At 35.1% G+C, this 61,659-nt stretch overlaps 2 protein-coding genes across 7 annotated transcripts; one reads left to right on the top strand and one right to left on the bottom strand.

Moving 5' to 3' along the window:
• The first annotated feature begins 6,968 nt into the window (after nt 1–6,968).
• On the top strand, nt 6,969–39,064 carry LOC127786734 (MADS-box protein SOC1). 6 transcript variants are annotated; one of them, XR_008020053.1, is made up of 10 exons: nt 6,969–7,123; nt 7,227–7,537; nt 7,753–7,953; nt 18,011–18,089; nt 18,197–18,258; nt 18,362–18,461; nt 18,570–18,611; nt 18,984–19,025; nt 26,070–26,218; nt 38,597–39,064. XR_008020053.1 is itself a non-coding variant. In XM_052314357.1 (9 exons), exons 3-9 carry the CDS (start codon nt 7,772–7,774, stop codon nt 26,133–26,135), a joined length of 573 nt encoding a protein of 190 aa, XP_052170317.1. In that variant the 5' UTR covers nt 6,969–7,123; nt 7,227–7,537; nt 7,753–7,771; the 3' UTR covers nt 26,136–26,274. The 6 variants fall into 6 exon arrangements, 4 of the variants coding, with proteins under 4 accessions (XP_052170317.1, XP_052170319.1, XP_052170318.1 ...); XR_008020052.1 differs by lacking the exon at nt 38,597–39,064 and adding an exon at nt 32,617–32,778; XM_052314357.1 differs by lacking the exon at nt 38,597–39,064 and having other exon boundaries at nt 26,070–26,274.
• A 10,949-nt stretch (nt 39,065–50,013) lies between these two features.
• On the bottom strand, nt 50,014–58,933 carry LOC127787053 (agamous-like MADS-box protein MADS3). The gene is given in 9 exon segments (XM_052314901.1): nt 50,014–50,245; nt 50,446–50,594; nt 50,917–50,979; nt 54,993–55,034; nt 55,933–56,032; nt 56,177–56,238; nt 56,418–56,493; nt 58,466–58,577; nt 58,580–58,933. Coding segments are annotated over 9 exon segments (756 nt in total). The 5' UTR covers nt 58,647–58,933; the 3' UTR covers nt 50,014–50,160.
• Between the last annotated feature and the right edge of the window lie 2,726 nt (nt 58,934–61,659).

The following is a 61,659-nucleotide window of genomic DNA, read 5'->3' as shown; positions in this document are numbered from 1 at the left end:
ATTCTCTCATTCGAAATTGTGATAAATTCGTGCTAGACGAGAGTGTTTTGGGTTTAGTGGATAAAGGGCTTTTAAAGCATATGTGAGGCATCACATGCGCAGAGCACTTGAGTAGCACGTGAGGGCGTGTAAGGGGGTGGTTTGGTCAAAAGACTTGAGGAGTTGCACGAAAATCGAGGTTGGGCACAAGATTTTAGATGTTCTGAGTTTCATTCAAGGTGAGTGTTCGTCCCCAAAACTTTGTTTTGACTTGTGTGTGTTCTATCGAAAAACTTGATTTTGACTTCTAAGTATTCGCCCTCAAAACTTGATTTATTGTGGGTATTTCTATCCTAAAAACTTGGTATTTGTGTTACTTAACTGTGTTGTGATTTCATGCAAAATAGTTTTGTTGCATTCAAACGATAACCGGTGATGGTTGGTTTTATGAGGGAGGTTTGTCGCTAAATGTTTTGTACTTGTGTATTGCATTTTATAAAATATTGTTTATATGATGCATTGATTTGTGAAATGTGGCATAGTCTTGCGTTTTGTGTTATTCATATGGAATGTCAGCCTAAAATGTTGTCTGGATAGTGTAGCTATAATTCTCAAGGGTGTAAAGGAATAATAGGGATATCTTGTGCTGGTGTACATGCTGGGATAGTCACCTTGGTTTTCATGCTGGGCCATTTGGTCAGGCCATATGAAATTTGAGTTGGGACTGCGTAGTGGTTCTTGGATGCTCAGAGTGAGAATGTAATCCCGGACGTAAATGTGGTGAGCCGGGTTCCTGCGTTGATGTGACATTTCTGGGCCGTGAGTGGTAACGATTGTTTCCGAGATATTGGGGAGATGCGTTGACCTTGCCCCTCTTAAGCTAGAACTGCGTCGTGTCGATGTGTCGGTATGGTGGCATGACTTTTAAAGAGATTGCTCTTTCCTCGTGGTAGGGTTAAGCGCTATGGGATTCTCTTGGGCTAGGGCTTGCCAGTTTGCGTTAGTTTATTTCATGTCTTGTATTCATTCATGAAAATGTGTTTTTGAATTCTCACTTAGATGATTCATCATCTAATATGGACTTTGTCTTTGGAATATTCAAACGTTTTAGGTGAAGGCAACGGTACGAAAGGAAAGGGGATTGTCGAGAGATGACGGCGATTAGTAGGTAATTTATAATATGTCATTTTTAATTATACCGTTTATTTTGATGACATCATGTAAACGTTGGTTTAATTTTCTATTATGAATAAAGTGGTTTTGATTATGATCTGTTAAGGTTTCGATCTGGCTTCCACATTTGAGGCGATGTACCTGTCTTAGTTTATTAATGGTTCATAGTTGATATACTGAGAAGGTGTAACGGGATCTTTGGGGAATGATTTTGTGTTGAGTATCCGTTGAAAGGAAATATATATCCCCGAAATCTTACGTTACCTAACGCCCTGGAAAAGTAGGGTGTTACACATACTAAGGCTAACTATCAGGTAACCAATACTATAACCAAAGAAACTATGTTGAAGGGGGGCATTTGGGAATGGTAGACACATGAATAATGCCAATTAATTAGCTTTAACCTCTTAAAGAAAGGTGACCTAGAAGGACCTTGGCCAACATGTAGGTATGCACCAAGCCTGCCAAACTTAGAAGGTCTAAACTACTTGTAACATTGATACAAAAAAACCACATTGTAGCCAGTATCACAATACACAAACTAACGAACATAATAGTAAATCTAAGAACTAACATAAAAAAAGGCATGGCCAAAATGGAGCAACAATTAGATACCAAGAGTCGTATACTAAGCATTTGTGTAGTGTAATAGGTTTCTTCATCACTAATTTGAATCCCTAGGTCCCATGAGATCTTGTTGTTGAGATGGACTATCCTTGTAAGACAATTAAGTTTGGAGAGATTTGTTATTTAAGGTCAATGGTAGATTAATAGTCAAGAGCAATTTTGTAGTGGTATCAATGGTAAGAGTATTGTTGAGAAATTTATATTTTGATTTATAGAGAAAATAATCTTGAAAAATATATTTTTAGTAAATTTATTTCATTGATAATTTCCAAAACATCTTTTCTTTAGACTTGAAAACTTCATGCTCATATATAGTTATATCTTTCAAAATAACCAAAATGTATGTTGTATAAGTCGAGCATGATGAAACACATGATATTGGTTGATCAAGGAGTATGAAGCTTATAAATATATTTTTCTTTAAAATGGAGAACTTCATGCTCATATAGTTTTATATATTTCAAAATTGAAAAATATAATTTTACATTGATGTAAAATGTTTTGACAAAATACTTTGAAAGTTTGACTAAGTATAAAAAGTACTTTTGATAAACTTAGTGTATATATATTTTTTGAAGCATTTGAAGGCAAAGTATTCAAATATTTTTTTAAAGTTTTTACACTGGCTTCAATCAAAAGTTAGTCTTTGAATCGTTTGCTCAATTTTTTTTTTCATTATACTCAAGTATTCAATCAAGTGTCTCAAAAACCTACTTGAGTATGTGTTATACAAAATCTATATCTTTTAGAATTATAATGGAGTATGGTATTTGTATAATCGAGTATAGCTAGTGAGATCTAAGCATATCTTTCAATCGAGTATTTCTTTATGTGTTTTTCAAATTATTTGATTATATGTTCTATCAAAACATTCTTTCAATCAACTACTAAGATCTCCTACTCAAGTAATTTTTACAAGGTATCTTATTTTCAAAATCAGTTGAGTAAGAAATCTTTTCAATTGAGTATTTTTCTATTATCAGAAATCCAAGCATCTCCTTAGTCAAGTATGTTTTTCTCTCAATCGACTAATAGATTTTTATAACTAATATGTTTTAATCGAGTAAAGATTGGATGAAATTTGGCTAAGTCACTGTGCTTAATTTTAATCGAGTATCAGTTATCTGAACTCGAGTATATCATTCTGATAGTTGAGTAATCTTAGTCAAGTAGTCGAGTGCTTAATGCTAGATCTCTGTGGCTTGTAAGTCAAGTAATGACTTTGTCATACTCGAGTGAGACTTATATATAACCGACTACATGTAATGTTCAATTGAGTATGTGCTATATTAGTTGAGTATGTCTATAGTCGAGTAACTGACATCTAATTTCAAAAATTATAACCGTTACTTAGAAAGCTAAAAGATGACAGGTTATAAGTTCACAATACAGTTTTGGCCTTTTATTATGTATATGATTCTAACGAATTAGACTGTTAATGGTCAAATCAAAAAAGATATGAGTGTGTGCAAGTTTTTATGCTAAATCTTCAAAGTCTCGAGCTTTTATAAAAGGCCACAAGCAGTAAGAGATGAAGATGTCATTGAGGAATCAATCTAAGCTACTGATGTTATTCTAAACTCAACTACCTATATTCTTTTTGGACTGATAACAAATGTTTGAAGAAAGTTGAGTGCTTTATTCATTCATTATTTCAAACTCTCTTTGGTCTAAGAGAAAAATGATATCATTGTACGTTTTATATATTTCTCTTGAGAAATCATTTCACATGTATTGTGAACTTGTAAATGTTATGCCTTATCCTTTAAAAGGTAATGGTTGTGGCTTAGCCTAAAATGAAAAAATCTTATGTTATAAGTTACGCCTTATCCTTTAAAAGGTAATGGTTGTGGCTTAGCCTAGAATGAAAAAATCTTATGTTATAAGTTACGCATTATCCTTTAAAAGGTAATAGTTGTGGCTTAGCCAAGAATGGAAAAGGCTCATATAAGGGTTTCTACTTAACCCATAAAAAGTAGAGGTTACTGCTTAGCTTGTAAAAATGGGGGTTTCTACTTAGCCTGTCAAAAGTGGAGGTTATAATTGAACATGTAAAAACTATTATCCTTAGTTGATACTTTTTAAATCCTTAGTAAAGAACTAAGGTAATAGACTAGGCAGTTGGCCGAACTACTCTAAATTGTTGTGTTTATGGTGTTTGCTTTTGTAGTTTATGTTTTTAACTACATTGTTCTTATCTCCCATAATTTTTTTTTTTTCATGCATCAGCTTATCTCATTGCATTTCTTTTGAACTTTTATTCCAATGTTGTCTTAGTTGGAATCATCTTAAAAACTAGATTATCTTACATCTTTATAGTTGTTTATTATTTCACTCATTTAACAAATCGCTTCTTATCTTCACACAAGTATTCTTTGCCTAAATTATCTTTAAGTATTTCAATTTTAGTTTTAAATCTTGCATAAAAGTTTTATATGCATCAGTTATCATTACATACATAACAAGCATTTTCAATTCTATCTATGTAATCTTATTTCTCATATAAACATTTAATTTGATATGTTTCAAACTATCTCTTCTATATATAAAAAGGTTTCTTAAATGCATATGTTTAAAATTACACGCTTGCTTGTATTTTCCATTGCTGCATTTGTTTGTAGTTTAAGAAAATGGTTTTCTTCAAATAATTTTACTGCATCACATTCTTGTGATATTTTCATTTTTTTGAAAAAATAGTCAAAATACCCAATTCACTCCTTCTTAGGTAACCCTTCAAGCCCAAATAGAGGTACATGCGATAATATAGGAAGATAGTTGATGGGGGTAATTTGTTTACCTTACCACTCAAACTAGGGTTTGATATTTGACAAATAAGGTGTTGTTGCTTGAATACAACAATGTATTTATTTGTTAGGGAATCGTCTTTTAGTCGTCGAGATTATAAAAAAGAAGGCAATCAAAGGGTGTAGGAGCATTCCTTGTGCAAATCCTTCAATACTTAAGTTAGATTCTTAAGAATGTTGAAGAATTTGTAGAGCTCTTGAATCAGTATTAGAAGCGTATCTTTTCTACGTATAGACTCACTTATTTATAAGGGAATTTGGAAGTCTATGATAAACATCCCTAGTATTTCGAGATCGATTAGGATTTCAACTCTTATAAATAAGCCTTATCTTTTGTGAGATTTTTAGAGGGATTTTTGGTGTTGTCTTGCTCATGCTCTTGGTTTAGAGAATACTCCACATGAGACTCTTTTAGGAAACCCTTTTTGTAGGAGTTTGTCAAGATTTTCTTGAGCTTTCCTTTTGTCGGGAGTTTGCTAGATAGGTCTCTCAGAGACTTTTCTTCTGGGAGGGTCTCTTGGGCTCTCTCATTTATTTTAACCCTTATGCTTTATCTTTAGCTTGTGGGCTTGTCCTTCGTGGGTTTGGTGATTGGGTCAATCTATATCCATTTGGTGGATCCATTTACCCTAAGTATTTTTTTACTTAGGGAGCGTTTGGTACGATAGAAGTTTTTAAATTCTTAGAATTCATGATTCTTGGGAATACTTTTGAAAATATTTGATTTTCAGGATTTATGCAATTTTATGTTTGGTTAGATTTAAACATTATCAGAAATGTTGAGTATTCTTTTATGAGAATCTTACATTTCTATATTTGGTTTAAATGTAACATTCTTGGGAATTCATGTTATTTTTTCAAAATTACCCTTATTTAATTTTTTATTTAAAAATGATAAATTCCTTCTATTATATAAAATATTAGGACCCACAACATCTTTAAAAGGTAAAAAAAATGTCATTTTTTTACACATTATATATATGCATGTGTGTATATATATAATATATATTTATATGAATATCTACTTTAATAAATATATATATAATATGTTTGTATGGGGTTATAAAAGGGTAAGATGTGTTTTAATCTTTTTCTTTGTTAAAAACATTCCCAAGTTCATGGAAAATTTGGATTCCTAACCCCCCATGAAAATCTTTTTGTGGAAAAGTTGCTTAAAAATAATTTTCAGGAATTCTATTTTTTAGGATTCTTTTTATAAAAAAATTGTACCAAACATGGGAATACAGATTCCCAATCTAACATTTTTAAAAATCTTAAAATTTCTCTTATACCAAACGCTCCCTTAAAGTCTTCTTTTGAGCTTTCCTCATGATTTCACTCTAGGTCTCCCATTTTGGGATTATTTTATTAGGCCTCTGGTCCACATACAGCTCACAAGGGGTGTGTGTTGGATAGAAAGAGTAACGATGAGAAATCGGGTTGAGATTGAGAATATAGTGGTTAGGGAGTGTTATCAACCGGTCTTACATTGGTCCACATACACATCCAATAAGAGAAAGATTTTTGGTGGTACAAACTTTGGTCCAATGGAGATTGCAGAAAAAGTGTGGTTGACAACCTGTGGGCATGTTGTCATGGCTCGATCCTACACTGACAATCTATTGAGAAGACCTTGAATATATTAATCGGTCTTCTGGGCTTAACTAATACTTTCGGACGAGAACTCATGATATTACACAAAAAATGTGTTACTCTTCACCATTCTTATTTTTGAGTGTTAAAAGGTTCAAGTAATGGCTTTTTGATATCTATTTTCACCCTAAATCACAAATAATAAAACCACCCTTTACTACCCTTTACTTGCTATGAAATCCTAATCAACCATTAACAACTCCCCAATTCTGTATTTCCATTCCGCCCTAGCCAACCAGCTGGATACCATGCCCATGCCCCTAAATATTGTACCTTTAATTTATTTTTGTTACATGAGCAATTAGGGGAGCAGAGAGAGAGATTCTGATTTATGTGGATGCGAGTGTTTGTCCCCATTTTTTACAAAGGCAGAGGAGAAGATTGATGTGTTTCTGTGTGAATCGTCACTGCCCTTGTTGCCTTTCGACTTCTCATTGGTCCGCCGCTGTACGCCAACTGTACCATCCGACGTTGTCGACTGGCCAGTGGCCACCATTATACGATTCCTTTTAATCCCCCCCCCCCCCCCCCCCCCCCCAGCTCCTCTTTTTCCTCCATAAATTTACCCCCCAAAGTAGATAAATCCCTTTCTGTTTGTCTGAGCATGAGTTCTGTAATTTTCCTTCAAACTTGGCAAGTCTCTTTCAAACCCCCCCCCCCCCCCCCCCCCCCCCCCCCACCTCTTTTTCCTCTATAAATATACCCCCCCAAAGTAGATAAATCCCTTTCTGTTTGTCTGAGTATGAATTCTGTAATTTTCCTTCTTTTTCCTCCATAAATATACCCCCCCAAAGTAGATAAATTCCTTTCTGTTTGTCTGAAGTATGAATTCTGTAATTTGGCAAGTCTCTTTCACCTCCCCCACCCTTTTTCTGCCTTGTGTACAGGTATATAATAACCGTTCATACATTGGATTTGTTGCGGTGTGTTTGCCTAATCAAGCAAAAAGAAGATTAGGTTTTGCTCATAGCGCACCGGGTTTTGTGACAGGTTTAAGAAGCAAAACGGAAGACAGAGGAAAAGTAGATGAAAAAGGAAAGTTGGTGATCATGTGTGCTTGCGAAGCTCTCTGCCCTTAACCCAAAAAAAGCCAGAGTGAGAGAGAGAGAGAGAAAGAGAATGAATTAATATACCATTCTCCCTCACTTTCACCTGCTATCCTTAGCCTTTCCATAAAACCTTTCCTGCTACTCTGTCTTCCCCTCTCCCCTTCAAATCTCTCTTCCTTCTTTCCCATATTTAGCCCTTGTTTTTCCTCCAAACCCTCACTCGCCCCAGAATCCAGAAACCTTTTCTGGGGGGTACGTTTTATTGCCTGTTTTGTGATGAAATTTGTTCTTTTAATTTGTTTCTCCATCATGATCATGTGCTGCTTCGCTAACCCTTCTTGTTCTAGCTTTGAAGCATCGACATGTTTTCCTTCTTTTTTTCTTTTTGGGTTTTAGCTGGTGTTATTCTCGTGTTCAAGATTTGAGCCTTTTCTATTCTTGTTTGTGTGCATGCTTGGATCCATCAGAGAATTGCAGTGTAGAGAGATGGTGAGAGGGAAGACGCAGATGAGGCGCATAGAGAATGACACGAGCAGGCAAGTGACCTTCTCCAAGAGAAGAAATGGGCTGCTCAAGAAGGCGTGTGAGCTCTCTATTCTCTGCGATGCTGAGGTTGGAGTCATCATCTTCTCTTCTAGAGGAAAGCTTTATGAATTTGCAAGCTCGAGGTATACATTTATACACACACACATACATATATTGTTGATCTATCTATCTATCTATCTATGTTTGTCTTGATTTCTTGATGATCTTTCTGTTTGTGTACTGATTTTGGTCTTCCCTGGATGGTTGGATATACATACATACACATATATATATATTGTGAATTTCGTGCATCTGAAGATATGGGTATTTACACCTTAGGGTTTATGTGATCTTGCACAGATCTTCTCCCTCTCCTTGTGTTTATATGATTAATCTCTCTCTCTCTCTCTCTCTCTCTCTCTCTCTCCAGATCTCTTCTTATATCACCATAGAAGTGGCATCCTAAAAGCACAACTCTTTCTTCACCTCTCTTTCTTCTTCTTCTTCTTACTCTATACCCTTTCTGCATCTCTCTTTCTTCACTAGAGGAAGAAGAAGATCATGTCATTATATATTACTAACATTCATTGCATTTTTCTCTCCAACTTTCCCTCAAAACGTTGGGGCCATCTGTTGGAAACTACCATAAACAATTGGACTGAGTCTCATCTACTGGGTCCATAGATTCTTGGGTTTTATGTCCTTTTTACTTGTGAATTTCTTCCTCATCTCCAAAGCCATAGCGCACCAATTAACTTCAAGCTTAATTAGGGCATATTATATATCTTGCAATATAATACATACATACATGTATATATATAACCTAAGATGGATCAATCAAATCCCATAGACCTTCACAGTACATTTTCTGAAGAAGCAGCTGGGTTTAATTGAAAGGTACTTCTCTTTTTTACTCGGAGTACTTCAAAACTTTATCAATCTTTTATGCTGTAAATCAATATATATATATAATTGTTTTCTTGAGAGTTGGGTTTATGACAGGCAGAAACTGTACTATTTGTACTTGAATCATCATAGAAAATGGTGGATTGCATATGAATAAAGTAAAAACCCTACCGACTAGCAAGTTGGTAATGTCGACTAAACCACTAATTAGTTAAAGTTTATAATTAATCTGGGACTAATAATCTGATCTGTTTAAACCATTAGATATCATGCCATAAGGTGAAGCTGCTATCCTTTGATATTTGACTTCAAATATGTAGTTTCATTCGATACTTTGGCTATGTATACAGACGATATTTCAATGCAGGAGACTCGTATAATGTAAATAAAATGTTATATATATATATATATTTATGAGGGTCGGTTGTTATCTATATGTGGATAGTTGTTTGTGTTTCAAATTTGTATTGCAATATTTATTATAATACATATGAATATTGGGTCACTAGAATAGTTTTGATGAGAAGTTTAGGGTTTGTTTAGTTATAGAAGATAATTTTTTTGTTTTTAATTGCGTAATTGAATCTCTTCTTAAAAAATATAAAACTTGTTCTCTAATTTTTTTAATTTTATATAATTAATGAATTAGAAAACATAGTTTTTGATGTTTTTTTTTAGATTTTCTAAACATGAATGCTATGCCTTTTTAAATTATAAAATGTTAGGGTATCTAATTATAAAATTAGAATTGGAAACTAAAAAAATATTTTCTAACATCGAATGGGGCCTTAGGTATTCCCTTTGTTCTTGCATTGCATTTAAGATACTCTCTCTCTCTTTATTTTATGAGAGTTGATGATAGTATTTTTTTTTTCCTCAGTAAGTCAGTAAACCCGAAAGAGTCTACATCTTTAGCTAGGGCATACCCCCAAGCATCACAAAGAAAACTCAATCAAAAACGAAACAACAATGTCTAAACTACTACTCGAGATAAACAATAAATAAAACATACCAAAGGAAGCCGCCAATAAGCTACACTTGTAATCTTGAAAACAAAGGCCAAACTTGAACTTATAGTCTTTCACGTAGTACTGTTTTATAAATGGACAGTTTTCACAACTTAACTTATAGTCCTGTAGTCATAAAATAGTAACTTTACCATTACCTACTAAGAAAACTCAATCAAAAATGAAACAACAATGTCTAAACTATCACTCGAGATAAACAATAAATAAAACATATTGAAGGAAGCCGCCAATAAGCTACACTTGTAATCTTGAAAACAAAGGCCAAACTTGAACTTATAGTCTTTCACTTAGTACTGTTTTATAAATGGACAGTTTTCACAACTTAACTTGTAGTCCTGTAGTCATAAGATAGTAACTTTACCATTACTACTAAGAAAACTCAATCAAAAACGAAACAACAATGTCTAAACTATCACTCGAGATAAACAAAAAATAAAACATACCAAAGGCCGCCAATAAGCTACACTTGTAATCTTGAAAACAAAGGCCAAACTTGAACTTATAGTCTTTCACGTACTATTGTTTTTATAAATGGACAGTTTTCACAACTTAACTTATAGTCCTGTAGTCATAAAATAGTAACTTTACCATTACTACTAAGAGTGTGTTTGGGAGAGAGTGAAGTAAATGCAAATGGATGGAAAGGAAAATGATGGAAATGGATTCTCTTTATGTAGGAGGCATTTTAGTAATGAAATAGAAAGGCATTGGAGGTAAATTGTTTCCATCCAATCCACTTAAATGAACACTTTTCTCCTCCAAATTGGAGGAGATTCGACAGAAAAGAGACTAGAAGTGCTCGTTGTACTTTTATTATATTTTATGCTATTATCTTTCAAACTAGGAGAAAGAATCTTCTATTCATTGTCTTTATTTCCATTTCACTCTTAATTTTATAATTCATTCATTTCCATTGCTAAATCTCTCCCAAACCAAGACTATTTATTCCAACACATATTTGCATCGGATTCAAGTTATTAACCTCTCTTGTGGGACAATATTATTTGCACGTATCTTTTTTATTTTATTTTATTTATAAATAAATTGTTTCCAAAACTTGAACTCGTAGTCATCTAGTCACAATGGAGTAACATTCTTACTATCACTACTAATGCTTATATGTATTCCAATCCATACATATAATATTAGCCGACAAGACAAACCTTGACAAAAAAATTAGGTATTCCCTTTTGTTCTTGCATTGCATTCAAGTTAGGCTCTCCATTTTGTGAGAGTTGGGGAGGATAGTATTTGTACGTAGTATTTTCCTTATTATTATTTTTTTTTACAAATAGATTGTTCCCATAACTTAAACCTATAGCCTTCTAGTCGTAAAGAAGTAATCGTACATTACTACTAAGACAACATATACTAAAATATTAGTCAACTAGAAAAGTCTTGACCAAAATATAATTAGCTAGGCTCTCCACATTTATGAGAATCTGGAGAAGATAGTATTTGTACGTAACTTTTTCCTTACATTTTTATAAATAAACTATTTTCATAACTTGAACCCACAATATTCTAATTGTTAAAAAGCAAACCATACCATTACTATGCTCATTAACATTTTTGCTCATTACTCAGTGTCAGTGTTCGAAAACTCGGCCTAGGCGGCCGCCTAGGCGCTAGGCGGAGACAGACCGCCGCGATTATGGCCTAATCGGCCCCCTTAAGCACCGGCCTGGCTAATCGGTACCGGGCGGTGCCTAGTCAGCCAAGGCGGCCGCCTAACCGCGTGAATCGCCTGGCCGATTAGGGTTTTTGTTTCCCCTTACCTTGTCGATTTCCCCTTCTCTCTCTTGCACACCACCGCCGACTGTCTCTTGTCGAGTCGTCGTCGCCGCTTGCCCTTTTTGTCAAAGCCTCTCTCGTTGCACGTCGCTGTCGTCTCTTGCAGAGTCGTCATCGCCGCTTTCCATTTCTGTTAGCCTTTTCGTCTTACGCTGCCACCCTCGACCTTCATTGCACTCTGCTTTCCAGCTCTCTCTCTCTCTCGTCTTCCTCACCTTGCGGTAAGCAATAAGCAAGCAGTAAGCGCTTGCGCTTGCTGCTTGCTGTTGCCTTGCCTTTTTTTTTATTTTTGTTAGTTAATTTATTATTTATGTTAATATTTATTAATGTGTGAATTTGTTATTTAAATATTTATTATTATTTTAAATATTTTAATATTTGTAACTTGTGAGCAAACAAGTTAAATGTTATTTATATTTTAATATTTGTTAATGTTATTTAATATTTATAACAACTTCTTGTTGCTGCATCTTGCTATTGTTGGTTCTTGGCAAACAACAATTTATTTTCTCAAGCTTAATTTCATTATTTCACTTGTTTCAACTTTAATTTACTTAAAAATAACATCAAAATGTTTAAAATAAATAAATAAATAAAAATTTCTAGGCCCTGCCTAGTCCCCGCCTAGGCGCTACGCCCCAATCGGGTGCCCGACTAACGCCTAGCGTGTTTTAGAACACTGCTCAGTGTTCATAATCTCCTCTTGTCCATCTAAAAATGTTTAGAATGTAAGGATGAGCTCGATAACTCATTAAATCCATGTGCAGAGAAGAGATGAAATATGCATCCTATCCCATTTTTCTAAACCATTTCAAATGCTTTTCAACATAGACCACTATTTCCATATGGTAACCCTTTAATTCCTTATCTTGAAATCCAACCAAAATGATTTAACTAAGTTGGCAATCCCTCCGTAGGTATTCTCATCTTAAGATCCCTAAATAGCCTTAATGTGTGTAATGACTAAAAAATTGAACAAAAATAATAAATAAAATAACATATATAGAAGAAAATAATAAATAAATAAAAAAGGGCAAAAAACCAGGCTAAAGGACCCTACAAAGTCTCTTGGGCAAGGAAGAGTCTCCGGGAGACCCTTGTGCATCGACCCTCTAAGCTACCTCTTGCGAGAGTCTCTTGCGAGAGTCTAAAAACTTGCCTCAATTGAGTCTCCCAAGAGACTAGTTGTAGGGTGTCCCACAAAGAAACGTGTGCAGTTTTTACCTCCGATGTCTACTTTGAAAACCTCTTAGCAAATAAGAATTATCTGATAACAATTCTTATCTTACATCAACAAGTAGTCCTACCTCTTTTAGGAAACCATTTATATAAATACTGGAGGACCCCTACCCCCTAAGTCATTCTTATTGATATCAAGTGCTCTATGAATTCTTCATCAATTTGCTATCTACTGACTTAACCATCGAAGTATATGAGCAAGGGTTGCCCTATGCCCTTTGACGGTGTTCTTCCTTGTAGGAATTTACAAGTTTGAAGACGAATTCCTTGAGACTTTAAATATTATTGTTGTGTTCAAACAACAACAAATCTAATGTCCAAACCACCCATGATATTTTAGGGAATCTAGGCAAGTATATGTATCTCACATGCATAGCCATCAAATGTCATGAGAATGAAAGGTCGGACTTACCAAGTGGTGAAGTTTAATTATATCCTCCAAGATAGTCCACTCTTTTCCCCTCTATCAATGTTTTAAAATTCATATAATTAACACACACACACACATATATATATATATATATCTGTTTCTAAGCTACTATATAAACCAAAATTGTCATTGGGGTTGTATATTTCCTCCTTTTTAATGAAAAAAAATAAAGACCAAATTGTTGGATATAATCTTTTATTCAACACCAAAAATAGAACAAAATCAAAAGAGGGTTATAGAAATACTAGATTCCACAACCAACTAAATCTTCTCTTTATTAGGCGAATTGCTGGTAGACACTAATAGATTGAATCAACATAAGAAAATTCACATGTTTTGAGTAGGTGCTTCATCTCCCTTTCCCTCTCCAATAATTGTATAGAAGTTATATCAATGGGGCAAACAATTACTATTTTCTATTTGAGTAGAAAATTAAATCCTAGATGAGAGAGGAGACCTAGCCTTAGAGTCTCTTTAATAGACTATCCCATCAAACAATTCAACAACTTGTAGACTTACTACACCTTTTCATATCACATATAAGTTCAATAACTTATAGACTCTTTATATATATCTTTTCATATCACACATAATTAAATGATGAGATGAACTTATATCTAGAAACTTGATTGGATTACTTTAACTGAGTTTATCGATCATATCAACTCGTTTTTCACAACTCAAAATTTCAATTAGTGATAGCCCATTTATGGAAAAATTCTAACACACAGGTGATCAAAACTTTGTTACATTTGGTCCAACTTGGTGAAAAGGCTTTAAGGTCAACCCCCTTAAACTATGAGAAGTCTCCTACCTCTTTCCACCTCTCGAATATTCAACTAATGCATACAAATGAGGGAGAGAAATTTGATCTATCTCTTATATTTGGTGCCTTAATAACCATATAACCTTTCTTTTTGGCCTTTCTAGCCTTTTTTTTAGGGGGCAACCTGGCCATTTGTCAAAAGAGATTCCCTCTTAGATGTATGTTTGTCGGAGGTTTTGTCTTCTCCTTCTGCAACCAAAGATCAACTTTCCGAGCTCCTTTTAGAGCCTATAACAATCTTTGATGAGTTCCTTCTTTTTGTCTTATCATTGGTTCTAAAATATTTGCATGTTTATCCTTGCATGTTAGACCATGGCATGCATGGATGATCAAGGGTTTACCTTGAGTTGGTTTAATCCTTTGAATCTCAAGTAATTACCACATTGCTTGTTCCACTCTCAAGTATAAAATGCTCACTCTAATTCAAAATTTAATCTACCAAATGATCAAATCTTTGCATTCTAAAAACATTCAAATTGTGGATGATAATGTGCGAATACCATGCATGAAACCCGGCCATCAACACCGGCCCAAGTTTGGTATTCAATTTCATCCTCGAATGAAAAATTGCATAACTATCTAAAGTTCTACTAATTTTATTTTGGAATATGCCTCTATTTTGAAATAGATTGTCATTTTTGTTTTGAATTTTTAAAAATTAATATTCTATTTCCAAATACTCTAATCCTATTTTGAAAGACTTCAAAAAATTTGATTTTTATTTCTTTTACTCTCGTATATCATCCTATGCCCCACCATTGCCATCCATTGGTCCTTAAATCACCCAATGGGTCAATTTTACTTGCTATAACCTAGTTTCGATGATTCTCCAGTCTCAAGCTATTTTTCTTATTCTCTTCCAACTTGAAAATGCTCCAAATTAGTTTTAAAACCCTAAATATAAGAAAATAAAACTACAAATTGTTACAAATAGTACTTGTTATTGGAACTTACTAATTAAACTTAGACTCGACTTAATTAGCAAAGCTTTAAAATCTATACAGGTCTTGTTTCATTAATTCGCTCCATATACCAAGGCTTATCTTTAAGTTAAATCGGAAGCAAACATTTCTTTCTTCTTTTATTATCTGAATCAATGTTGGCACTATAACATTGTTCATGTGTGATATATATATATATAGTTCTAAGTACAATAGTTGAATAGAAAAAAGTAGCCCATACAGAATACAGATCCTTGGGCAGCAAACCAAAAGATCTGGCAAAAAGGATCAAGAACAAAAGAAGTCCAATTAATTACAACCTCAATACATAAAAAGAGAGACTACAAACACAAGAATTTACACGACATCTCTTTATCATATCCACAAGCAAAATGGAGTTTTAGCAACTAACGACTTGTTGGAAATATATAAACATAAAAATCTTAAAAAGTCTAGACACATGGGAAATGAAAGGTTATTTAGGATCTTAAAAAGTCTGGACACATGGGAAATGAAAGGTTCTTTAGGAATGTGAGTTTATAGATACATGCATGGTATGGTTGTAGATACATGAAACAGGCAGTGATTAAGTGGGCACGTGTCTATCTAATATTATGTGAAGGAAAAAGCTGAAAATTTTGTGAAGTTCTTCCAAAGTAAGTACTACTAAGGTAGTTATCTCGGTAAAAGTTGCCAAAGCAGGAAGGACCCTCCTTGCTGCTGCGACGCTGTCATAGCTGCAGTCCTGGCTTCCTCTCGTCACCTATTCCACTACTTTCAACTATCTCTTCTCCTTTCTGTTTTCCCCAACATTTAGCAAAACCCTAGTTTTTTCCCAGTACCATTGCCCATTACTTCCCCTCACCCATCTCCTCTGTACTTGTCCTCTCTTTGCCAATCTCACCTGTAACCTCCATCCGCAATCCCTCTCCATGACTCGAATCAAGGCTTGTTAGGTCTGATTTGCTCCATGGAAGCCATTTGTTGTCTCAACAATGGGACCTTGGAATGCTTTCACAACCCACTCACATCTCTTCTCTAGCATGAGGAACACGGATGAAGCTAGAAAGTACTGAGTGGTTTGCTTCACCAAGCAGATGCTTAGCCGTGTACTTTGGATTCGTGATTTTGCTTTCTCTTGGCCTTTCTCTGTTAAATGGTGTTCTTTTGTTATACTGGGTTATGTTTTAGTTTGTACTTCAATCTTATCTTGTTTGTATGTATGTATGTGTTTGGCTAGGCTATTTTGTTCTTGCTCTTCAATGTTGCTTGCCTGCTGGGATTCTGTGGTTGGCCACGTTGGTGCTTGCCTACGGCCGGCCGAGGCCCTTCGGGGTCACCTTCCCACCCTCTTTTGAGAGGCAAAAACTTACTAGTTTAGCCCTTAGCCTTCCAATGGCTTAGAGCCTTTGTCAGTCCATCGCAAAAGCTCCTAGCTCTAGCTAGCTTATGCTTTTCTCATTTTGGGATGTTCTTTGGCTACCTGGTGGTTAGCCCTGGTGCTTGGTGCTGTCGGGTTTGCTCTATGCATGTGCCTAGTCGATCTGTGTTGTATCTCTTTTGTTGGCTGTGACCTTAATTTTAAAGTGAAGGGTACAAGTATGTGTGAGTCTATCTATGCCTAATTAACTCTAGGAAGTCATGCGTATAGTAGAGCAGAGTGTCATATCTTCTTGAATGAAATTATATTTCTTATGTTTCTTCCTCTTTGTGTTTCCTTGATGCATTAAACTACAAGTGATATAGTGACTCTTCAATATACCCTTCTTCCTCCAACCAAATGGGATTGAAGCCCATCATACTTCCAACACCATGTCTTGGGGAATAAAAACTAGCAACAAACAGATCACCGCTTAACCTAGTAAGATATACCCAACTACTGCAAGCCACCAACTCATTAGAAATTCAAGGGACATAAACTATACTCTATAAGTGGAATCTAAGAAACCTAGCTTGTAAATCCCAACTGTAGGACACAAATGGCCATTGATTATCATTGCACTCTTGCTGAGAGGCCATGACAACTAAATAGGTAAAACCTAGGATCACCTGGATGAGGATGAGGTGGATTAGAAGAAATATGTTGAGAAAAAATTAGAGTACACAATTCTATTTAATTTACCACTCAAAGAAGAGGAAATTTACTAAATATTGAAGACTAATTTTTCTAGAAATTAATTCTAGAAAACCCACACATTCTCACACTTCACTCAAGAAAATACAACTCTTTCAAGAAGAGCTACAATTTCAAGCTTTATTGCTTATTTGAAAGCTTGCTATGGGATGATATCCAAAGCTTACAAGAAGGGGTATTTATAGCAATACAAATACACTAATAACCACACAATATGCTAGACACACTAATCACATTTAATAATCATAATTATTCCACACCACACACTTATCCCGCTTTCTTCTTATTTTTATTTTATTTTTATTATTATTGTCTACCAACTCCATGAACTAATTATAGAAAGTTCTCTGAGTTGGGCCAAAAGAAAATTGGGCTGGACCTCTTCAAATGTTTTAGGCTGGTGTTTTAAATCTTAACAAGATATACCTACTGGGATGAGATACCCATATAGGACATTAAGATCTGAATCCGATGGGAAATACGATATGTAATCTCAAACAACTGGACAAACAATGTGAGCTGGCTAGGCAAGGAGGCTTTATTACTGAACTGGGGGTTGAGATTACCATATATAGATTTGAAGCTAATCCTAGGATCCCATGGACGTCGGAGCAACCTCTGGACCAAAATTTTTATGGGGATTTGGAGTTAAGCAAGATCAAGACCTAAGACGAGGGTTGGGGCAGGATGAGATGCAGAGAGAACGAGCTTTATCAACAAGATGACCCAAAAAGCTTACCCACCAGTTATCAGATTTTCCACATTACTGTATAACAATTGCTAATTCTTTGTTTGCATATAAAGTTAGGGTTCTTCGTCTTAATCGACATCATGATTCATTCTTCATTTTATGTATATGCAATGACTGATTTTATTTGGTTTCAACCTTGGAAATTCTTCAGCATGAAGGACACGATACAGCGGTATCGCAAGCACGCAAAAACACCACCTGATGGCCCAGAAACGCAGCAGAACATGGAGGTTGTCGTCGTCTCATCCTTAGTTTCTATCCATCATTCTGACTCCTTTTCTCTATTTTCACTTTCACACAAGGTCGTGGTTTATAGTGTTACTGATTGGACTGGCAGAATCTGAGGCTTGAGGCGGCGAAGATGACGAAGAAGATAGAGCTTCTTGAAGTTGCAAAACGGTTGGATGGCCTAGCTAGCTTTGAACTTGTTCAATTTGCATCCACCAACTGATGATTAAAATCGACAAGTTTTTCTCAACTTTGAAACCGGGATTTGCATCAGGAAACTCATGGGAGAAGGTCTCGGATCGTGCTCTGTTGAGGAACTGAAACAAATGGAGCAACAGCTGGAGCGGAGCGCAAGCATCATCCGAGCCAAGAAGGTTCATCATGTTCATTTGGAGTACTAAATTAGTTTTGGGTTCCTAGAAATTGCATTTGCTTTGCATGCAGGTGATGATATCTTTCATTCTGGTTTGTGCTTGCTTCAGATGCAGGTTTACATGGAACAGATTGATCAACTTAAAGAGAAGGTATACACACACACACACATATATGTACACTATAAGCTGTTGAAATTTTGATGCTAGCTAGCTAAGGGTAATTCTTGATTATTTCAATGGATAAATTGGTCACGTCGTAATAAATTGGTCATTATATTTTAATTTTTGTCACTGTAATTGCTAAACTTTGATTTTTATTACAACTCAGTCATTCTTTCAATTTTTTTTCCGTCTTTTTATTAATAGAACTATAATAAAAATTAAATTTTAATATTTATAATGATAAAAATTAAAATACAGTGATTTATTTATTATATAATACAAAATTTTAGAACTAATATTGTATTTTATCCCTTTATCCCAATAATTGTTGACATATTACTCTTTCCTGCATTTAATTAGGGGAAGATCCTCCAAGCTGAAAATGCAATGTTAAGTGAGAAGGTGATTCTCTTTTGCCCTTTTTAGGATTTATTATTACTATACCTCATGTTCCATTCTTACTACTCCTTGAGAGTGCACTGCCATTTATTAGCTCAAATCAAAATTAGTGTGAAACTTTGGGATTGAAAAATTATGGCCTCTTCAGTTTTATAGAAATATCTTTTAATTCTTAGTTATAATTTTATAACTATAAAGATATCGTAATGTTTTATGTTTCAAAAGGTTATAGCATTTGGTTTTTGAAAATTTAGAAACATCAAGAAAAAAAAATGGATGTTGTCGAACTCATGGTATAAAGTTAAAAAGTTACAAACCCGAGTTTTTGATTTTCTAATGGAAAATTCGATTATTCAATAAAAAATTACTGTTGAAAAATAAAAAAATATGTTTTGCAACTAAATATGCCCTATTCTTTTGAAAGATTCAAAGAATGATGAAAGAAGCTTGTTTGGTTGTTGTATTGAATCTCCAAATATGAAGGGCTAGGCTATTTATAAGAACCATGGGTGACCTCTAGAGTTGATAAAATGACTCGAACCCACCTTGCCCAGTTGAGCCAGGGGTCAACAGATATTAACCAGTGTAGAGGTTAGGTTTAGGTATTCCCCTGATTGAAAATAGTCAGGTTCAAGGTGAGGATATTATTTAGGATCCCCGCCCCGACCCGATACTATATATATATATGGCTTTGAGATCCCATTAGCAAGCAGACATGCTTGTTAATAGTGGGTCTAATACTAGGGATTGGTCACAAAATTTGTGAGTCAGGTGCAGTTTTGAGAACCTGTAAAAAGGGCCTTTGATAGCATTCTTTTTGTTCCAATGTAGATCAAAAGGGCTTGCTTCGAGATAGTTCTTGCGAACACATTTTCCAATTAAGCCAAGCAAGACTAGCTTGGTTTACATGAGCCGACTTTTGATGTTATGCCTTCTTATTTGGGTTTACGATTGCTTGGTGAATACAAATTAAAGTACAAGCTCTCTGTCTTTGCCTTTAAATTACTCTTAATCTAGTAAAGATTAATAACCTCCTAAACCTTATAGAGGGGTGGCTATTTGAGACTAGTCTCTTTCTGCCTTGAAAAGATAGTTTGATTTATAGCTCAAGGTCTTGGTAAGAACTCGACAATTCCATGCAATCTCGATCATGGGTGTGGGCACAAAGAATTCTGTCGCCCAGGATGAGTTTGAGTTGGATTGGCTTGAATAGGAATACATTTCCTTTGGCTAAACCTTCTTTGGACAATATGTTGAGAGATTTAACTCTAGAATGATGCATGTGATTGCAAGACGTGTACCTCTTTTGAAGTGAACATTCTTAGCTATGGTAAATGAGACCAGTCAGTCTACCCTTTTGCCAGAGCTAGAGGAAGCGCGCTATCTAATCACTGGTGCTGGTTCTAGAGCTTTCCCAGGTGAAAGAGTGAGCCTGCCTGGTGCTTTTTTAAGTAATCCCCTCGTTCTAGTGAGTAGTAGTAGGCCAACCTTAAAAGCCTTTTGCTAGGAGTAGTGAGATGTGAACTACGTCCACCAGGTTTCATCAATTTGCAAATTCTTCCTCACCTAGTGAGAAAGAATGAAATTGGCGAAATCTTTATAGTTGAGATTGTAGTAGAAACTTGCTTAGGTCACTTGGAGTGATTTGGAAAGTAATCTTGTATTCTAGGGTGACAAGGTTGAAGCTGCAACCCACAATCTATTCTTCCAGACTATACTGCTTTGATTCATACATTATGCTTTCCCTTAGCTTCCATTTGGGATAATCACAAATAGTAAGCTTAAGAGGGGAACGTGCAAAGGAGAGGATTCCATGTTGTTTCAATGAAGATCATTGGAATTTGAGGAGGAAATTTGTAAAGAATTCACTATAGGGTGGGATGGATTGATTCAACGGTGTGTTGTTCATCAAAGAAGGAATGAACATACAATTAGCCCTTGATATGATCAATCTCAATGGATTGTGCATCGTTGTTGTAGAGGAGTGGTTAAACCTCTAGAGATGATGAGCTGATAAGAGGCTCAGAACATTGTTTTAAAAACTGGATCGGACCGGCTGGTCGGACTGGTTTAACGGGGAACCGGTGGCCTATCCGGTCCGGTTTGACTCAAAAAATTAAATCTCCTTCAACCCGGTCAAAACTGATCAAAATCTAGTTGGACCGGTGAACCAAAAACTGGGTTGATCCAAATTTTTTTCACCCTCTCACTTATTTTTAAAATTTTAATTATTAATTAATTCTTTAATAACATATATAACAATTATATATAAAATATTAGTTGTATATTAGTTAATAATAATATTTCTCATAATAATATATAGAATATTAGTATTTTAAATATATATTAAAATATATATTTAATATATATTATTTAATTATAAAATATATATATGACATCATCCGGTCGGACCACTCCAGTTTAATCGGTCGGACCAACTAACCCGTGATCCAATTAGTAGGTCGGTTTGCTTTTCGGTCCGGTTTTTAAAATATTAGCTCAGATACTAAGATGCAAGGGTAGGCTGGTTTTGTGGGTTATGAATTTCGAAAATGATGCTCTATTGAGGGCTGTTTGTTATAGGTATGGTTTCTGAGGATAGAGTCATGTTTATGGAGACAGGCATTGCCTCACTGTTGACCTGGCTAGCAGGGAAAAATTGTTAAATGCACATGACTCGAGGATCATGCCAATTAGATACAAGCCTCAAGGTGGGATTACCAGGTGGATGGTTGGGATGAAGGTTGGTTGCCACTAGTGCTAGGAGATTGTCCTACTGTGGGGGTTATGGTGAAGAACCAGTTGTCGAAATGAACTAGGTTGCAATGAACCACCCGACATATAATACTCTTTGTTCTAATATATTGGGGCCAACAATTGATACTAGGATTTGCATTGGGGGATGAACACTTGTTAGACTGGAATAGGAGATGGCCCAACACAATCAAAATCAAGAGGGGGAAGGTGAATTGGGGTGATTAAAAACGTTTGTGTTTTGAAAAGATTATTGGGAAGTGAACAAGGTTTAAAGGATATATTAGAAGTTTTCACATGAAAAAGCAGTGTAATGCTTTAAAAGATTTATAGTGGTTCTGCCATCCCAATCTACACCCACTACTCTAGCACGCAGATAGAGATTTTTAATCTACTTACCAAATCTTAGACTGCAAATCACAGTCCAATATATACAACTACTAGCCATCCAGCTAACTTGCTAGTACTTCCGGCTAGAAAACTCTCAAAACTTACAATGAAAGATGAGAGATACAACTTTTAGCAAACAAAAATCTCAAAATGAGATCTTGTTAAAACAAGGTTAAATTTTTTTTACAGAATATGAACAAGCCTTGACAAATATTGGATGATGAATAAGAAAAATGCTACTTGTACTCCTTGGGCTACGTTCTCCGAAGAGAAAATGGATTATGGGAGTGTGTGACTTGAACTATTGATTGGTCCGTGAAGATCTATGCCTTTATCTATCTGCCACATTGGAATTAACAACTAAATGTGTCTTTATTCCAACCACTGTGTAAATCCTATACATAGGATAGGCTTGCTCGTTTGAAGAGAATCTTTTCTATAATCAGATCAGAATCATGTCGTATATGAGCAGGCTCCATAAGATCCGGTAGAACAAGTGAAATTTGCAAAATTGCAAAAACCCCTTCCTTGTTCTTCCTATTTCTCCCCTCACCCAGGGACGCTATGGCTGCCTCCTCTCTCCCCCTCTTCCCATGGCTGTCTCCAGCAATTGCTCGTTGTTGTCATCTTGTCGGCGCCTCGCCTCTTGCGGGTGTTGACCGCGATGAGGCGAAGGCGGTGACAGGATGGCTGCGACGGACAGTTACTGGAGGCGGCCATGGGTCAGTGGATGAGGAGAAGTAAATTTGCAGAGAGGAGAGGGGTATTTCTGTTATTTTGGCATGTGTAGACATTTGTGTAGCCCAAGGAGTACAAGTAAATGGTTCGACGAATAATGAAGCCCAATAATACAGCAGTGAGACGTAGAAACATGTAAGCCTCGACAGATTATGAACAATTTTAACTACGTTTCACTGTTAATAGCCTAGTGATAGGCGATAGTGTTGGTAAACTCAAAATCCCGAGCTAATTCTCTTGAACCTTAATTAGTCTCCACTGAGGTTCGAGTGGTATAACTTTACTTGCCGGAAAATATTCACCCGTCGTCTTGTAAATGGATTTTGTGCAGTACGATCAATGCCTGCGGCAAGAACCAAATGAGCAGAGAGAAATGGTGGCATGCAGAGAGAGGGGTGAGAATTTGGAAGTGGAGACGGATCTGTTCATAGGGCCGCCCAACGGCGCCGGAATCAGGCGAGCACTGCCGCCGGAGAACTGACCTGCCGGCGATGATGCAGTAGATATGGTCAGTCATAACCAACTGTCAATAGTTTCTTCTGGTGAAATATTTTGACCCTTGCCCACACAGTCAATAATACTGAATACTGTATTCACGAGTTCATCTTCATCTTCCTCATTCAAACTATATATTTCATCAGATATTATATGTATATATATATGCATGTATGTATCCAGACAGATATTTAATTATTTTTCTCTCAGCAACCTGATGACATATCAACAATTGTTCCGAGTTGTTGACAATTTTATGATCATGTGTTGTTAATTATTTAAAAAATATTTATAATATTACGAATGTTAAAATAGCAGGTACAAATGATATTATCGGGCCAAATTTATATTTTGTTCTCGTATTTTTTATTTTTTTGTAATTACTTGAACTTTTTATTATTTTGATTACATTATTAGATTTACATTTTTTAAGTCAATTTAACTCTTTTACTTAAATTTTTTTTTGGTGTGACAATTCGAATTTTCATTGTTTCGAATATATTTCTAAATTTATATTTTTAAGTTAATTTAACATTTGTATTTTGACATAGTGTAAAGTGTATTTTATTATCTTATTTTTTTTTACAGATAAAAATATAAGAATTAAATTCACTTAAAATCAGGTTAAAATAAAAAAATGATTAATTATATAAAAAATATGAAAATATAAAAATAAAAATAAAAATTTAGTTGATATATATATATATATATTCATTCATTAATTAGCTCTCCTCCCAAGAGTGACCCAATTGATCAGGCTAGATATAGATTTTACATTTACTATTGTGAATTGAACATTGTAATATGATAGTTTTGTTAACCATAATAAGATTTTGATAATAATAAAAATAATTTTATTGAGATAAAAATAAAAATAAAGAAATTCAATTAGCTTAATGTGCAGAAGGAATAAAATTCATGGTTTAATAATTTAAGTCAATTGAATGTTAAGTATAAGTCAATTGAAGTAAAACAGTAAATTGGTGTTTGATTTTGGGTAAGTTTACTCGATTTAAGATTAACTTAAGTTGAAATTAGTTAGAATCTTGACTTTTAATCTTAAATTGACTAAAGTTGTGTAGAAAGTTTTTGGACAATTTAGTTTTCTAAATTTTTTTATTACATGTTCAAAAATAGAATAAAATCGATATTTTTCTCATCTTCCACTTTAATATCATAATTTGATAAGTTTACTTTTACTTTTTCTTTTTCAAGTACTCATAAACAAAATAAAATCTCTTTTTAAAAAATAAAATGTGGTTTGACTTCGAATATGTTCCATTTGCATATTTTGATGTTTTCTCTAATCTTCTTGTCTCTATCTTTTTTTATGAACTTTTTGTCTTAAAAAGTTTATGTTTAATTATGATCTCAAGTTGTGTTTTTATACATTTTTCCAGCTTTATTTGATTTATCTAAAAAATTGTTCTGATTCATATATTTTTTCTTACACATAATTAATATATTTATGATACTGATGCTGGAATGAATCAGGTTGCAGTCTAGAAAATTCTAAAGATTTTTTTAATTTCAAAATTACTTTTAGCTATTCTTTGTAACAACTAGTTTTCTGAAGATATTTTTATATAATAGGATAAGTATGGAGTGTCAATGTAGAGAACAAACTGTTTGGAAAAACATTCAAACAAAAGTGAAAAAATTCAAGAACTGGAAGTGTGCTGACAAGTATAATTCTCAGAATTGGTGAATTATTTGGTTTGTTTCTATTTGTAAGTTTGTGGTTTTACTCACCTGTTGTGTGAGGGATTTGTATTTGCTAACAATGTGTTAGTGGTTTTTGCTTAGGCAAGAGATTGTATGTCGGTGTTAGCTCTAATTAAAAGCTTGTGATATATTTCACCTAGTGAAACCTCAAGCATAATATTGAGAGAGAGAACTAAACACTTAAAGTCAAACCTTTATAAAAAAATTCCCATGTTATTTGTGATTACTTGATATTATGATTGTTCTTATTCCAACTGAAATCACTAATTATCAAGATCACAATTTAAGAATTTTTAATAAAAATTAGAACTTTAAGTTTTTAAAAAACTCAATTCACCTTTTCTAGGCAACATGCTTTATTTATGCATTCATTATTATTATTTGCTTCATTTAATTATTTATTGAATGATGCTAATCATTGTCTTAAATATAATAGTCAAGCAGTAATAAATGTATTTTATTTTCAGATAAGATACATTTATTGTATTTTTTTAATATTTAAATAATTTTACTGATTAATTAAATAGTTCAAAATACAATACATTTATAGTTAACTAACACAATTATTTAGATGTTGATATGCCCTACAAAATAAATGCCCTAAGACCCCTAAGTGAACCTTACTCGGGGGTGTCATGGGTGCGCCTGTGCCCATGCGGACACGCCCATTCCTGTGCCCGTGCACATGCCCATGCCTTCACCTTTGTGAACCTGGTCAAAACCACCTCCAAACTACTTGCCGAGAAGATCGAAATGCCAGACACCCATTAGCCTCTTCCATCACTATAAATAGGGGGTCTTCCCACCATGGGGTATGCAATCTTTGACATACATATTTTCTTCTTGCATTCATTTATCTCATACTTTCAAGAGGTTAACTTAGGCATCAGAGGGTCTGCGCGGGAATTCACACCTTTGCCCCTAACCGATTCTTTTTCCAAACAGGTCATCCATCGCTTAGAGGGGTCATCCATCACTGTTACACTCCCAAGTAAGTCATCCATTGCTTGAAGGGGTGATCCATCACTGTCGCACTCCCCTGAGTGAGTCATTCATGCTTGGAGGGGTCATCCATCGCTGTCACTCTTTCCCAGGTGAGTAATCCTATTAATGTTGTGTGCCATTATGCTAGATTTGGATAGCATCTAGTGGATTTGTATTTTAATGCATTTATTGTATCTTTGTATAAATCTATAAAAGGTAAGGTTTTCTTCATTCATATTTTCTCTAATCAATTATATGAATGAGTCCTTGAATTTTCTGTTTGAGATTCTTATTTTCAAGGTGTTAAGATTGTGTGACAAGCTTTCTAGTAACAAGACTTCTTAAATTATTTATAGTTCTTAGATTCTTTGGATGAGAACTTCGATTAATCGATTATAGATTAGCACAAGAGTTACTACCTTGTTTGGTATGGGGATATCGATGGGAGGATGGTGTCTCATGTACTATATGACATGATCATGTCGTTAGTAAACCTGTGGGTGGTCGTTGGGAAACGATCAATCGAATGTTATGTCGATGATTGACCATATGGCATGGTGAATAATGGTCATGTCATTAGGTTGCGATGGTGTGTTGATTCTTAGATTTGAACCGATACGGTTGTTTTGTGTATTGGTATGCGGGATTTGCTAATGAGCTGAATCATCCAATTAGGAGGTGCAAACGTTCATCGATGTGGTTTCGTATTGTTGGTATATGGAGACAGGTGTTGGGAATAAGATTTGTTGCCCTCGTCGGTAATTAATGGAGTAAATGTCCTATATGATTTACTATTAATGTGACGGGACAGTCCCTGCCTAAAGTAGATTGAAAGTCAAGAAATGTGTTTCTTGAGGTGTCATCTAATCATATTAATGAAGTTTGACACATATTTATTGAGTTTGTAAGTTTGTCACTCCATGGCTTTCGCTCAGTTGGGATGTTAGGTGATAGATGGATTATAGCACACGATAATCGTCAATTATAATAGGCTCACTTGAAGTGAAATTCCACTGCCACCTATACTGTCTTGAACCGTTGCTAGGCGTTATTCAGGAACTCTCAAAATGTCGTTGAGATTTGAAGAAGTTTCGTTGATGGGTTAAAGGGTTGACTGATACCGAAAAAGATTTCAGTGTTATCTGATTGCTAGCGAGTAGTGAACTCAGAAAGTCACACACCATATAGTGTTGTATTTGGTATCACCATTGTGTGTCAAAAATGTCTTTGAAAATGATTGATCAAAAGTTGACCCTTGGCTCTACTGTAAAAAATGCATAGTGTATAATGTATAATGCACAATGTATATTAAAAGTGTATAGTGCATAGTGAAATCAATTATTAATTGCATAATACATTAAAGAGACGACATATTTAAATAGTTAATATGTATTGATTATATAGTAAAATCAATTATTGATTGCATAATAAGAGGCGACGAATTTCAATTTCAATTGAAATTGAGGAGGAAGAAAAAAAGAGGGGGTTAATTGTTTAATAGCAAAGGTAGGGCCTCTACCTTATCTCTTCTTTCCCTTTATGCATCTTCTTCTTTCTCTACTTCATTTGTAATTTTTTTTGCTGCCATAGAAATACGTGAAGGTCACACGTATAATTTTGAGACGCGGGCATTGGTGATACGCAGAACCTCTATGTCTAGCACAGGAAGAGGTGATCAGAACGGTAATTTGGCATATTAGGTGTGGACTGACTAGGACCACCACAACTTGAGATGAATTCAGTCTCAGTACAAAAACTATTTTTGTACTTCATCCTTACATCGAGCAACAGGTATGTATTTATTTATATTCAATTTTTGAATATGTGTGTTACTTAAATACTCAAGCTATGTATGATGTGTATATTATATTTTGCTGCGTGTGTTTGATACGCGATTTTTTTTTTTTTTACCTATGTCGCTGTACACGTGATTCCCTTCAAATCCATCATTCGAACAAGCCATCCTTGTGCCATCTTAAGACGGTCTCCCATACATAAATTCATTATTGTAACTATACAACAACAATTGACGTTATTTGTGGGAACCCAACGAAAGGCCAAGAAACAACTTACTTGTCATGGCACAAACTCGAAGCAATCGATAGACCTTCTCTTGTAGTGCTCAATCACCCCCAACGAGAGACCTTCTATCGTGTGGAAGATCAACATCGGTCCTCCTGTGAAGGCTAACCACTCCTTACCCATCAGTCCCCTCATGAGGGTCATCCATCCCTTACTCATCAACAACCGCCTTTCCCAGGGCCTACACACCCATTAGAGATTCAGTTCCAAGTTTTGCCTTTTAACACATCGCATGCCCTTCTAGGACCCTATTGTCCTGAACATATCAGCTCAAGTGAACATGCTGCATCTATGGTTCCTCTGGTTAAGTATGAAGCCTTGTGGCAACAACACGCAAGGGGATGCAAGCCCTGTGTGAAATGGGAGGAATGTTGCAAAGTCTAATTCCTTGTGGCTCAATGCCAACCACCTTGAGGAAGTTTATACAAAAAATGGCTCTGTTACACGAGGCCTGTCAGGAGGTACTAGGAAACAACTCTTATCAGGAGGCCACTCACGTGACTAATTCTCAAACTGCCCCTCCTCGGAGCAATCAACCAAGGTCTCTTACGGGGGGGCTCATGCCCAAGCTTCTCCTCGTGGAAATCAAGGAGGGGCTGATTGTTGAAGGATAAGGAGGCGAAGCCCTCATAAAGGGAAGTACTTTAAAACCGTGGCTAGCACCTCTATGGAGAGGGATTAGAACTCTCCTAAACTAGTAACAAGGAGAAATAATGAGATTGATAACAACCCTTCAACCTTTACTGCTAGAGAGACGGCTGCCATGAAGAAAATGATTGAGCAAGTGCTTTAACAAAATAAGTTATTATCGGTCTCAAATGAATGACCCAAGGGAAACTCTTATTTGTGACATATGTAATGGAAAAACCCTTGTCGAGAAAGTTTAAAATGCCCCAAATTATCCCTTACTAGGGTAAAGATGACCTTTATGATCACGTGCAAAATTATGAATCTTTGATGATACTCCATGGATGAGACGATGAGATAATGTGTAGGTCCTTCCCATTAACCCTAGTTAGACATGCTCGGGCTTAGTTTAATAGTTTACCCGAACCCGAAGCATCAATTTCTTCATTTGGGCAGCTAAAGGCTGAATTTATTAAAGTGTTCATTATTAACAACCAGAGAAAGAAAGACATAACATATCTCCTTAGCATCTGGTAGGGAGGAAAAGAAACATTACGCCATTATGTGGACATGTTTTGAAATGCTACGCTTGAGATTTTTAATCTACTAATTGAAATGGCAATGTTCACTATGTTCCAAGGAACGCGATTACCCTCATTGCAAGAATCCCTATCTCTAGACCCTCCAAAGTCCCTAGCAGATTTGTTCGTTAAAGCCAATAAATATATACTCCATATGGAAGTAATGAGAACCGTTGGAGAAAATGAAGACGAAGAGCAAAAAAGAAAGGAGATAGATGTGGTAGAGGGCCTAAGTCAACGAAAGGAAAGGGTTAGGAGACTGGATATAGCTAAGCCCCAATTTAATCATTACACCCGGTTCACCCAACCTCGGTTTTCCATATTGGTAGCCATAAAGGGATTGGGCCTCATCAGACTTCCTAAAATGGTGGATCGACTTATAGGGAAGAATCAAGATGAGTATTATTGATACCGTAGAACTCGTGGCCATTCCATTGATCAATGTTGGGAATTGAAAAATCAAATTGAGATGTTTATTCAGGAATGACACTTATGAAGATATGTGCAGGAAGAAGAGGAAAATGACAGGAATCCACGATGAAGGGAAGAGAGACTTGAAGGACATGTGTAATACCCCATTTCGGCATAATGTTGTCACGTAATTTACGTAAGATTAGAATACCGAAAATTAGCTTGATTATAAAAATAAGTCACCGAATTGACCATAGGGAGTGCCCTAGAACCTTGATGTCTAAGGAAAATGATATGATATTGATGAGCATTATGAGATAGGATTTATGGTATTAAAAGAAATCAAAATCGAGACAGTTTTTCGTACAGCTTTGATTCAGGCTGAAAAATCGAATCCTCGTAGAAGACTCCCAGGAAGTCAACGGAACCCAAAGGGGGCTCTAGTTTTTTGTAAGGATCAACCTTAAAGCGATTTTGGGACGAAACAAAGGTCCGGTGAGGGCGCAGAGGCGAAATCGCCTTTATCGAGTAAGCCATGAATTATTAATTTTGAATTTTCGGTATCGTAAAGCAAATTAATTTGGTGTTTGAGGATGTAATTGCAATTAGGGAATTGTCGGGTAAATCACACTAAATATCACAAAACTTTAGTGTCATTTTCAATTTGGTCACTAAACTTCAATTCCTTGCAATAACAAAACTTTAAAATATTTTGCAATGTGGTCACTAAAGTGATTTTTTGATGGTTCTTAGTTGAAATGGCTAATGTGGCGATGATGTGGCCATTGCCACATCAGCAATTTTGGCAAGAAATTGTCAAAAAATCACTTTAGTGACCATATTATAAAACATTTTAAAGGTTTGTGATCACTTTGTAAAGAATTGAAGTTTAGTAATCAAATTGTAAAAGACACTAAAGTTTTGTGACCTTTAATATAATATACCTGGAATTGTCCAAGTGAAATAGAGATGAAAAGTGGGATTTAAATATATAATTTTTCTATTATTATAATATAATATATATATATATATACATATGTATGTACGTGTTGTGTGTGCATGGGATGGCATCCATGTCTCTACATTTTCAAAGCCAATGCTCTGCAACTCCATACTTCATAGCCATGCCCTGCAAATCATTATGGTTGTATTTGGTGTGGGTTTCATGCAAAGAGAGATGGGTAAGAGGCGATGAAAATGGCTATAAAAGGAAGGGAGATGAGAAAGAAAAGCAACAACAAGCAATTGTAGAGAGTTGAGAGAGAGAGTAGTCAAGAGCCTTGAAGGATTGAGGTCAAGCAACAGTAAGAGGTGACCGGTGATGGTCTCAACAAGCGGTTGGAGGTGGCCGAATTTGGCCATGGCAGTATCGGAGCTACCGTTGCAGCAGTTGGGTAACGTGGCAGAGCTGGGGCGGTCGGTTGTTGCGAGGTGGCCGGCGAGGTCAGTGGCAGCTGGCAGAGGCTGACAGGCTGTGAGCGCCGCCATGGCAGTTCGCGCAGGCCTTGTGCATTGGAAGGAGAAGCAGGGGAAGAAGGAAGGAGAAGAAGAAAAGAAAAGAAGAAAAAGAAAAAAAAGAAAGAAAGAAAAGAAAAAGTAAAGAAAAGAAAGGAAAAATAAAGAAATGAAAAAAAAATAGAGAAAATTAGGGAAGAGTTTCTAAAAAATTCTAGAAAAATCTAGAAATTAATTTGGGACTAAAGGAGCATGCTTGGTGCCAGGAAAATTGATCGGGCACGCGTTTAAGGTTAGAGCACGTATATCGAGAAAGACTGAGAGGCTAAGTTAATGTGAGTAAAATTTCTTGAAAAATTTGAAAAAATTAGGAAAGTTATTTTATGAATTGTTATAGAGAAATATTTGAGAAATATTTAGTTTGGAATTATCGAGGAAAAATAAGGAGAAAATGAGGAAAAATTATGGAAAAAATAGATATTGATATTCTTTTAAATGAATATGATGTCTAGGGATTGTCGAGGCTTGAGGTTGAACATTAGTGCGATTACTTGAGGTTTGAATTGAAAATCGAGGTCGAGCACGTTATTCGAGGCATTTTGAGTTACATTCGCGATGAGTAGTTTATTATTAAAACTTGGCTTGATTTATACAAATGGCTTTGACTCGTGAGTAGTTTACTACCAAAACTTGGCTGGTTTATACAAATTGTTTGATTTGTGAGTGGTTCTTACCCCTAAACTTGTATGTGTTTTTGCTTAAAAACTTGGTTTATATTGGGTGGTTTGACCCTATACTTGATTTGTTTTATACAAATGATTTGACATGCGATGGGTTGGTTTCATGTGGGAGGTTTGTCTCAAATTGTTTTATGCATGTGCATCGAATTTCATGCGTTATAAATTCATGCTTTAAAATGTTGAGTTTATATGATGCGTGCTTGTGTTGTGGCATTGGCATGTTTATGTGTGGTTTATGTGGGTTGTCAACTTGTGTGTGGCACTTGAGTGACAACACTTGGGATGCGTGCCAAGGATTATTGCTATGTGACCCACTTAGGACGAGGTTGAGATGGACTTCACCCTATCATGATATAGGGGTGATACCCGAGTTCATGCGTTGAAGTTGTCATTCTTAAGTAGGATTGTGTTATGCTAATGTGTCGATGAGGTTGTGTTGCTTTTAGAGAGATTGCATTTTCCCCAATTAGGGTTAAGTATTATGTGGGATTCTATTGGGTTGGGACATCTCAGGATATGTCGGTTTGTTTTTATGGTTTTGTATATATTCATGAAAATATTTTTGAGTTCTCACTTAGATGATTCAACATCTAATTTGAACTATGTCCCTAGATTATTCAAACGTTCTAGCCGAAAACAGAGACGCTAAAGGAAATGGTGCTATCGAGATATAGCTGATAGTGACATAATATATCTTTTCTAGTTTTTATTATGTATTCAGCTGTAGACGTATTATTTTGATGATGTCATGTTGAACATTGATGGTATGAATTATATATTATGAATAAAGGAATTATGGTTTTGTATTATCAAGATTTCGATTCTGCTTTCGTTGATGTGATGTTATTACTAGTCTTAACTTATTCCTTTAAGTAGATACGCTAAGATAGTAGATTAGGATTGTTGGGGTTTAAATTATATTGATTATATGTTAAATGATTGTTGAAAAAAAAATATTCCCAAAATTCTGAGTTAACGCGCGCTTTGAAAAAACAGAGCATTACAATATTAGAGACATAATTAAAGACAACAAGAGAGATAGAGCAACTACAAACAAAATTTCCCTCTAGATAATGAATCAACACACCAGACTATACACATTATTTCGAGCAGTAAAACCCCAAGTTGTATTATCCCTATCATAGGAATTGTATACATGACGATTGTTAATAACGATATGAGCCCAAGGTGGGACTGTGGACGTAGGCATATTTGGCTGAACCACATAAAAAAATGCTTATGCTTTCTCGTGCACCACATTATCATGTCTATTATAATCTATTTTCATTTCTCAGGATGAAAGGCAAGACCAATCAAAGGTTCTTTTCGAACAAAAAGCCCATTGCCTCGCACATAGCCCGTCAATGAGGTGAAAACCAAAAACTCATTGTCCTATTAATAGCCCAGCAACAAGAAAGACAACAAGCTCATTGCCTCGCACATAGCTCATTAACGAGGAGAAAAATAAGCTTGTTGTCCCAAGCATAACCCAGTAATGAGGAGAAAAACAAGCACGTTGTCCTGTTAATACCTCGATAGTGGGGGAAACAAAAAAGGCCCATTGCCTTGCTCATAGCTTGTCAACAAAGAAGACAAAAAAGCCTACTGTCTTGCACATAGCTCAGCAATGGGAAAAAAATAAGACATTGCTCGCACGTAACCTTACAATGGATATTCTTTTTGATTGCAGATGTAGGCATCACGTCGAATTGCGAAAATAAAATATTGATGTTCTTTCTAATTGTGGACGTAGGCATCACGTTGAACCGCGAAAAATAAATATTAATGTTATCTTATCGCAAACGTAAGCATTACGCCAAACCATGAAAACAAAAATATTGATGCTATTTTGTGGACGTAGGTGTAATGCTAAATCGTCCAAACAAAATGCTAATGTTTTTTTATTGGGGATGTAGATATTACGTCAAACCACGAAAACAAAATTAATCGCTGGCGTAGGCTTTACACTAAATTGCAAAAACAAAACTAATCATGGATGTAAATGTTACGTCGAATCGCGAAAACAAAATATATGGATATTCTTTCTAATTGCAAACGTAGGTGTTATGCCCACAATTCTAGCAAGCATATACACATGAAACTAAGGAGCCGCAACATTATGACGAAAAAGACCCATTGCCCCATTTACAACTCGGCAACGAGAAAAACATAGGCTCGTAGCCCCGCACATAGCTCGATAATGAGGTGGAAACCAAAGACCTGACAATGAGATAAAAATAAAAATCCAAGGGCTTACTCATAGCCTAGCAACGAGGAGACAAACACATCCCATTATCCTGCATGTAGCCCAACAATGGAGGAAAAATAAAACTATTGTCCAACAAGTAGCTCGATAATGAGAAGGATAAGACTGTTGTCCCGCAAGTAGTCTTACAACGAGGAAGCATAATATTCGTGGCCCCATAAGTGACTCACATCGCTTCGCCTGGTGATTGAATGGCATAATAGCCATTATCCTGCAGGAAGCCCAACAATGAAGAGACATCATATTCGTCATTTCGTAAGTAATTCGATAACCAAGAAATGGAATGTCAATCATTTTGTAAGTGACATACTTTGCTTAGCTCAATGAGGAGTTAAAAATGACCCTGCTTATCTCGGTAATGAACCACTAGCTGTTTCAAGGGTTGTTCTGCTAGCAAGACGATTTGACCAACCCAAAGGTAAAAGGTTGCAAGACTATCGAAGAACCACAATGGGAAATAAGGTTGCCCATGGTCAACCTTGCGGTACAATAATTCAAACCCCAAAGTCAAACTACCATGGATAGATTAGCATAAATGGTCATCCCGATTTTCTATCATCATAAATTTTTGACCATTTAAGAAGTCAACTAACATCCATAAGCCCCTACTTAGGATCGTCCATGGTTCGAGAAAAGTTCTCAATATAAGCTAACACCAAGCGCAATCACCAAGTTCGTGCCTAACACTCTTTAGCGAATTTGAAGACCTTTCACGTAAAGAATTGAGTCCTCAACAAACATCACTAGAGTCAAGGAGAAAAAGAGCCCTTGCCCATTCGGGAGTCGAGAGCGCATGAAGGAGTCATGTCTACTTTCTCAAGGGATGGAGTATTGAACACAAAGATTTCTATTATGAAGGTAGAGGCTTCAACATGGCATGCATCTTTTGAAGCATCTGTCTTGTCATCTCTAACCCATTGGCACTTATGGGAAGTCGAAATATGAAAAGGTCAGAGCTACACATGATATAGAGGCTCGAAATGATCTAAAGATCTGAAATTACCCTAAGACTTGAAAACTCGTATGCATGGAGAAGAGCTAAAAGAGAAAGAAGTAAAAGAAAGGCACGCATAAGATTCGCAGGGCCAAATACTCTTCTGTATGGGATACTCGGACATAAAAGTAGGGAGCAATTGACATGCCTTGCAAAATAAATGGACAAAGTAGATTAACAAAAATAAGCGAAGAAATCAGAGGTTGTAGTTCACGCCACGTGGCAGCCTGAGAGGTCACATCAAGTCCTCTAAGGTGGGGGTATCCGCCACCTACACCCTCGAATGGGGGTCACTTGGGGGTATTGTGACCGCCCATAAGCCCCAGCGCCTCAAGACCCCCTAGGGACCCTCACTCAAGGGTGTCATGGGCTCGCTCGTGCCTATGCCCACATGCCCACTCCAGTACTAGCGCTCATGCCCATGTCTATGCTCCGTGCGCCTTTACCTTCGCGAGACTTGGTCAAAATCTCTTTCGAACTATTTGTCGACAAGATTAGAATGCCAAACACCTGTTAACCTCTTCCATGACTATAAATAGGGGGTTCTCCCCCCATAGGGTATGCAATCTTTGACACTTACACTTCCTTCTTGTATTCAACTATCCCATACTTTCGAGAGGCTAACTTAGGCATCAAAGGGTTTGTGCGAGGATCCACATCCGTGCCTCTAACCGATTCTTTTTCTAGACAAGTCACCCATCGCTTGGAAAGGTCATCCATCGTTGTCACATTCCCCTGAGTAAGTCATCCATTGCTTGAAGAAGTCATTCATCGCTTTGAGAGGTCATCCATTGTTGTCACTCTCTCCTGGGTGAGTTATCAATCGCTTGGAGGGGTTATTCATCGCTATCACACTTTCTCATGTAAGTTATCCATCGCTGTCACTCTTCTTCGAGTGAGTCACTCATTACTTGGAGGGGTTATCCATCGTTATCACTTTCTCCCGGGGGAGTCATCCATCGTCCGGACAAGCCATCTTTATGTTATCTTAAGACGTTCTCCCATACATAAATTCATTATTGTAGCTGTGCAACGGCAGATGTTAAAAATAAAATACAATAAGTACACGTCATCTAAAAATAAAATACATTTATTATTATTATTATTATTATTATTGTTATTATTATTTATGTGGTAGGGTTTGGTTGCACATATATATAAGTGTTTATTTATTCTCAACTAATGTAGAAAAATTGTGAATTATTTTGTTATAGTTGTATGTTGTTTGAATATTGTTTAGTAACAATAGCTAAATTTTATAGAATAGAATTGAATGAAATAAAAGGGTGTATTTGAGAATTATGGAACATAATAGAGAGAATAGTGACAAATTTAATTTTGAGGGGTTAATAAATTGATAATTTAACATATTTTCTAAACATTAGGGGTAGTTAGTGTAAATTTTAAAGTGTAAGAGATGTTTTCTATATTTGCATCAAAATTTAGGGGTGCTAAGTATAATTTATTCTAATAAAATTAGAATTGAAAACTAGAAAATGATATCTATGGCTAAAGTGGGCCTTAGGTATACTAGGGTGAGCAAAATTTGGTTAAATTGAAATGATCGAACTGAATAAGGTGAAATTGGCGGTTTGATTTGGTTCAATTTATAGATTGGTTCGGTTTGATTTTTAAATTTGAGTTTTTTAGTAATTTTAGTTTGATTTAATCTCCTTATTAAAAAAAAATCACAATAACTGAACGAACTGAAATGTCAAAAACGATATTGTTTTTGGCCAAAATTGGTTGGTTTGGTTTGAAAATTTTTCTCATCTCTAATTATCTCTAGTGGAAATTGCAAAAACTAACCACCCTTCAAATACAAAATTCGTTTTTAACCACTTTTTTGAAAAAAAAAATAATTTTGACATTTCAAACAAACTAATTGCATGGTTTACCCGCTTTACCAAATTTGGCCATCATTTTATTTAAAAAATTAAAAAAATAAAAATAATTAAATACCAAAATATTCTCACACACTTTAAACCCACAAGACCATGCAAATACCAAAATACCATCACCCAACCTCACAAACCATTCACAAACTCACTCACCTGGTTATCTCTCTTACTACCGCTATCGTGACAGCCACCGTTACTACCGTTGTTACCATCGACGTCGAACTCATAATCGTTGAATGAGGTTAGATTTTGTTATAGATTTGTGATGAAATCTAGTGTTGGTGGACATGGTCGTTGATCGACGAAACCCTGGTCATCAGGCTTTGTCAGGGCATTCTTGCCCAATGGTAGGGGCCCGACAGTCGGGGAAAGCCTGACATCGGGCGACGAAGCCCGACTCTGCCCAATGTCAGGCTTTTTTCCCAACGAAGCTAGATCGTTAAGGATGAAACTTGAGGTCGAGCCTCGTCCCTTGCATCCCATTGTGCATAATGTATATACACACTGTTGCACAATATTTCTTTAACAATCTTAAGTGATATTATGGTTGAATTAAATCCCAACATGAATTATTTTTTCTTTTTTCTATAGATGGTTGAACAACAGATTAGGCAATTTATTTATATTCATGCAACATGGTAATATTGGGGGGAATGTGGGTCTCTACACATTGTGGGATCAAACACCTTGATGCAATTCATAGTGCTTAAGAGCGATATAGATTATTGAAAAGATTCATGTAAGACCCACTAGGACATTTTTTGGAGATTCATCTGTCCCTTCATTTGACTGCACCACAATTGATATCTCATGCTCTAGTTAGGGAAGTGACATTTTTGGGTGCCCGCGACGATGAAATGTGGTTTGAAATTGGTGGCATGCCATACAGGTATGGGAAACAGGAGTTCATACTTATTAGTGGACTTCGATTTGGGGCGATTGATAAGAAAAGTGTTGAAGCGAAGCTTGCTGAACTTAATAGTTTACGTGCGCGACTATTTTTATTACATAAAAAAGGAATGTTTGGAGACAACATGGAGTTACTACTTAATACCAGACATGACCTGATTTCAGAGAATGTCCTTAAACTAGTTTACATATTTGTGGTCAACATGTTATTGTTGGGCCAGGATGAACGCATACAGGTAAATGATTTCTTTTAGACTTTGGCCGAAGATCTACATGTATTTGAAGGGTTCCCTTGGGGGATGCATGTTAATAGTAAGAGTCAACATTACATTCGGTTGGCTATGAGTGATGGGAAGCTAACTGGTGCGGTTGGGAAAAAAATATTTATGATTTTTGTGTGAGCATTTCAGGTACAATCAGTAATATGTTTCTCGCCCCATTGTATTACATTATATTATTGTATATGATTTGTTTATATTAATTAAACGTTTTTGTTTTTTTATTTTTTTTTACCTTTTACAGTGGTGGTTGACTGAAGCATTCCCATGGATTCAAAATAAATGAACTATCAGAATATCCAACCAACTCATTCCCAGGTGCAGAAAATGCTTATCTAAGAAAAGGACACAAATAAGAAATTACTATGACTGCCTTACGAATGATGTAAGTGTGCAACCTAACTTAAATTTTGTTTAATTTTTTATAAAATATTTATTTAAATAATACAATTTTGGAGACACGAGGATTGAGTTTGATGCTCGAGTCTATCGATGCTGAGCGGGAAACGAAATTTTGGAGGTACTATAACCCTTTTCACTTAGTTGGAGTCGACGTCTACAAATTTGGAGGTGGAAGGGGTGATGAAGAGGAGAAGAATGGTGGGGATGAGGAAGAGACAAGTAGGATACATAGAGATGAGAATGAGGAAAAGGCTATACATAAAGATGTGAGGTCAAAAGTTAGGTATAAGGGAAAACTCTCTAACAGTCCACACCACAAACAATATGAGACTGGGTACGATTATTATTATAATAATGATTTTAATTTATATTTTTTTGTAATTATTTTTAATTTTTAATTTTTTTTGTTTGCCTTTTGTAGATCACTAAGATGTTGTCTCTAATGCTTGAAACATTGCGAATGATAGATGGAGAAATGAGTCAGATAAGGACACGATTTGATCAGGAAATGGGTCAAATAAGGACACAGTTGCAATAACTAAATAGAGGGTAGGCAGCACTAGAGATGAGGCAAGAATGTGTACTCATCTACGCGTCCTGCATATTGATGAGTCCTTAGATCACAGCGACCCATATCACAACAATGATGACGATAAGCAGCATCGAGGTAGTGATCAAATAGATCCTACATTTGGAGTAAGATTCAAATTTACTTTTATAAATTTTATATACCATTCTAAAATACTATTTTGTAACAGTTAGTTTTTGTACAATTGTAGGGGGAGAAAGTGGTTAGCGTCAGGAGATGACCTATGCGAGATAGAATGCCATCACAATTTTGTCGGCCACCTTACACTGATCCTTAGAAGATGGCTCAGCAAAAGGACGAGTAAATTAACTAAAATATAGTCAATTGAATTGAAAATATGGTTATATTGAAATGACAATTAAGTGTTTTGTCTAATACAAGGTCAACTGCAAGTGTTTCGTTATAAAATATGTCAAGAACATCCTTAGGCATAATAAGAATCGTTGATAGATATAGTCGACTCTAGATGTCCGTACCCTCCGTAAGCAGATTAAAATATTTTTGTACAGACATAACACTATAGTACAATAGTACTACATCCTTAGGCATAAAGGGATATATTTTTGTTGTGTGATTAGGATTTTTCATCTAATTCAAATGACGTATATTTTGTATATAGACTGCTTAGTTGATGATTTTGCATATATGATATGGTTTGTGTTATTGTTGACGGTAAGGGAGAAGTGGTTGTGTGAGTGGATCTCTAATGCAGGTTCAATGACTAAAAACAGCGGAGATTCTGTCGAAATTTTCTAAAAATTTTAATTATCTAAATGTGTAAATTTCAAAGAATGAAGAAATATATCTCGTAAAGTATGTCGTTATAATTAAATTTTGTATTTGAGAACGGATTAGTTTTAGATATTGCAATTTAAAGAGATCATAAATTTTAAATTAATAAAATTTATTTTTGTATTTCAAATAAAATATTGGAGGGTATTAATCAAAATTGATTTTTGTTTACCATATTGAATAATACTATTTCTTCAACTATGCATATTGATTGAATTAGAATCCTATAAAAAAAATTTAAAAATTGAAATAAATTGTATCATCGAGTCTAATGGTCCACAAAACCACTTTTATTGTTGTCGACATTCGAAATTGGTTGACTGTGACTCGTCGGCCCGCATTGGTATAATGAATCCGAGAGGAAGAGAAATGAGTTATCTAGTTCGATTTGTTAACCCGCTGGCAGGCCCCTACAAGGTACTTCGATGCTCAAGTCAGTGCACAAGTAAGTAAAGATGCAAAGTATTAGTAAGTTGGCAGGGAAAAACATTACCAGGGCTCTCGCAAGAGCTGGTCGATATATGGGAGAAAGAGATCTCCTCCTCCATGTGTTGTACGTACGTCTGCAAGTGGTGGGACATAATACCTGGCACCGGCGGGAACACCCATGCAGCAGTAAGGTGCTGATGGAACCCTCATTAATGTGGATGAGATCCGTCATTAATGAGGATGAGATCTAAAGTGAACGCGCGAAAATCCAGATGCGATTGTAATGATGTTGTTGCAAATGGTCAAGATGAGACTGACATGGGCCAATCAGATGGGCCGAGAGACTAGGGCTAGGTTGGGCCTGCCCCTAGCCCACTAATATTCTCTGACGTATGGCCTTCTCATTATACGAGCTGATCAGCTGAATCGACGAGTTGTAAGAGTCCCTGGGAGCCCTCTCGAAGCATAGTTGGGAGCTCGCTTGGATTGGATGGCGAGCTAGAGGCATTTCTGGGAGCTCGCTTTGATCTGCGATATGAGCTTGGGCTCCGACAATGTGTGAGCTCGCTTCAATGAGCTCAGCTTGAGGTCTGTTGGATCTTATGCGATTGGGCCGGCTTGTTGAATTGAGTCCATCCCATAAGGAGTAGAACGGGAAATACCTGTAATATTAAGCCCCCTAGCTCGTAGTGCGACCTTCAGACTGGGAGTTGACGCGTGCTAGACATTCTAGCAGTCGATACACCTTTCAGCTTTCCGCCCAATCGCTTCACATCACGCTGTTTCATGCAGCACGTCTTGTTTGTAGCGCATTTAATGCACACGTTTTCCATAACTACTTAATCATTATGTCCATAGGCCCCATGCTCTCGCTCACCACCATTGGATCTAGGGTAGCTCGTCGATTTCTTCATCTAACGGTAGAGTGCCTTAAACTATAAAAACATGAGAAAATTCCTTCCCCCTTTACCGTGCCATTTTCTGAAAATATTTTCTACATTTGCATCCTTCTTCCTCCTCTCGACTTCAGGACTCCGTTGTTGAAGGTTCCAAAGCTTCTCCGCCTTTCGCCTCTACTTTCTGACTGGTTTCTCTCCTCGACTCTTGCAGTAGTCGACCAAGAACAGTAAGTTTCTTGCATGCTCTTAGTCTATTTCACTTCTGCTTCCCTTCTTTCCGTCCATTCCATCTTCATGCCCTGCCTCTTGGCAACGTCTCTATGTCTCTTAGGGCTAGCTTTTATTTATTTCAGGAGGTCTAATAGGCTTAAAGACTCAGCCTCCTTTCTTTCAAGTCATACCCTGTTGCGAAGTGCACGACCTGATCGGTAGGAAGTGTCCATTACTCCACCAGGCTATGAGGAATCTCCACCTAAGGTGCTGAAGACAAAGAAAGAGTACCGAATGGGACTTCGTCAAGGATAGATCAATAGGAAAATAGTTTTTGAAAAAATTTAAATAAATAAGAAAATATAAATTTGATTTATTAATGATTTCCAAAACCCTTAAGTTTGATAATTTTATACTCAAGTATTTTTTCAAAATACTTAAAGTGCATGTTCATATTAATTGAGTATCTCATAAAGCTTTTGAGAGCTAATCGAGTAACCTCTCTATATTAATCAAGTAAAGTTTTTGTGAAAAATCTAATCGAGTAATGCTCAGGTCATTTTTAAATTAGTCGATTACATGTATTAGTTTAATCGAGTAAAAATACTTTATAATCAATATCATAATCTCTTACTCGAGTATAGTATACATCTTTTTGTTTTTTCTAACAAAATAATCGAGTAAGAAAATTTTCTAATTAAGTATCAATCTTTTGTACTCGAGTGAGCCTTTCATATAATCGATTACATAGTATATCCAATCGAGCAAAGATTCATATTAGTCGAGTAAGTCTAAAACTTAGTCGAGTATTTTCTATTAGATTTAGAATTTTATAATCGTTACTTAGAGAAAAAAGAAATGACATTTTTTATCTCTTTATTTTAAGAAGTTTGATTATGTAATAAGCAAAGCAAAATCATTAATTGTATTTTTGATCGAGTTTACAGGTCAACCTAACCCGAAACTAAATTTAAACCACTTCTTTGTTAATTTGTTTTAGGCACATAATAAATCATCTTTTCGGGTTATCTTTTCCTATTCTCTTTCTTTACATTTATTTAATTAAAATTTTATAAAAATTTCGGTAGACTTTCCCTTGTTTCTGGGCCATTGAACTTGCATTAGAGACTCGGTGTCTCCAACAATATACTATCACATAACCTTTCAATCATCAGTTACAATTTTAGGTAAAGGAAACCAAAATATTACAGTTGCTAAAATATGAATGAATCTCAATTTAAATAATAATGTAAAAAACGACATTCATTTCTGAAAGTAAACAAAATATATTTGATTGATGTTGTGTTAGAAGCTTTTTGGTCATCTTATTTCTGTTATAGCAGTGATTTTTGAGCATTACTGAAACACGAAAGATCATATGATTAATAAGAAATCCATTAATACTATAAATACGAGTAAGAAATCACATTATTGTTCGAAAGATCTAGCAACTATTAATAACATAAGTGATGACATTATACCATACGTGAATGACTTCATGTCTATTGATTGTTTGCATCGTTTCCAATATTATCATCACCTGGAATGTATAATTGTACAGGGCATTGATAACGAATGTGTCCAGTCTCTTTGCAAATACTATATTTTCGGCTTGCCCTTGCAACAACCTTGGATTCCCAAGTAGAGGCTATGCTCGACTCTCCGATGGAGGAAGTTCATTTATTAAGGCAACTAAGATGGTTGTGTCCATGTGTACCGTATTTTTCACTCTTTCCTTTGACGAGCTTCCCCAACAGAAAGAATTCGACTTTCTCTCAGTCTACATACCTGGTTGTTTTCTTTGTATGGGTAGGAGTACAACCACACCTCTGACGTACGTAGGAAAAACCCAAGCAGATTTGTTAGGAAAATGATTGATGAGAGGTGCATATGCGCGTTTAACCCAATCTTGGTGTAATATTGATGGCAAAACGTATGGTAGTGCGTGCGCATTAAACTGTCACGTACATTAAAGAAAGACAAAGTCTTAATATATTATATTAAATAATGAATATAATAAGAAAATAAAGTCAAACCATGATATTTGTTAGTAGCAACTACATGAAGACACGACAATTGATTAAGGTCCCACTTACGACAATTGCATGTCCTCGCAGTAATTTCAGTTATCCCATTGCATTCCTTAGCATGTTTTACTAGGTACTTGTTCTCATATATTACAAGAACTACACGACATCCTCGATCTAATGTTTTGTCATGGGCAAAGTTGAAATGTGCCACTGTAGCAGAGATAACATCAGTTTTGAGTCTGGCAGTAGCAGCACGCCTATCGCTAAACCATTTCTAAAGCATATGTCTCAGAAATTCAAGTGCACTTATTATCAACAACCGATGTGCTTTCATCATGCATTTATTGAGAGATTCGATAATGTTGATGGTCATCATGGAATATCTTATTCTTGGACAATATGCACGTGACCACTTTTCCAGTTTTGCTTCCACCGATGTCAGATGCATCTGAGGATGCATCAACTGAATTTCTGCCAAATATATCACACTCTAATAGGGTGTAGTTGTATGCTATACGATAGAATGCATCTATCACATCTTTTCGCTGTCTACACCGTCTCTTTAGGTTTTGCCTAAGGTGGAAGAAACAAAACACATGCATGATAGAAGGGAAAACACGGTTCATCGTGTTCGCAATGCTTTGGTGACGATCAGATACGATGACCAAATCATCCTGCACGCCAATAGCCTCTCTCAATTTCGTCAAAAATCAAATCCATGACCTTTTAAATTCACCATCTCTGAATCCAAAAGCGATTGGATAAATCATTTCCTTCCCATATTTGCAAGTGACAATGAAAATCACCCATTTGTATTCATCTTTCAAATGGGTGGCATCAACTGGTCTTATGTAAGTCCGAAAAGCTTGAAGGAAAGCTCGAGCACAATAAAATGAATATAAAAAATGATTGTTTTAATCTGTCTCTATTACCGTGATACTATCGGGATTTGTTTTTTTTTAATATGTGAAAATATGAGAGTAGCTACTTAAATTACTCATCCGCATTTTCATAAGCAAGTCTCTTTGCATGTTGTAACGACTTCCAAACTTTAGTGTACATGATTTGCACACTGTAACACCCCAATTTCCCCAAGCGTGGCATTAACTTGAGATTCTGGGAATATATTTTTTTTCAACATACACTCAACATAAATCATTCTCCAACAATCCCAATTCTACCTTCTTAGCATATCAAACTTAACAATCAATAAACTAAGACAAATAATAACATCGCATATGCAAAAACAAGATCAAAACCTCAAATGATACACAAATGTAAACGCTTTGTTTATAACGTAGAAACCGTACCATTATTTTACATCATATCTTCAAACAAAATACATGATAACTGAATATCTCGTACATAATCAAACACCTACTATAGATTTAATATGTAAATAACAGCTACATCTCGATAACCTCTTTTCCCTTGGTGCCGCTTATTTCACTTAGAACGTTTGAATATTCCGGGGACAAAGTTTAAATTAGATGCCGAATCATCTAAGTGAGTTCAAAATATTTTCATAAAATAAATGCAAAACCATGAACAAACTGACATATCTCAACATGTCACAGCTCAAGAGATTCTCATACAGTGCTTAACCCATATCATGGGAAATGAGTAATCTCTCTAAAGGCAACATAACCACATCAATACATTGGCACAACATAGTCCTAACTTAAGAGGGGCAATATCAACGCATCTCCTTGACACTTCGGGAATAATTGTTACCACTCCCATAACAGAATGGTCAATATCAACGCAGGAACCCGACACACCACAATCACCTAAGGGATTACGTTCCCACTCAAAGGTAACTCGAAAACACTACATATTTCCATCACACATGCCAATGTCATATGCTCAATATGTAACAATGCATTACATAAAATGACATTTCAATGCACGTATTTCAATGCACATGTAAATAGACATTTTGGATGAACCATCCACATGAAATTAAACCTATCACAGGTCAAACAATTTGTATGAAATAAACCAAGTTTTGATAGTAAAACCATTCACAATAAACCAAGTTTGAAGTATAAACTCTTACATTAAATGAAACTCAGAACACCTCGATTCTCACCCAACCTTGATTCTTGTGCTAGGCTTCCAACGGTTTTCAAATTCGAGTCTCAACGTACCCTGACTATCGTATATATTCAAGAAATTCAATATTCAATCTTTCTCCTTTCTGCATTCCTTCTCTGACTTCTCCAAATGGTGTCTCCTATTTATAGGACTTGAAACTTAACCACCAAGTATGTTATATTATATTATAATATTTCTTAATCATTTCAAATATTTTCCAAATCTTCTAAGATATTTCAATCATTTAAGATTTTCCCAAATCTTCTCAAATATTCTAAAATTTTCTACAATTATTTCAAATCTTTTCCCCAAGTGGCAAATGGTTAGTTGGTTCAGTTCGTTGTTCTACTGGTCTAGTTACAGGGTTTTAAGAATTATACATTGGCCTGAATTTTTTAGGTAATTGCATTTAGACCCCTTGTGACTTGGTCCTTGGCCATTTTTTAATTGCACTTATGCCTAAGGATTTATTATGCTAATACCTCAAAGTTTTAGGTAAATTATACTTTTACCCAAACTTTAATATATATGATTTTTTCCCTGGCTCAGAAAATAAACTTCTCTCTCAAGATATTCATAACCCTTTGAAATGTCCTACTTCCTCAAATATTTAAATATAAAATTCTCAAGTATTATATCATATTTGAGTCTAAAAATCTCTGGTGTTACACATACCATGCTGCTCCAACAACTCCTTCATTAGCATTCCAGGTATATATTCACCACTCACCACTCTTTTTGAGAACAAAATTCAAATGACAATGGTATTCACACTACGAAAATGTGAATCGTACATGTCTGAAGTACATGTATGACCCGGTATAAACTTCACCACATGCCAAAACGAACAACCGGGTCTGCATCTTGCACGAAGCAGAAACTTGCAGCTCACATCTTTACAACCAGCCTCAAATCAAACTTTGCATGAATGTTTGATTTGATAGTTCATCTTCACATCAACACAATAGTGTCCAAATGCCAAAATTAGTTTATGTTTACTTTTAAATAGTGTGCCCTGGTAAAAAATATCACCCTAATAAGGAGTTGACACTCCGAGTCATGTTACCTTAATTGCATAATTTTGTACACCAGGAACGATCTAATTCTCTTGTAAAGGGTTATCCTCAAATTGTGAACTTGAAAATCTTACTTTCGAGTACTCTAGATTGGCTCATCCTTCATCATCACCACCACTATCATCACTATTGTCATTTATTTCATTATCACCATCATCTGTGTGTGCAGCGTTATTTGACAAACCAATCATACCATATCTACCAAAATCATCTCTCCACAATGGACTACGTGCGAATGTAAGTGGAATGGCAACACCTGAATCCTGATTACCACCACTATATGAAGGCAATTGATTTTGCTGTTGACCATGTAGGTTAGAAACTCCAATATCTTTGTAAATCGTATCAACACACATCACTTTATATTTGTTTTCATCGAACCTAATAAACCTAACACTATAGTCATTCTTGATAAGGAACTTACTACCTGGAAGACTACTTGAGGGTTCTGTTACAAAATGAATGTTGATGTCGTATCTTGTTTTATCAATTCCCATTATTGTGTAAACAATCTCCACCAATTCAGTAAAAGTCACATTCTTGTAGGCCCCCAAACACATCTTATTACCCCTTATGTATTTATTATCATTTCATTCTTTATTTCACACGATGACCAACGACGCTACATCCATTACTATAAGATTCAAATGAAGAAATTAGTCTCACCATCACCATGGGTCAAACGGAACACACACACACACATGCAAGTCGGTAACCTATATTGGGTTAATTTCCCCAATTAAACCCGATCCTAACTATTAGTAAGTGTAAAAGGCTTATTTATTTTTTGAAATTTGTATTTTATTTTCTTTTTCTCAAGAGATGAATTGTAAAATTCAAATTCATGATTTTTGACTTAAACAACAATCTTATTATTAATATCATCTTCTAATTTTAACTAAATATGTAGTTTATGAAAAAAAATTAAAAATCACACTCAAAAATTTAAAAATTTTATGAAAAACTTTGGAAGATTTTAACATAACATATTTAAGCACAAATGCTGGCTTTTAAGCATTCAGTTTTTAATTTAATTTTTAAAAAGTCAAAATTATTTTTGTTAAGTAATATGATAATATCAAATTTAAATTATTTTACTAACAATCATATATTGAATAATACATCAAATTATTTAGACAAGTATTATTAAATAAAAATCATACATATAAGGATATATAAATTTAGATTTACATAATAAAAAAAAAATTAAACCCGATCGGGTTTGGTAGGGGCACGAAACCCAATTACGATGTGTAGTTTCAAATTTTTTTTCACGCAAATCGGCTAGATCTTAAATGATATCTAACCAAAATATATATTATACTCACAACCAAAATCATTCTACACAATTTAATAAGCAATGTGAACACAAAACTAAAAATAATTGAAAAACAAAACAAATCATAATCTATACCTTTAGATTGATCGAGAATGTTTGTTGGAGAGAAAAAAAAAAAAAAAAACTTAGTGAATGTAGCTTCAATGAGGTCTTATTTGCAATTGATGAAAAAGTTTGAATGGCTCAACAAGCAAAATTTTGAATGTAGGAAGAATGGTTGAGTTTGCGTGGTTTCAACAATGAAGAAAGTTAGAGCGTGAATATTGGAAGAAAGGTAATGTGAAACAAAAATATTTTTGTAAATAAAGTTAAAAATAATATAGGCTTTTTATTTTAAAATCTCATTAAGAGTATTTTAGGTATCTTACAAAAAGGTGACTATAAAGTGTAATTAGTTTGTTTACTTTAGACAAAATATTTTTTTCCAGTGAAGGAGATAAAAACAATTTTGTATATTTATTTTAGATTAATTATGAATTTCTCTCTTATTTCTATCTATCTGCACTTTGTTATTTTTATTTATTTTTTATTTTTTCAGTTTTTTTAGATTAACGATTCAATTGATTCAATTCAATTTCTAAAAAAAGTTTGATCTATTCGATTTAAGCAATTTGATTGGTTCGATTACCTAAAATATAACCTAGTATTTGTTTTTGTTGTTTGCATCTTAAACTGGAAAGCTTTCAGCCTTTCCAAATGCTGCTAGAGGTTGAACAGAGCATCATCCTCTGTTTTATGTAGCCATGTTCAACCTCTTTCTTTAGTTGCTCCTCATCACCGTTAACTAGGTCTTATTTTAACTAAGTTAAGATTAATATTTTTATTATCAATTGGTTTTAGAAACCACATTGATAACACGAGTTCATACAATAGAACAATGTAAAATTTTTTTATGATGAATGTCGTTTCCCAATTTGTAAAGGTCGAGTGATCGGTAAAGGATGGGTTAGCGATTCCCATTCCCCTTATGATTTGATCCATTTTTTAAAACACACTCTTCCCACTAATTATTAAAATAAGATTTTTTTTTTTTTGTAAATAAAAAATGCATTAACAAGAAAAAAAAAACATGTTAATATTTACAAAAGACTATAAGGGCAAACCTAGCTAATAAATACAAAGAAACAGACCCGCACTCACATTAGAAAAGGAAACAAAACCACAATCGCCTCAAACATGCAATGCGAAAATGAAATAAAAACATGAAAGACCAATTGCATGAACCCCATAACGATAAAAGCACGAAAGAATGTGGGAAGAACTTTAAAGAGCCATCGAACAAAGATGACATCAGCTATGGATAATGAAGGCTGGCCCACAAGAGGCCTCCATCATAAACATAGCATTTTATAGCCATCGCATGTATAAACATAGTATTTTAGACGGATCTAGGGGTGTTTAAATTTTGGTTTGAGTTAGAAAATCAGTTCAATCTAGGATGAACTGAAAATTCAGACTAGTTCTCTATCTACATTTTAACTTCAACTAATTTTCAGCCCGATTCAATCTGAGTTGGGATCGGTCAAACATAAAAAACTAATTGAAAATAAATAATAATTACAATAATAATAATAATAATACACACATATATATTATTATTAAACCTAAATGATCCGAATTTTGATCTAAAAATTTTAAGAATCTCGATCAGGACCGAATGAACACCCATCAAGAGTTCATTAATTCTTGCAATCAAGCTCAAATATTATTGCAAGAATATAATAATTCTTGCTAGAATTAATAATAATAATACACACACATATATATTATTATTTAGAATTTTCACTTCATGTTCATGTGGACAACACAACCAAATCTCCACTTCATATATATATATATATATATAAACCCACAATATTCAGACAAATAATATTAATTAATTTTATCAAACTGTCATCTTCTTGTAGCTAATTGTATTTTAAATATATAATAATTAATTAAGCAGTCAAATAACCCAACCCTGCACCATGCTCCCCTCTCCAGACATGCTTCTTGGCACTGATGGTCCTTCCCCAGAAACGTACTGATACCTGTTTAATTCATTAGCAGCAAAAGCAGCATTAATTAGGAAATTTTCCCACTAATTAATCAAGAGCTAATTAAAGACCAAGTTTAATTAGTAGTCAAAGTTCGTATGTGCGTTCGTGGGTTCTAAACCAGACGTGGTATCACTGTTACATTAAATAAATATATTTTCTCGAAAGAGAAAGAGGGTAGGGAGGTTAATTACCCTATCTGTAGGACGGGTTCGGTATCGCAGTCCATCGGGTTGGAGTGAGAAGGGTGAAGAGCAAAGCTGCTGTTTCCGGCCGAGGGATTAGGAGTCCATGAGCACGGAAGGGGTCTAAGACCTTGCCCTTGATCAGCTGCCTGCTGCAGCTGAAACATGCATGCCAAGACAAGAAAATTTCAGATCTTTCCGGGAAAGTTTCAGAAGATATATCTTCCCTTTGCCTTCTCTTTTCAGTCTGGATCTTTAGAAATGGCGAGAAAATGTCAAAATTTTCCGGGAAAGTTTCAGAAGATCTTCCCTCTTATCCTGTTCAGTCTGGATCTTTAGATATGACAGGAAATTTCACAATTTTCCCTGGAAAATTTCAGAAGATCTTCTCTTCTTTTTTTTCTCTCTCTCTCTCTCTCTCTCTTTTGGATCTTAAGAAATGACAAGAAAATTTCGAAAATTTCAGTACAGAATGCATACCGATGACAACTCTAGTGAAACCTTAAGCTTGAGCTGCTTGTTCATGTCTCCAAGCTGACGCTCCTGCAAGCCATTTGAATTTAAAGATAACTCATAAATAGGAATTTAAGTCCAACTAATAATACTAAAATCCTAAGTTTAATGATGAATTTGGCAAAAAATAAAGTTTTGGGGCCGAAATCCTAAAGTTTTTGGGTATATGGTCAATTTAATTAGTTAATGTTATTTAGAAGGTCAATCTGCATAATGTTATTTAGAAGGTGATCGATCTCAAAGCTTCTTTCTAACCATTTCAAGCCTCAACCTTCAAAAAAACCATCTCCCTTGGTCAAATAAGCTTTCTACCTTGTGGTTCTAGTATTGATGACATCTAGTAAAAACATTCTCATAAAACTAGGGGTCCAAACTAGACTGGACCCAGGGCCGGCCCAAGGCTTAATGTGGCCCTAGGCTATAATAAATTTTGTGTCCTCTAAAAAATAATAAAAATTATTGAAAATCACATTTATTGCGTGGCACACTTTTCATTGTTTGGTTTGGAAACATTTTTCTCACACTTGAAAGAATTTATTATATGTACTTGTATTTTTTGGGCCCCAACAAGCGGTTCCTATATTTTTTGGGGGTCCCAAAAAATTGGGGGCCCTAAGCATAGGCCTCAGTGGCCTATGCCTTGGGCCGGCAAGAAGGTTCCATGTGAAAATTGAAGACCAAACCAATTAATTGTTGGACTAAATTGGACTAGTTCAGTCTAATATGATTTGACAGTAGATCGACACATTTTTTTCATGTTTAATATGAATTTTAAAAAGTTTATATATGTATATAAACACTAATATATTCAATGATCTAAACAAAAATAATAATAATTTAACATTCAATTTTCAACAAAGAGTAAGACGACAAGTAGATTGTTAATTTGTTAGGGTTTGAGTTTGAGATTCTTTATATTATACAAATTAACTATTGGATGATATTATATATATATACATATTTATAATTACTTTTCAAAAATTATAAATATTTTTTGTTATGTGTAAAAAGTGTTTATTATTTTTGAAAAATAATTAATAATTAATGATAAAGCATTGTTAATTTCTGGAAGAAATAATTGTAAGTTTGTAAGCGTCAAAAATTAGTGTACAAATAGTATTTTCGAACTTTAAAAATAAATATGTAGGCTTTTGGCCTATGGAAATGGCATAAATAGTCTCCTAATTTCACCATATGCTTTTTTGGATAGTTCATTAAATATAGTATTAAATAAAATTAAATTGGATTGATTTATTTCATTTTTGTTTATTATTATTTGATTTAGAGATTAGAATCATATTTGGATACTGCTTTCTATTTTGATTTAAAAGATTAAATTTAAATAAGGATTTATTTGTCATCTTGTAATTTTGATTTGTTTTTATTTTTAGATGATTATAGATTTTATAAGATTGGAATCATAGTAAAATTTTAGATTCCTAATTTAGATTTAGTTTTTGGCTTATAAATAGGCTCACCATGTAACTTTCTTTTATTGATGACATTAAAAAAAAAAACCAAGAATCATTTTACAAACCAATGGGCCATGAAGGATCAGTGCACTGAGTATAACATGGATTCGAGAACAAACCATTACAATGGCTAATAGACAAAAAGTAAAAATAAATAGAGTAATGCTACTTGCATATCCAAATTGATACTTTATTAATCAATATTATCAATACACCCCTCACTTGAATGATTTAATGAGGGGTGTATGTGTAATTCATTTTAGCAATAGTAAGCAAAAATGGTTGAGCCAAGCTTATTAAAAGCTAAAAAAAAAAAAACCTAAATTACCTTCTAAGCCTTGAAGCACAAGTAGTCGTTGCAAACAAAGAAACACCTACCCCAAATCTCTGAACAACCAAAATAAGATGTTTCTTTTGGGGTTGTGGGGAGATGTTTATATATCTGAGGTTGAGGTTGCAGGGAGATGTTCTAGACCTATGTCACACAACCTCAAAACATCTCACTATAATGAAGAAAGAGTCAAAAACAAGATGGGATTAGGGGTAAGAGTGATACCAAGGATGAGGAAGGACGACCCCAAGTTGATGTGACCATCCAATATTAAGAACATAGCTTGATAAAGATGAGGTATATGCAAAAAGAAGAGGGTCAAATTAGGCTATCAATTGTGTACACCATGCAAGCACCTTACGGGTCAAATTAGGCTATCAATTGTGTACACCATGCAAGCACCTTACCAGATTGATCATCCAATAGACTAGTGGAAGGTTAAGGACCAGACAATGAGCCAATAGCAAGAAACAATGAGAGAGAGAGAGAGAGAGCTCTAGGGCTCTCATATTTTTGAAAGCATTTTTCATGATGTAACTTTTTATTTAATTAGCTTGAATGTATTGATACGGTCGACAAGGCTTGCAAGAGGAGTGTGAGTCCTACACCCTCCCAATGAGGCCCACGCCCCATCTCATTTTGCTCATGTCGGGCAACAGTTGCTCTACACGGGTAATAGAACAAAATCGTATATTGATATTGATATTCTTCTCTCTTGACTATTCTTTTTTCTCTCTTTGCTTTAGTCCTCCCATAAACTTCTCTTGGTCTATTCTCTCATTCTTTCCTAATTCGTGTACTTTTTCCTACTATTGCATATCACCAAGGAACAAAGTAACCCTACAAGTCTAACAAAATAAAACAAGGTAAGCCAAAAAGGTTACATCTGAATAAAAGGAGACGGAACAAAGCAATTGAATTGCCAGGGCTAATTCAACGTCTTCAAGCCAAAAAAAAAAAGACCATATTGACAATGGTTGTAGAGAGTCAGTACAAGACACCATGTAGAGGGTTAATTGAACTTAGTTCTAAACATCTTTGCAAAGAAAATAAAATGACCCAAAAGGGCCTCAACGCACGAAAAGGAAGCCAAAGGCTCAACAGTAACCTAAATAGAGATGTCATTTTATCAAGAGAGACCACCAACACCCTTGAGCCTAATTAAAACTGTCACAAAACGCAAACTCAACCCACCAAACAAGACCAAAAAAACAAAAGAAAAACCTGTGGATGAGAGCATGGTGTATGAGCGAAGGCATACCTAGGCTCAGAGTGCTTCAATCTGACCTTGATTTGATTGAAGAGGCAAGTAAGCTCCTTGAGATCCCGTCCCATGGTCGGGATCCGAGAGCATCCATTAACTCTTCTAGGAGAACAATGGCTAAGACTATTTGATAGAAATCGATGGCAGTGAATGTTGAGAGGGGAAAGAAGGGGAAGATTTGAAAAATAGGATTTATAGTAAGGCTGGAGAGGGAAAGGGAATGAGAAGCGAGGGATCAGAAGCAAGGATAGGGGAAAGAGACGACTGATAGTGGTTCGGTTAGTTGGAGTCACATCATGACAACAAAGAGGAGATCCCTCCAAGGTTTTTCTAAAGAAAGCCTTCAACCTTTTAAGAAAATCAATCAAAAGCAACAGTGGAAAACTAATATTAAGCAAGAATATGTAAAATCCAATAGGGGTAACATAGAGTTGTCTCTTATGCTAAATAGCCATTATGAAAATATGTTCAGGTTTTCTTTGAAGGACTGTTTTGAGACCGTTTTTTATTTTTCAAAACAGTGAAAATATGTTTAATTTTATATTTTTAAAAATGTATTTGTAAAAATAAAAAAACATTATAAATAGAACTCAAAATAACAAATTTTAATTATTTTTTTCACAAATACGTTCAAAATTTTTAAAACGTAAAAAACGCTACAGATAAAAAAAATGCATTTTTAATAATCTCAAAACAAACACTCAAAATATAAAAACTGAACTGAAATATGAAAAGAAGAGCACCTTAACAACCAAATTATTTAAAAGTTGTGTGAGTTACAAGAACTTTTAAACCATCTCATAAAGTGTGGTATCCTCTTTCTGTTGTCTTTATATGTGATTTGTGGCATTATATACTAATATATATACTCATCAATGTCAAAGATCCTACAATAATCAAACTTATTAAAGAAATTTCAGATGAGATCATTAGATGTGGCTACAAATTAAAACATAAAAAATAAGACTATGAATACCTTTCTCCTCAGCTCTTCCATTTGTTCTATCATTATTTGTGTCTGCATTGAAAAGATGAAGAAATCAAATAAAAATAACATTATTGTGAGAATATTTGTTTCATTGTAGCATCATAAAGTAGAACACTTGCAAACTCCATCTATCTCACTACATGTCCTTTATTGAACTTCTTTATATCCAGCCCGCTATTAAATAAATAAAGGATTTAGGGTTTATGCTAGCAGTCTATTTGAACTTAAATATTCCAGCCTAAGCACAGACTCAAAAACCCTAATTTTAAACTAATTAGAAACACTAAAATAGTAGCAAAAAAACATAATTTCTTTTTGGGTTTATTATATCCCTCTTATATCTGTCTTCCTGAGTCTACACTTTCTACTTTCTAGCCTCCAATTTCCACATCTTTGACTAATTTACTACATATTCTTCTTTACAGATGGGATTGATATTCTACGAAGTCCCTATTGGGTACTTCTTAATCATGCCAATTTTGCTTTTTCAAAAAATGTATAATGGTGAATTATATTGTTATTTCATCAATTTTGTATTTCGTAATAAATTAATCATTGTATTTTAATTATTATCACTACAATTACTAAATATTAATGTTTATTAAAATTTAGTGTCTCTTTTAATTTTCCTCTAAATTTTGTTAACAAAACTAACATAATATACATTAATATAAACCTTAAAATCACTTGATTGTAAGGCTTATATTAATTTTAACATTAAGTAATTTTTGAATTCATATTAATGTGTATTACTATCAGTTTTTGTTAATAGAATTTGATGAAAATAAAAAAAAGTTAAATTATAACAAAAATTAAAGTTTAATAGTTATGGTGATAAAAATTAAAATAAAACAATTAGTTTGTTACCGAATATATGTCACCCCTTTTCTTTTCCTAAGACCTAAAGTTCAAATGGAGCATCAATTACCTTTCTTTGCCTTGTTTGCAGGAGAGCTCCTTCCAGTTGCTTCTCCAGATTTTGCAACTCTTTTACACTCAACGGTCCAAGATCTTCTCCCAGCAAATGCCTTCACCCATTAGTTGTGATTATCATTAGTTTAGCATCATCCCATCATTCCAAACTCTAAATTATTGCCAACAAACTGCATTAACTTGTATCAAGTAAGAGACTTCAATTCATTAGAGAGAACCAGAAACAGATAGAGCATGACCTTTGAGTGCGTTGAAGAGATTCGTACTTTGCCCTCAATTTCGATACCTCCTGGTACCAGCTCTGTATCGATTCGAAACCCACAAAATTTTCAACACAACAAGTGAGACAATTGTTTCTAACTTGTAGAACAAGACGAAGGCAGCATAATTAGGCTAATTCTGATTTTTATATACCAAAGTTTACAGCATGATGAAGTATAATTTGTTGACCTATAGACGAAGCTTAAATGGAACACAAACCTGTGTTTCGTGTTCGATACTGTTGTCCTGAGGATTAAAGCAGCAACGTTGGTACCTCTCTAGGGTTTTGGTCGTTCTGCAAAGAGATAAACATCTGTAAACAGCAGCCTCCATTACCAAATTAAACATTATTTTGTTCAATTGGGATGTGAAGTTACAGTCAGTACATGATCAATTTTGTTCACTCTGTTGACACCCTAATAAATTTTCAACCATGTTAAATAGGTCAAGTCTTGTCATCAAATAAAGACACAGATAGATCCACGGCTACTTTCTTATATGGGAAGCATTCTAAGAACCGAAGTGTAAACAATGGATTCAAGCCAGTTCATGTAGAGTTACCATATGTTTTTTATGCCAATGGTACTGTCTAGAGATTCCCAACCGTACGTACCCACGAAACAAAACAAAGCTCTCAAATTTTAATCTCACTAGATTGAGCCGGGTGGATGAGTTCTAGACCGCTAGTAATCTCTATTTATTATCAAATCATGTTTAAGGAGCGTTACAAGGGAAACAAGAAATGCTACTGCAAGATGTTTTGAAAACTACTCCAGGAAGTGATCAGTGAATGTGAAGAAATATATATACACATAATATATATACACGCTCATAAATGTTGCTGTTATATACTGTATGTGTGCGTGTGTGTGTATTTTTTAATTTCCTTGATCTGCAGACTTGATGAGTTTTCATCGTCTGTGCAACTTTCATCCGTCATGCAAACCGTGGCACCATCTGAACACCATTATTTTCTTTGCCTTTTCAGAGCAAAATCCTCACCCCCAAACATTGAACCAATATCATCACAAATGAAGCAATTAATTCAATTTTAAGGAAAGTAAATGAAGGGCAGATATGTGTTTTGATCATCGAACAAAAAGTACAGAAGGAATCGCAGAGAAAGCAAGAAAAGGAAACTCCTCTTGATGGCACAAAGAAAAAGAAATCCATGATTCTCACCAGTTACATGAAGCCAGATATGAAGAAATGAACCTTGGACTTCTCGAAAACCCTTCTTTTAGCCAGATTTCTTGCTAAACCCTTCTCTCTTGTATCTCTTGGAAGCCAAAAACTCGGAGGATTCAGTCACCATCCGTCAGTTCTTGACGAAATTTGGGTATGATTTGAAGGTGGGTTTTGAAAATCAGCCAAGAAACCACGAGATCTAAGGAAGTAAAGATTGAAAGATGCGAAGATGACAAAAAAATTCGATCTCTTTGAAGTCCTTCGGTTCATGAGGTGTTTCAGAGAGAGAGAGAGAGATACAGAGAGAGAGTGAGAGAGAGAGAAGAGAAGAAATAAAATGGGAAACCCTAGATCTTGCACGAAGGTCCAAGAAGAGAGGCGGGAAAGTTTTTAGGGACAAGCACTCGTCAGTCATTCATTCTCTGATCAGATTGAAACGTGTCGAGTCGCCATTGGAGAACCCACTTGAGAAAACATCAATCTTGAAACGATGGAATCTAAGTTGTGTGTCAAAGATGAAAGAACAGAACCACGACAATGGGTAGAGAGAGAGAGAGAGAGCTTTTTCGTATGGTTCTTGAAAGAGAAGAAAAAACAGACTGCTTATATGCAACACACAAAATTTTTGCTATTTTCTGGTTTGAGTTTGGAAACAAGAACAACCCATCTCATAACGGACTGCTTAAATGTAATATTCTTGTGAAAATTTGATCTTGATATATATATATATATATATATATAACCTTTCATGGGTGAATTATCAAATATTTAGACTAGTTTTTTTGTTTCATGTGATTGATCTATTAGGCCATAAGGCCCACATTTCACAGAACTTGCTGCATCAGAGATTACAAAAAGAAGGAAAGTGCAGATGATCTCAAACTAGAGACAGAGAGAGGACTATGATGAAAAAGCAAACCCTTTTTATACAAAGTTCTGGAAACCCATTAAAGATCTATAACTCCACAACCCAAAACAAAAACTTCAACACATACAGAAGCTCATTATATATATATATACATATATGTGCATGAGAGAGAGAGAGGAGAAGGGTGGGAGGGAAGGGAGGGGGAGAATACCCAGAACTGCCGAACTCATAGAGCTTGCCACGGCTGGAAAAGATGATGAGAGCGACTTCAGCATCGCAAAGCACGGAGAGCTCATAAGCTTTCTTGAGCAAACCGTTCCTCTCTTCGAGAAAGTCACCTGACGATTGATCTTGTTCTCTATCCTCTTCAGTTCCACTCTCCCTCTCCCCATTCTCTCTCTCTCTCTCTCTCTCTCTCTCTCTCTCTCTCTCTCCTTTCTTTTTTTCTTTATGCAAGACAAGGAGATAAGCAGTAGTGAAGGAACAAAGAACCGGAAGATCTTTCTTGTCACTAATGGTTCATTTTCTTTTCTTTTCTTTTCTCTTCTCTTTTCTTCTCTTTATTGATATTGAATTGATTAATAATGTGTATTTTCATTCACTGGAATTAGTGTGGAAGTGGATGATTGGGGAGAAAATAATTGAAGAGGAAAAGAGGGTGCAAGGGCAAGGGAAACTGGGAAATCCTTCTCCTTATAAATGGGACTTACTTAATTGGCTCTCTTCTTGCAACAAAATGGAAACCTAACACTCCCTATTCTCCTTTATTCTCTTTTTCGTTTTTTCTTTTAAGCAATGCCCTCTCTCTCTCTCTCTCTCTCTCTCTATTTTGGAACTGATCAGAATCTGTGCACAGAGAGTTTTCCTTTCCCTTTAAGAGTAAGAGCACCATTCCCACGCGCCTTGGCCATTCATGGTCTGCTCTTTCATCTATGGAGATGGACCATTACGTAGCCTCCCACTTTCACTGGCTTTTAACATTTGACAGCTTCGCTCAACTGTCATCTTGGTAATAGAGCAAGCTTTAAGGTTGAGATTATAAGTTCAAAAAACCAGCAATTAAGGGCACTTTTGGATTGAAAGAAGCGCACAACCACGAGCCAAACAAAGCAAACGTAGCCTAAAACAAAAAGCCAAGCACCACAAGCCAAGGGACCAAATCAAGAGACCCAACACCACAATCGGCATTTGGACACCGAAATGCATGGAACCTAGCTAGATATCCAAGATCAAGATGTGCTTCAAGCGATCTGGAATTAGATCTGCTCATACGAAGGAAAACTTGAGTTGAATTGAAGTTTACTCAACACCACATTTATTGCATTTGGACATGAACTCAATCAATTCAATGCAAGTCCTAATTCAAAGCTAAACCAGGCTTAGCCACGCCAAACCAAGAGACATCTTAGGGGTTGTTTCGTTATATTTGTTTTTTTTTTTTTTTTTTGTGGTCAAAGAGAGTTTATAAGAGTTGTAGAAGACATTTTTCAAAAATTTTCAACCCTAATTTCATATATATTGAATTAATATTGAATCTCCAATTAGGAAACAGAAAACTCAATTTTCAAGTTGACTTTATATATATGAAAATGACCATATACATAGCTCGAGAATGAACTCGTTGATAAATGAAGAAACTTGAAACTTTTTCTTATGTTTCGGTTGACTTTTGCTTAAGATAAATTTGGACTTCAATGGAGATAATCTTTGACATGTATAGATGTTAATTTTACTTGTATGATCATGGTTAATATATATATATATGTGTGTGCTAATTAATGTTGTATTAGATTGATATGCAAAAAGAAACAAGTTTAGGTGATGAAATTAAGGTAGAAGAAATATAGCTAGTTTGAAATTTTCCTATAATAGAAAGACTCAATTGATCAAGCATAAAATTCGGGGACATGCGTGCTTATTACCTCGTGTCAATTATCAACCAAAGAGACCTCTTGATCAACCAAACTAATTAGGCAATGAACTAATTAAGGTCAACGAGGTGTCTCAATTTGGTCAACCAAGGTTGTTTTGGAGATTACATCAAGAAGTTTTAAAATTGAGATAAATTCGTATATATTGTGACAAGAGGAAATGAATCAAGGTGTTGGACAAAGAGATTAAAGTTAATAACACCTAGTAGAGGTCGCCACTTGCATCCTTAAATGCTACGAGCGGTGCCACCATGCCATTCGAGCCCTTCGGAACAATTCTGAGTTGTTCTAAGGTTCCAGGGACCCAACAATCCCCCCTATCCTCGAATAGCTTTTGCGCTTACTTGAACCCATGACCTATTCTAATAATAGTAGAACTTTAAGACCAAGCATTTACCACTCGCACTAAAAGTCATGGCTGGTAGCCGAGGCAACCACTTTTTCTCATAAGTGTTACGAGCGGCGCCACCATGCCATTCGAGCCCCTTAGAATAATTCTGGGTTGTTCTAGGTTTCCAAAGACCCAACAAATAACACCTATTGGCTTCGGTTCATATATTGATAGTTATGGTTCTGAGTGTGTGTTCTTGTATTGGTTTTGGGACCAGTTGATACACGCTTATCCTCCCAGTTCTATGGTTTCTCTCTATTCACATTGTTAGCTTGGTAGCTCCTCCATGACTGCCTTCAAGTCTGCTATTTGCTCGTGGTCTTCTCTTTGACCACAATAGCGTGCTTTGGAGCGCCTTTTGCCTCAAACTGTTAACTTCAAGCTGGAGTTGTTACTTTTTCTATTCCATGTGTTCTTTTTATGTTGTTTTGATCTTGTTGTGTGTAGATCTTGAATATCTGTTTTTGCTTATGTGAGTGTGTTCTCTAGGGTATGCTCAAAATTGTGTTCTGTACAGACAATCTCTTTTACTTAAAAAAAAAAGTCTAATTCCAAATAACTTTATCAAATTATTTTATAAAATCACTTTAAATAAAATCAAGAGTTAATCGAATAAAAGAGATTAAGAGTGATGCCCACTGAGAAGTAAAACTTAACCAGAGAAAGGGATTGTAGGGTTGACTCTGATAACTCGCATACCCCATTACTATCACCCTTCTAGGACCCAAAAAATATGGTAAACCCTGACCCTCTCCATTGGTAACTCTATTGCTTAAACCTTGATTAAGCTAATTTAGATTAATTAAGTTATAATTACGTAAGATTAAAACTAAACTTAACCAAACAAAATAAAAAATAAAACCCTAAAAATTAAACACATAAAATGTCGAAGAACATGGCTTACTCTTTTCCTGGTCAAATCCAAAGGTTTCTTTTGCATCTTCTTTGTTAAACATTTTACTTTTTATTTTGCTTGGTTAAATTTAACTCAGCTTAATTAGTGTTTAAGTGACAGAGCTAGTAATGGAGGGGGTCTAAGTGAAATTCACCATTTTTAAAATTTTCGCATTTTTCAATTTTTTG

The sequence above is a fragment of the Diospyros lotus genome, chromosome 12 (assembly GCF_014633365.1).
Source record: "Diospyros lotus cultivar Yz01 chromosome 12, ASM1463336v1, whole genome shotgun sequence".
Taxonomy (NCBI): Eukaryota; Viridiplantae; Streptophyta; class Magnoliopsida; order Ericales; family Ebenaceae; genus Diospyros; species Diospyros lotus.
The sequence above is the reverse complement of the archived record's forward strand: the minus strand, read 5'-3'. Positions and strand labels throughout refer to the sequence as shown.

Excerpts from the sequence above, each read along its gene's own strand:
- LOC127786734 (XM_052314356.1), top strand. The coding sequence starts at position 7,772 with ATGGTGAGAGGGAAGACGCAGATGAGGCGCATAGAGAATGACACGAGC. Across the intron at positions 18,090-18,196 it reads AAACGCAGCAGAACATGGAG|AATCTGAGGCTTGAGGCGGC; the intron begins GTTGTCGTCGTC and ends TTGGACTGGCAG. Across the intron at positions 18,462-18,569 it reads GCATCATCCGAGCCAAGAAG|ATGCAGGTTTACATGGAACA; the intron begins GTTCATCATGTT and ends TGCTTGCTTCAG.